Source organism: Mixophyes fleayi, chromosome 8 (genome assembly GCF_038048845.1).
Source record: "Mixophyes fleayi isolate aMixFle1 chromosome 8, aMixFle1.hap1, whole genome shotgun sequence".
Classification (NCBI taxonomy): domain Eukaryota; kingdom Metazoa; phylum Chordata; class Amphibia; order Anura; family Limnodynastidae; genus Mixophyes; species Mixophyes fleayi.
Window position 1 is genome coordinate 96,071,815 of NC_134409.1, and position 72,089 is coordinate 96,143,903.

The 72,089-nt window shown below is 41.4% G+C and overlaps 1 protein-coding gene across 1 annotated transcript; it reads left to right on the forward strand.

Moving 5' to 3' along the window:
* Positions 1 to 2,952: 2,952 nt before the first annotated feature.
* On the forward strand, positions 2,953 to 45,440 carry DDX47 (DEAD-box helicase 47). The gene is made up of 12 exons (XM_075182908.1): positions 2,953 to 3,160; positions 5,079 to 5,172; positions 5,324 to 5,512; positions 7,459 to 7,530; positions 8,629 to 8,747; positions 9,724 to 9,795; positions 17,710 to 17,826; positions 28,000 to 28,146; positions 38,727 to 38,864; positions 39,424 to 39,494; positions 40,810 to 40,939; positions 44,844 to 45,440. The coding sequence occupies exons 1-12, from the start codon at positions 3,101 to 3,103 to the stop codon at positions 44,967 to 44,969; spliced, it is 1,335 nt and encodes a 444-aa protein (XP_075039009.1). The 5' UTR covers positions 2,953 to 3,100; the 3' UTR covers positions 44,970 to 45,440.
* The last annotated feature ends 26,649 nt before the right edge of the window (positions 45,441 to 72,089 follow it).

Genomic DNA, 72,089 nt, shown 5'->3' on the forward strand with positions numbered 1-72,089 from the left:
CCGGTCACCTGCTCAGAGCCTATTGTTCCTGTGTCTATGATTCATGCCGGATTAACTCAAGATTTGAGCTGTACCTTACAAAGGTTCCAGAGGTTGGCTCCTGATAACACTCCGGCAGGATGTTTGTTTGTCCCAGTTCATCTAAGGAAGACAGTCCTTGCTGAGGCACACAACAGTCGGACTGCTGGGCATCCTGGAGTCTACAAAACACTGGAAATCCTTTCCCGTACTGTATGGTGGCCGTCTCTGTCTGCTGACGTCAAGAGTCACGTCCGGTCCTGTGAAGTTTGTGCCAGGAACAAAGTTCCCAGGACTCGCCCGGTAGGTCAGTTAGTTCCGTTGGCCGCCCCTGGTAAACCTTGGACACATCTGTCCATGGACTTTATAGTCGATCTGCCACCCTCTGCGGGACACAATACCATTTGGGTCGTGGTAGACCGGTTCAGCAAGATGGCACACTTCATTCCACTCACTAGGCTGCCTACTGCTCGAGATTTGGCAGTTTTGTTCATTCAACACATTTTCCGCCTCCATGGACTCCCTACAGACATCGTCTCCGATCGGGGTTCCCAGTTCATAGCGCAGTTCTGGAGATCATTCTGTACCCTCCTGGGAATCAAGGTCAGTTTATCATCTGCATACCACCCTCAGTCAAATGGGCAGACTGAAAGGGTTAACCAGTCCTTGGAGAAGTTCTTGCGATGCTACATATCGGAGTTCCATGACAACTGGTCCTCCTTGTTGCCCTGGGCAGAATTTGCCTGTAACAACTCCTGTCACTCATCCACGAAAACCTCTCCGTTCTTTTGCAATTATGGTTTCCACCCCAGATCTAACTCTTTGTATTCACTCCAGTCCGTTGGTATCCAGGAGATCCGTTCCACTGCCAGGGATCTCAGAGTTGTCTGGAAGAAAGTACATTCATCTTTAAAACAAGCCTCACTTGTTGCAAAAAAAAATTCGGACCGACACCGTACCCCCTGCTCCCTTAAGGTTGGCCAGAAAGTCTGGCTGTCTACAAAAAATATCAGGCTCAGACAACCTTGCAAGAAATTGGGCCCTAAGTTCATCGGGCCGTTTCTTATCATCAAGCAGGTGAACTCCGTCGCATTTAGGTTAAAAATTCCAGGCTCGTTAAGAATTCCAAACACCTTTCATTGTTCTCTATTGAAGCCAGTGCTTTATCCTGGTCAAGCCCAGTCTTCAAGTGTGCCTGGGAGAGGTTCCAGTGGGCCACAAAAATTCGTGATTCAAAAGGTCCTTGATTCTAAAAATGTTCAAGGACAGGTGCATTTCCTTATACAATGGAGGAATCGCGGATTAGAAGAGCGATCTTGGGTTCCGCGGAGACAACTCCATGCCCCAAAGAAACTGAAGGAGTTCTTCAAAAAATTCCCTAGGAAACCAGGATGTCGGGGTCCCTCGACCCCTCCTCAAGGGGGGGGTACTGTTACGAGCCGCGGCAGTGCCCAGCCGCCGCGACTCACTTACCCGCGTCCCGGCCGTCGCCATGGCGACCGGGACGTCATTTCCGGCCATAACCCGGCCGTTGCCGGGGCAACCAGCAGACGCTTCAGAGCTGCGTCCCGGCAATAGGAGGAAGCCGGGCGCAGCGATTCTACAGCCTGTGGGCTAATTAATAGGGGCAGATTATAGGAGGCAATTACAGGCATTAGCCTGCAACTGTGCAGGCCAGGGGCAAGCCCTGATTGGCTCTATTAGTGACTGCGCTATTAACCTGCAGGAGTGTGTTCAACCTGTGATTGGTTCAGCTGGGTATTTAAGGCAATGAGGTCTGCTGCCTCATTGCCGGTTATAGCTTCTGTGCTCCAGTCTGCTGACCTGCTTGTTCCAGTTCCTGTATCCTGTATCTACGTTTGACTTCCCGTGTATGACCCTTGGCTTCGTATTGGACTTCGCTTGTGTTTCCTGTGACCCTGATCCTTGGCTTGTTTACCCGTTCTGCTACTTTGCCTGTGACCTCTGACCTCAGCTTGTTCATCATTACTGTTACCTGCTGCCGGCCTTTGACCTCTGCGTGGACCTGACTCTTCTTGCCTGGGTTCTCCCCAGCCGGTACACACTTCACGACCCTCTGTCAGTCTGCAGCCCAGTCTGTCCCCACCATCAGGGGCTCCAGTGAACACCTGACTGGCAGAGTAGACTCCGGGTTGTGTTGTGCCGGCTGGAGGGGTTCCTAACAGTTACATTGAGGTCATATTTGAAGGATACTACGCATGTTTTACATATTTTTAAAGATTTTATTTGGAATTAAGTATTGTATACTTTACACACTCTGACAGTCTGGTACACATATATATACCACCTAATAATTTGGAAACTTTAATCCCGAAATACTATACTATTGTGCGCCCTATCCCTCTGTTTGTATTTTAGATTATTTCCGACTACATCGCCTGGTTATTTGGGGGATTGGCAGCCGCCTGCACATTGGAAGTATATAGAAGGACTATATGAACTAATTCTATTGCTAATAATTAGTCACAAGCCATTTCTGTATCATTTTCTGTTTGCTATATATATATATATATATATATATATATATTAAACTATATAACTATTAAATATTCTTTAACCTTTTCTCACACATGCTCCCCTTCCCACAAACTTTTCTCTCACATGACCACCTACTACACAGCTTTTTCTTCCAATAAATGACCATCTGCCCACTAACTTTTCTCATACACTCTGGCAGATACAGAAGACGCGATCAAGCCAATCAACCGCCATGCAGCAATCATCATCCCAATAAATTGTGGTGGAGGGGTCCGATCATCTGGGAAAGGGGACAGGGCCAACACGGATCAACCACTCAAACTGGAGGAGAGACGTTGCAATGCAAAATCGCCCCCCCCCCAAAAAAAAAAAGTCTGCCCGTGCTCATACATGTCCTTTGCCGACAAGAGCGTGTTATCTGGTTTTCTTTAAGTCATGTCAGCTACACTGTAACATAACAGGAACATTTGCAGCTGTCCGCCTGCACGTTACTGCGGCAATCACATGACCTAATGACGTCAGAAGGTGGTTTAGCAGTAGGGGAACTAGCCACAGCCTATAAGGTTCCTTTCCCTTAAGCAGAATGGCGGAACATGTGGATGTAACAGAGACTGAAGTGGAAACGAAAACGTTCCAAGATTTGGTGAGAACATAAGCTGTAAAAATATAATTTGGAGTCGCTTATTTTTCTGTTCGTTGTCGCTGACTGCGGATCTGTGCCTCTTAATTACGGTTTTCTTAAAGAAAAAAATAGAATTGTACTGTGATGTTATATAGCGAATAAGTATTTAAATGTTGATACGTGGGGTTTTTTAGTGTGTTTTTGATGGTGCGTGCACATGGATAGTTTATATGGATTGCGGTTGTTGCTGGTGAATTTCAATCGCTACTGCTCTTTCTAAAATAGAGATATATATATATATATATATATATATATATATATTTTATTTTATCATACCTCATTCACCTAACGTAAATCATTCATGTACATGCAGCCTACTAAAATTCCCCATCTTTCGTTTTATCAGTTACCAATGTACATTTATTGAATCTGCAGCAATTCCAAAATGGGGGAAAAAAATTGAAAGTGTAACTTGGAACAAAAGTTGTGACCCAGTTACATGTTATGGCAAACATGAGTTCATCAAATTGAATTTTATATAAATACTTTTAGTAGCCCTCAGTGCAGGTGGGTAGTGCCACAATATATGTTTTTGCATAATTATTGTGCTGTTATGCATGGCATCATTAGTAATCACCTTTCCATACATAATTAAGTGACACCTTGTGAATGCAGGCGTAGGTTTCAATATAAATACACTGATTTCAATTTAATTGTTTTTTAAGGATATGGTTGCTATAATTTTCTATTTGTTGAATTATGTTTGTAAACTTAAAAATATTCTAACAAATTTTTCTTTGGATGTTACTTTCATTGTGCTGCAAAACACATAGGGGCCTATTAACGCTTTCCCCCCTGTTAAATCCCAGAAAACAACAGTTTTTGGGGATTAACCACTAAATTGCTATTTATGATTGTAGCATTGCAACAGATATCTCAGATATCTGCTGCTTTGCATCTCATCGTTTTAACGAGCACTCCCCATAACAGTGTATGTGCTCAGTAACGCTATTTAACAATGTATTAAATTAACTTTTCAATAATAATGTATGCCAGCTTAAGCTGGTGTACGTTAACATTATTGAAAAGTTTCACTACCTGCAGCTCTGCTCCGAAGAGTGGAGCTGGACAGCACAAGTGTGGAGGGATCATGTGATCCCTCCCTGTCACATGACCCACCGTCTTTCAGTCCAGATCTCTGTGCGCATGCTCAAGCTTTTCGGTCGGGTAATGCGTAGAGGGATTCAAAGCAGTCTGGAAACCACATCGCAGAGGACCGCAAACGACGAGCCCGTGAAAGGTAAGTGTAAGACTTAACAGGTACAGCTGTTCCTGTGTTGATTTTTTTTTTTTTTTTTTTTTAATAAATATGAGATATCTATGCGATGATGATTGAAAAGTATCTTTCATAAAATGCGGTGTTACATAAATAGGCCCCTTAGAAATTTGTATTTTCAATGGCTCTTGCTGTCTATAATAGAACCTGTGGGTTCTGATCCCAAATATGGTCCCATAATTTGTTTTTGGAGTTTTGTAATTGTAAGGAACCATCTTTATGGCATGTTGACAGTCACTGTGATTTTGTTGGTCAATATGACCACCAATCAGTGAAACATGAATGGGTGCCTAAATGATCACATCTCAAGGTATACATGATAAATATCCAGTCCTAATGTACACTTGTTTAAGAAACCAATCATTATTTCTTAACTACATTTAACAACTTTTGTAGAACTGTCTGTATATTTATAATTTCACTATTGAATACATGATTAAATGTCACTTACGTGGAGGATAAATTCATTATAATCATGCTATTGCTTGTTGGATAAATTCCCCACATCTCTTTTCAGTTTTCCATTAATTGTCAAGTTTTGTAGACATAGGTGATATAATTTATGTAAGGCTACTATATATTCTTGTTATTTCTATTTTTTAGGGAGTGACAGATGTGTTATGTGAAACATGTGAACAGTTAGGATGGAAACAGCCAACCAAGATTCAGATTGAGGCGATTCCTGTGGCTCTTCAAGGTAATTAATGATTGCAAACTTAGCAGTGAATAGTCAACCCCTCGTCCGGGTCTCTATGTAATTTAGTGTAAATGATTTGAATGTGTCACTTGCCTTTCTTCTGCAAAATAAATGTTTATTCATGTATTATATTTTCTTTACCTCTTCACAGGTCGTGACATCATTGGTTTGGCTGAGACTGGCTCAGGAAAGACTGGCGCTTTTGCATTACCTATCCTTCAGACATTGCTGGAAAGCCCACAGAGACTTTATGCCTTGGTTCTCACACCAACAAGAGAGTTGGCATTCCAGATATCTGAACAGTTTGAGGCTCTTGGTTCTTCCATTGGAGTTAAAAGTGGTATGTTTGAATTTTCTAAGTACAATATTACTAGTTGTATAATTGCTTCTCTGCCTTTTGACTAAGCTCAAGTGCAGTTGTGGCAGAGCTGCACTTGGTCCTCTGGCCAGGGGCTGGGTAGGCTCTTTTGAAAGCCTGAGACAATTGTGCCTCCGGAGTAGCAACCCGGGGGTGCCATAAATCACAGGTCAGGAGACCTTAATACAGATATCACGTGATTATGTTGGCACCTATGCACTTTTGACCTCTTTAAAGCACCACTACATTCTTTGCCATGGCCTTTTGGCTGTGCGAGAGTTTTTACAACCAGCCCAGCCATTAGGCTAGGGCCGTATCCACTCAGCGCTATATATTTTTTTTCTCCACGTTCGTCACCTTCACTTCTATGTTTTCATGCTTCTGGATTTTAGGGTGCGGGTAGGCCCTTTTGGGCTACGTCCCTGAAAGATCTAGGGGTGCTGTGTGGCCCTTAGATTCCGGCCCCCTGAAGCCATCATTGGTCTTCCCTTCCTGGGGTTGGACTGGTTGTCGAGCCTTGGGTGAAGCTTCGGTGGATCCCAGGGGCCTTGCGGCGAAGGGGGTCTAAAGACCCTTGCACCCTAAGAGACCTTTTGGTTCCGGTGGTCGGGGACTTAGGCCTTTTTTCTTTTTTAAGGAAGGGTCATGTTCGGCATCCTTTAGTGCACCTTTTAATGGTTTTGCACCTTTTTTGGATCACGAAAGCACGATCCCAGGCTTTCAAAAAATGTTAAATGCAGATTTTTAGAGTAGTTTCTTGAAGAAAACAAATAAAACAATTCCTTTAGTGACTTGTTGAATAACTGGACATGGTATAATGTTGAATCTGAAATCTCCCATTATACACCCACACATTCATAAGTGCACATTCACACTTCTACAATACATTTTTCTCCTTTAATTCTTCATGGCAGCCATTACAGTGGGTTAAATCCATTTCCAGATTAGGTAGGGACATTTATTTTTATTTTTTTTAAAAAAACTTAAGGCAGCTCCTCATCCTTCCCCTGTGTCTTTCCTAATAGTGTTCTATTTTCTGTAGCGCAAAGTGTCATTGATTTAGAGGAAGTATATTTGCAGTCAGAATGTGATTCACCAGGGATTCTGGAAGATTCCTCTAGTAATGAATCTGGAGAAGTTAAAGATACACCCAAGATGTTAAGTTTTTACATTGGAGGTTTTACTTGCCCATAGATTTGAATATATATTTATGGAGGAAGAATCAACTGCCATAGAGATTTATTCATAAGGACCAGGCACAGGACAAGGGTCAGTCTAACTTGAAGCGTTTGGATCTATGTATCCATAGGTCCTGCTGCTTCCATTGTGACCTTATGAACAGAATGTAGGTCAAGTTGGAGAATTAAATATTCTGCCCTGGTACCTAGAGTATATTGCTGTGGCCTACCAAATAGCAGGGGGACTATAGACAATGTCCCTCTCACTTCTGGGCTCTTCAGGGGTCACAGCTCCTACAGAAGTGGTAGTTTCATCACTGATACAAACTATCTTTGTCCAGCATTCTATCTGGGGGACACTCCTGCATTAGTTTATGGTGAAGGTGCAACACTCCTGTTCTCACACTGTGTATGTCAATATGGGAGGATATGGTGCTGTCAGAAAACCAGTGTCTGCATGCAACTATTACGTTGTTTGGAAAACTTTTGTGGTTTTGTGCGAATGCAAATGTTTCCACACTTCTTCCTTCAGGCTTTCGCGTCCTATTTCTTTTCATATTTTACTACATTTTATTTATTTTTTTTTGTTTCATTTTGAAAAAGGACAAATCCAATTTTTACCTTGACATCTAATGCTGGCATAATGGTCTAACATTCTTCCGATGCAAACTAAAGTTAGCTGTGTTGTATTTATTTTAAAAAAAACCACAAACTTCACCAATGTTTCTAATATGTTTTTGTTTTTTGCAGCGGTTATCGTTGGTGGAATTGATATGATGTCACAAGCTTTGGCACTTGCCAAGAAGCCTCATATTGTTATTGGTATGAACGTTTTAAGTCCATCTGTTATGCCATTTATCAAAGTAGAGAAGTGTTATTATCTGAATGATTGTTTATAACCTGGGAAGTTTGAGACAGGGGCAAGCTAAAGTTGCATTGTACAAAGAAATGATACATTTAGATTTTATGTAGATTTTCTTTTTGAGCAAAATAAAGGCTGTAGTGCTTAAGAGATTTGATAGCTTGTCGTAGTTTCCAAGCAAACCTGGAGCGATACATGAAATCACTGACCCAATGCAAATTTCGGGAAGGACCAGGCAATGCCTGTCTACCCACTCGTACTATCTACATTACTTGTGCTCATCAGATAAGTGACCCCCATATTATGCTACCCAACATGGTAGTGATACTTATTGTACTCACAGTACAAGATCCACACTTTGCTATACCTACACTGCTGTAATGCATACTCCAGTCATAGACAACCTGATACTCCTCAGGTTCTACATGGTTGGCCCTTTAACATTAAAAAGCTCCGCACATTACTCCTAATATAAAAAGTTAAAAGAATAAATTGAATCAAAGAAAAAGACATCTGTCTATAATAGGCAGGCATTTTAAACAAGTGTTACAAGCTATAACAAATTTGCTGTTCTTACAATATGTAAGTAGGTCGCACCGTGGTTTTGGGCTTCAGTACGCAAGTGTGGGTGTCTGCACCTGCGCAGGAATGGACTTTGCTGCACATGCACCTTCCCTCACTAATGCTCAGAAGAGCAGAGCAGGTGGACCTCAGGAGGGTGGTCTGGCATTGCAGGACTTTTGGCTCCATAGCAGCTGCACACCCTGCCTCTGATGCAAACTATCTTTTGTCTTTTAGAAGACTTGTTAGAGATCTGATCAGTAGAATAAGGATTCAGGTTATAATAATACAAAAGCATAGGTTTGTCTTTGCTAGTTGTGATAGTATGTATATATCCAAGGAAAGCTTCAGTAGTCCTCTTTGTACAAAACAATACAAGTGGTGATGGCTGGACCATAAAAAGTTATTACCAGACCTAAGTAAAAGAAATTGCCTAATTATAGAATCTAACATGACTACTGAGCATTAAAATTCTATAATCCTTTGTTTCTCATTAGCCACACCTGGGCGTCTCATTGACCATCTGGAAAACACAAAGGGATTTAACCTTCGAGCCGTTAAGTACCTAGTCATGGATGAAGCTGATCGCATACTTAACATGGACTTTGAAACAGAGGTGAGATCTTCAGTGACTAGTTGCCATATTACTAGTGCTATCATTTAAAACTGTCATGGAAACAAAATTAACTGAAAACCAGTAGCTGAAAATGAAGTGTGAGGTAAAATTTGCTACTAGCAGATTGTTTATACACTCTAGGGGTGTTATGCAGAATATATTATACATGCAGCATGCTTCTCCATTATATGCTACCAGCAACCCTCACATACCAACTTGAGCTGATGATGGTTGGTTTTGCATTTTTGGATTTCTTAGTTTAAGACTTGATTAGCAAGTTACTTCACTAGTTCTCCCAAAAGAAATTTTAACGTTTCATTATTGTGTTTTACAAATAGGCTGTCTGAAATTATTATAGTATAGACACAGTACAAGTTGAACCCCAAAATAAGTGCTAACATTTATATCACGGTCTTGTGAAAATATTGATTTATGCTTTATTTTATGTAATGTAGTTTTTCCTTGTTTTCTAGTTGCTAGCCTGCTTTCACTGATGTTCTATGTTGTTGTTGTTTTAATATCTTCTGCTTTGTTTTTTCCTAAGAGTTTACCCATCTCAGATCCCAATGTTTACTTTGTCATCTACTTTGTAGCATCCTGTAGTGAAAGGGGTTATCCACCTCTGGACAACTTCCCCCTTAATATAACCAACCAAGCCATGTAGCAAATAAGGGCTCCTGTTCCCTGTCGCTTACCTGGAGGTCTGAATCCATCCAGTCTCTTTAAATGCACTCAATAGTGCTTTATTGAAGAACACTCGATGTGTTGTCATACATGTCGTATGCTACAACGTGCCTTCCATGAAAATGAGCAGGACTAGATAAGATAAGCCTGCTTTCTATTTGTGTTTTTTTTAATTATTACTTTTCTTGATTGTAGTTCCCTTTCGATCAATTGAGGTTACACCATTAATGCTGTGAAACCCAAAAAATCCTGTTTATAGATGAGTCACTTACAGACTGTTTCCTTTATCTAGGTGGACAAAATTCTTAAAGTGATTCCTCGTGATCGTAAGACCTTTCTGTTCTCTGCCACAATGACAAAAAAGGTGAGCTGCCATGTTTGATGGGGAACATTCATGGGTTGTGTATGTATGTGTATATATATATATATATATATATATATATATATATTTATTTTTTTTTAAACTGTATATATTTTTCCTATTCCACGTGCCAAACAAAATTGCTAGACTTATGGCAGGAACCAGTTGCCCACCGTACAGCCCGTGTCGGGCTGGCCATTACTTGTGGGGGAGACAGGTCCTGCTTGGGGGGGAAATCCCTGGCTCAGTTGACTTGCTGCACCTCCTAGAATGGTTAGTGTACATTAATTTCCTTCATATGAGTCTGTGCCTGGACCAGACACTCTCCTACTGGAGTTGCTCTTACAGCAACAGGTTCAAGTGCTATGGCCCATGGTAAACCAGCGTGGGCCAATACGATAGAAATGTCTGTTTTGGTATTGTCAAATATTATCTTCGTTGGATAGACTCTTGATTTCCCAATGTTCAGAGACAGTTTTCTAGGTGAGAATTCAAATTTAGAATTCTCTTTGCCAGATGAGGGGAGCTTTTGTGTGTCTCAAACCCAGAAGACCCAGTTGGATGCAAAGGCGAATCCTTTCAAGGTCACGGCATTGGCAAAGTGGTTATGGCAGTCAGTCAAGATTTAATCAGGTTGGATGGGGTAGGTCGGTTTTCTTTTGGGCTCTATGCCTGGTGCTTGCTTTCTTGCTTGCTTGTTTGTTTTTCTGTAATTTTATTTTTTTATTTTTACTTGGAATCTACAGCACATGCAGGGATACCCACCAGAGAGTAAATAGCCTGTAGGCTTCCCTCAATCTGGATCCCTGTACTGGGATGAGTTTCCTCTAGGCTTCTCTCACCCTAGGGTGTTTGGCAGCCATTGACTTTGCGCTCTAATTTTACACAGGCGCTAGTCATCTTAGTGCCATCTTAGTGCGGAGGCGTCTCCCAATGAGCGAGTAGCTGCTAGGTTTCTTTCACTCAAGCATGTTTGTCACGACTTGAGCAGTCTCCCTCAATCCTTTGACAACGAGCAGTTCTTCTTGACCAGAGGACACGCTGCTGGAAAATGTTCTCTCCTTACAGGAGACCGGCTGAGCGACCAAGTTGACAGAACGCCGTGAGTGGCAGTGGTAGGGAAATGGATGGATGAGACTGGCCATTACCGCGATTGTGTGAGGGCGTGTTCCTTCCCTCAGCGCCGTCATTTTCTACCTGTCATCACTGCAGTTAACTACTCTCTTCTGTGCCCTCTCATTCGGTGCTGTGTTTTTTTTTTTTTTGTGTGTTAAAAGTACTGCCTGTTGCTCACTTTGTATATTTGTGTACCCATTGCTCTTTAGTACACAAACTGTGACTATTTTATTGATTTATTTAATATAGCTGCAGGGATCAATATTACACTATCGGTGTAGTATAATCCTTTTTAGACCAAAAATAATACCATGTGGTGTCTTAAAACACTAATTTTTGGCATGTCTATGTGTAATCAAATTTCACCACTATGTTTAACAATATAGGGACCCTTCCCTGGAGAGTGACTAGCCTTTTTTGAAGGCTTTCCTTCACTCTGGGTCTATGCAAAAAATAAAAAAATAAAAAGACACCTCCAAGCCTAAAGGGTCTGCTGAAAGTCTGTGCAACACTATATTTGTGCCTTATGTAATTCTACATTTTCTCTTGGACAGTCTGACTGATGCGAGTCTGAGTGCCTTGGTCAGCATGCTTCTGCCAATGCCAACCACCCGTGGGGATTCCCAGGCTGTGTTGTGGCTAGCGTTACTTATTAGCTGGATTCGCTAGAAGTCTGGCTAGTACTTCTAGCTCAGTTTAGGACCCAGTACCAAAGCCAGCATCAAGAGTTTGGACTAATAGGACAGTAATTTTATCACAAAAATGTGAGTACCAAGAAAATACACACGCAGACACTCACGCACACACAGGCTTTAACTAGTCAGTGCAATCTCAGATTCATTTTGTTATAAAATTAGATTTGTATTTCATGGACTGTGTTGCACTTTCTACTTTCATTTTACAGCATTAGGAATGAAAAAGCCAGTGTGAGTGAGATAATAATTGAGTCTACTGGAGCTGCTGTGCTTTATTTTTGTCTTAACTCCTCCCACTTTTTTTTATTTCCTGAGGAAATAATCTTTGCCAGAGCTGTGAACTAAATGAGTTTGTTCACTTTGATCAATTCAAAATAAACTAATCTTCATTCATGAACTACCCATCACTCTTTGCCTCACTAGACGCAATCTATGCCTACCTACATGTTGCCATAGAGGAGGGGCTTCAGTTTGTAGTGCCCAATAGACACTATTGGTTTCGGGTTTTACCCTTTGATTTTAAATACTATGCAAAAGTTTTAGGCAGGTGGGGAAAATCTGCAAAGTAAGAATGCTTTCAACAATAGAAGTGTTAATAGTTTATTTTTTTATCAATTAACATAAAGCAAAGTGAATGAACAGAAGAGAAATCAAATCAATATTTGGTGTGACCACCCTTTGCCTTCAAAACAGCATCAATTCTTTTAGATGCACCTGCAGACAGTTTTTGAAGAACCTTGGCATGGAGGTTGTTCCAAACATCTCTGAGAACTAACCACAGATCTAATGTGGATGTAGGCTTGCTCAAATCCGTTTCTCTTCATGTAACCCCAGACAGACACAATGATGTTGAGATCAGGGCTCTTTGGGGTCCTTGTCCTGCTGCAGAATAAATTCTAAGCCAATCGGATGCCTGATGTTGATGTAGTTACCATGAGTGCAAGTTACCGCCTTTCTGGTGGCTCCAGAATGGACACCCCAGGCGTGATACTCTGATATCCTAGGGTTGACCGTAGGTCTGCCTTGCTGGTTGCCTCTTGGTACAGTTCTTCTACTTCATGGTCCTCTTTAATGCACTCTTTTGGTCGTCTGCTTGGGCAGCATGTCTACTGAAGCAGTCATCCTTTGGTCCGGGGGTTTCTTACCACAAGCGATTTAGTTGAGGGCACCATTATCTTCTACTAATAACTATCGTGGTTTCGTCTTTTGGGCTTGTCAGTCTTTTCTGATTTTTCATTCTGGCAGAGCGGTGCTTGGCACAAAGTTCTCTTGTGTGCTGAAGGGGGTCTCTTGGTTTCTCTTAAACTTGGAGAGTGTTGTTACAACATTTTGTCTTAGTCTCCAATTTCTAATGTTTGCAACTTCTGGCTGTGGTCCGGGCTCTCAGATGCTATATGGAACTTACAGCTTTGGTTTGTAAGACCATATAACCCCTTATCATTCGGTATGATTTGTACAAGTGGGTGTGTGTGTGGCTGCCATTTACGCACGCTACTGCTTTTGTAGAATTCGTCACTGTTTGTTTGGCTTCTGTTGCAGAGCTCAACCTGTGCTGTTTAGATTAACTTCTTTCACCCAGGTTGGTGCTTCCTCGGGAGCATGTTGGGGTGTTTTGGCTGCACTACTGTATTGGGTCACTACTTGATCTTTCCACACCTTTACAGGTTGCAGGGTATTGCATCCTGGATTGCAAGCTTTTGAACCACAGTTTTCTGCATAGTAGCTTCAGCTCACTCACACCCTTTGGGGCAGTGTTCCCGTTGTCGCAGGATCCCACATTTGCAGAAAAGAGGATTATTTTTTTTTTATTCCCGTAAAATCCATTTGAGTCCATTTTTGGAACACTGCGTTCCCTCCCTTTGCTCTGTTTGTTTACATTCTAGGTATTCTGTTATTCTTAGTTAGGCCCTCTCTTCTGGGCTTTGTAATAAAACTAAAGATGGCTCCAGTTAAGCGGGGCATAGTAGGGAATGAGAGATCCTTCACCATTTTGAGATTTAAAGTGCCCTAGCTCCAATTCCATCTTCTATACCCCATTGAATACAGTAGGTGAAGGATGCACTAGACAAACAGTAGTAAAGTATGAGCTGCAATACGGACGGGGTTAACCATTCCCCTTAGTAGAATCGAGATAATAGAATGGCCCAATTGCGCTTAATTACTTGGAACTGTGGTATGGGGCAATCACTTGTGGCAAGTGAGGTGTAGAAATGACCTGGTAGATAGATCTCCAATGTATAGTAAATCGATTGCACAGTGTTAAACAATAGTTACCATAGACATAAACACGCTTATATTATATCCAAGTGAAGAAGAGATCAAACATAAAAATATTATGGAAAACAGACATAACAGACCAATTCATCTGCCAGACCCAATAAAAAATTACAGATACGATGGAATTGAGAATAAATACAATAGGTGCTGGTAATGGATCGTGGATTGATGTATTGGTCCATACAATGATTGTGGTTTCGGGTAAATCAGTGGATCGGGCGGTATGTAGAAAGTGTTCGCTAATATGGTTTAGAGATTGCTAGTTTTCCGTAATCCTCGGTAACATTCATATGTAATTACCTTGTAGTGGATTGTTGTTCGCTCGTACGGTGCCCTTGGGTATAGTGTGTGCTGTCTGTTCACGGTGTTGCCAGTCTACTTCTGCGAGGTGGCGGGTCAGGAGGAAACGCTGAAGTGAGCCGGTCTCCGTCTGGAGATCCCCACGCGTGTGCGCGTCCGGTCTCGTTGTAGGCGGGCACTATGTGCCGGCGTGTAGTCTCGTGGGGTGCTGGTGTAGCGCTAGATACAGTGCATGCGCGGCTCGATGGAATGATAAAGATGCTACATGGTGAAGCACTGTATACTTTAATGCCAGTATATAACAACAGTTTCCCATCAGGGATTTCATAATGTGCAACAGTACTAATGTGATCTATCTTTTAGAATGCACATGCAACCTACAATATGTAGGGAGAACCATCAGAACATTAAAAGTCAGAATCAGCTAGCACATACGCAACATCAAGAAAGGGATACTATTACATAGTGTTCCAGATCATTTCCACAAAGTCCATAACTCCAATCCAGAAGGTTTAAAATTCACGGCCATTCAACAAATCAAAAGAAATTGGAGAGGTGGAGACTTTTTGCAAAAAATCAATAGGGAAGAAGCAGCCTGGATCTACAATCTTAAAACCTGAAACCCCAGAGGTCTAAACATCGATTTTGATTTAAAACCTCTAATGTCATAGATTCACCATCTCACAACTGTTACCATGTAGAACCAATCATGTGATGATATAACTACAGTGCATTCTATCTCCATTCCACTCCCCGACCCCTGTACACACACTCCTGGGGCTCTAGACATCCCCTATGATATCCTTCCCATGCCCATTTGCCACACACAAAGGTCTATGTAAAATTGTATTATAGATAGAGTAACATAGTGAATGCTTATAAATTCCCTGTTTTTTATATTTGTTATCCCACCCTGTCACCCTCCCTGTGATTATGCTACCCACAGTATCTAGGATCACAACACCTGTCCCCATTAGTTGGATCACATCGTGTGTCCACCCCTAGGTTTCCCGATCCAATCAACTTTCAGGAATCCCATCCAATCAGGTATTGCCCTCTCCTTTAAGAGCACACCAAGCACACAAACACTCACTCCTTAAAGTCCAGATCGGACAAAAAGCGTCAGAGAAAATACACTGTCATCTATATCGTTGCAGACGTGCTTAATACAAGCAACTTTACTGTAAGTGTAAATCTTTATATACTGGCATTAAAGAATACAGTGCTTCACCATGTAGCGACTTTATCTCATTCCATCGAGCCGCGCATGCACTATATCTAGCGCTACACCAGCACCCCACGAGACTCTACACGCCGGCACATAGTGCCCGCCTACAACGAGACCGGACGCACACGCGCGGGGATCTCCAGCCACTCACCTCCAGACGGAGACCGGCTCACTTCAGCGTTTCCTCCTGACCCGCCACCTCGCAGAAGTAGACTGGCAACACCGTGAACAGACAGCACACACTATACCCAAGGGCACCGTACGAGCGAACAACAATCCACTACAAGGTAATTACATATGAATGTTACCGAGGATTACGGAAAACTAGCAATCTCTAAACCATATTAGCGAACACTTTCTACATACCGCCCGATCCACTGATTTACCCGAAACCACAATCATTGTACGAACCAATACATCAATCCACGATCCATTACCAGCACCTATTGTATTTATTCTTAATTCCATCGTATCTGTAATTTTTCATTGGGTCTGGCAGATGAATTGGTCTGTTTACTATACCCCATTGTCACAGTGTCCCCAAATGGATTCATGGACATGGATTTTACGGTGAGTAAAAGATCCCCCTTTTTTTTTTTTTTACCCCTAACTACCAGAATGGTTGTTACAAAACAAATACTTTCTTTGTTAAAGTATTGCTTCGTTACAGCTCCTAGTATTCATTATATAAAATAAGTCATCTCGATTACTCCTTTTAAAGAACAATGGTCAACCTTGTGTATTTTTGTAAAACTTTTAATGAGAATATCATTGTTTTTACTTTTTGAATCGTTATCCTTTACATGTAATGTGTTACCATATTACGTAGCTCTGTTCATTGAGGGGAACTTAATACAAATAAAAAATAACATGCAGTAACATGAAAAGTAAGTTAAAGGTGTCCCTTCCTAAATGAGCTTGCAATCTAAGTGATACGGTGCAAAATTCATATATAAGGTAGTGGAATAACACTTGTAGTTGTTGATGGGGAGAGTGTGTGGTTACTCTAAAGCAGAATCTTTGTCTGCCACCACTTGCTTCTCATCTTCAGACATTGTTGCTGCAGCTACTGCTAGGAGGTCATAGAGATAATTAAAGGAGGAACAAAGATGCTAACCGCAATGACAGTTGAACTCTCTTGTTCAGCAGATTATCTGAGATAGTACTACAGTAGATATTCCAAAAATAACCTGACCTTGGTGTAATGGCACCCATCTTTTGCCTCCACAAATTTTTAACACTTTTTTTTTTAATTAGTGAAAAGATGATTATGTGGGAGGTAGGGCACAGAGCTGGTCTAAAGTACAGCCTCCTATAACTTCTGTCAACATTTCACAATTACAATTTTGCACTAGTCTCAAATTATACTGTTGGAAACTAAAGCCGCTACAGTACCCTTGTCCACCAAAAATATATTTTTCAGATGAAATTCTGACCATTGCTGTTCCTTAGATATTCACTTTTTAAGGGTCACTTTTTTTAATTTAATTTAATGCACCTTATTATTTGTGTTGGATGGCTGTCATGGATTCCGTCAACTAAGTACGCTTCTGTAACACTTTCAAGATCCAATATTTAGGACCCCTCTGGTTCTGCCAAATGTAAAAAGGGGAGTTTAGCTGTAAAATAAGTAACCATTTTGGGTAGGTACCTCCTTTATATCTACAGAGCTACATCTTCACTAGACACATGTATATATGGTACAAGTAAATAGTGACACCATCAGGCTCACTTGTTAATAATCCTAAGAACTTAATGCTTATTTCAATATTAAAATAGACCAGTGGATTCCAAACTTTTTCAGCTCATGGCACCTTTAGGGTCTCCATAATTTTTTCATGGTACCCCTATGCCAAAATAATTACCAAGTATTCATCCACCTTGCTTACTACTGGCCCTGGCCGAGGCACCCCTGTGATATCGCCTAGGCACACAGTTTGGGAACCACTGGAATAGACTATAACTCTTTTTTAGAAAATTTCTGGCAACCTGATTGGCAAACGTTTTTAATGCCCGTAAAGCCTTAAATAAAATTAAACTCAAATGTTTCCTTTTTATTGATTCGACATAGAGCTTTCCCAGGCTCTGCTGATGTCAACTAGAATTCTTGCCAAATCTACCTCTAAATTCCGTGCCCTGTATAAAGGCACACTGGCTGCTGCCACCTTCTTTTCTGCGTCAAGTAACATTTCTGAGATTTGATATCCTTCTGTAACGATGGATTATCTAATATGAGAATACACCACGTAGAGTGCAGGTACAGACAATATCAATATTATTTCTTCCTCATTTCATTCTCAGGTGCAAAAACTAGAACGTGCAGCTCTGAGAGACCCAGTGAAATGTGCAGTGTCTTCTAAGTATCAGACAGTGGATAAACTGCAACAATTTTATATTTTCATCCCGTCCAAGTTCAAGGTATTCATTTCTTTTCCATCTTCCTTTTATATTTTTTTTTTAGAATTCATCAGTAAATTCTAATGAACCCATAAAATCTATTGTGTACTGAGGATATTCATTTGTTCTGTTTTCATTGCTGTGTAAACTTTAATTTCCCAAATAACATTGTATAGATTTTGTGAAACATGCAGGAATCAAACATGGGATTTTTCAGAACTGAAGTAGAAGTTGTCAATTCCTGTTGTAAAAGCAAAACTTTAAATGTACAAAAAAAAATGTTTGTTTTGGGGTTTTTTTTTGTTTTTTTTTAAAAAAAAAATGATTAGTAAACCCCAAATTAAGCCATTTGTGCAAGGGTTTGGTGGGATGATTTTAAATGGTAATCTTTATGATAAACTTTTAGTATTCTTTAATAAACAGAATACTTGGTGAATGGATATAAAAGCAATCCAAACTTCTGTATTGGGATCCTATATAAATCAGAAATTGATTGTGGCTGCCTCAAAGTGTGGTCAGAGGAGGATTATGCAAAACATTCACACATTTTGCATGTATGTTAAGCTAGGACTTAACACTACAGAAAGGTTCTCCAGATGTGATATCTTTAACGCTTTTACTAATGACTGAAACTCCCAATTGGCATGCTTCATGTGTACACACTTACAAGATTTACTTTCAAATCTGTGCTCTTCATCTATCATAATTGTCTGCTGAAAAGTTTGTGACTTTGTAAAGTCTATGGAGATCTGCCTACACTGCTGGTTGTGAGTGCATTCACACTTCAGAATTTGCCCAACATCATTCCTAGAGATTTTTAGTCCGGTTATAAATCAAATGAAAAGATGCAATGTGAGAATGGAGAACACGGTGCCGGCTATAGAGACCACACTCTAGGAGCCACGGCGCCTACCAGAACAGCCCTTCAGATGTCAAGCAGGAGCATGGCTTGCTGCATTGCACCCTGGATGTTATATTTGAGAACTCCCCGCAAGTGTGGCGCCATCTCCTTGGTGGGCTTTTACTGAGGATAGACCATTAGAATTCACACTGCTGCTCGCCTTATGCGGTGCCAGAAAACTTTCTATGCTGCCTACACTTCTAGGGGATGTTTTGCCTTGGAGTACTTGACATTCTATTGTTAGTGCAGATAGGAGTTTTAAAGTTCCGGCGAGGTACCAGTTCAACCACCCCTTCTCGGAAGCGGACACAGCGACTTGAGAGATTTCAATAAAAATGGATGCCAGTCTTGCAAAATCCACGACTATCCCTATTCTAAACTCTGATTCCTTAAAGGACAGCCCAAATAGAAAATACAAGGGTTTTTTAAAGTTCATCTTTGTCACAACAGGTTCATGATTTAGACCATTGTATTCCAAACCCAGTTCTCAAGTACCCCTAACAGTGCAGGCTTTCCAGGTCACAATTGAAATAATAATTAGTATCTCCTGTGGATATTCAAAATGTGTCAGTCTGTAATGAATACACCTGTGCTCCAGCAAAGAGATATGGAAAACGAGCACTGTTAGGGATACTTGAAGACTGGGTTTGGGAAACTGTCTTAGACCAATTGTTGTGGCTGTGTAGGTAGTCAAAGCAGTAGAAAAGTGGGCTTAGTAACTCTGTGAGAGCATACAACCAGGGATGCCTAGCTCTTAGTAGTATCATGATTACTTTACATGATGCAGGACTAGGGCTCCATTCAGAACCTCAAATTTGATGGTAGCAGCCAGAAGTTCTATCTGGCTTGCGTCATGAGAGGCAGATGTTGAGTTCAAAAAGACTCTGTCCTCTTTGGTCCAGAACTGGACGGAATGAAAGGCTTCTTTCCCTATGTTATGCTCCTAAAAATATCAGAGATTCTGGTCATTTCTCTGCCAGGGAAAGCGAGAGGAAATTCTGTGAGGGTCAGTACTTCAACTCACATGGGTGTCGCCAAATTGGTATGCAGACTTGGTCAGGCAGATTTTGTGGTTCTAAGACCTCTGAAAAACAGTTCACATAACGGGATCACTTCTCCACCCAGGAAGATACATGGAGGGATCATGTCCCTTGTTGTTTTCTGGACCAGTGGATCAGGTGGTCTTTGGCCCTATGGACCGGAAGCATCATAAAAAGAGGCTACATTTTGGACCCACTCTCAGACTTTCCAGAACGAGCTTTAAGCCAGATGGTCATGATCTAACCCTTTATTGGTAGAGTATTTTAGTCTGTTGCTGAAGACTCATTAGTACCTTCTGTGTTGGCTGAAAAGACAAATTCTCAGCAAGAGGCTCCTTCATTTTGGACTGTACGTTCATTCCCACGGGTGCAAGCTTGCGGGGATTGGGAGAGATAGTGCTGTACTTCTGCCTACATAACCACATGTAGGTACCTGGATTCCTCTGGCTGCGAGGGAGGCAGCCATGATTATGTTCTGGGTGAAAGTATGCCCCAGCAATCTCTGCAGCATTTATCTCTGGGGTGGACAATTGGAAGGCCATCTTCTTGCGTTGGCATGCCATTCATCCCAGATTGATTGGTCCATCCGTAGGTTTTTCATCAGATTGTGGAGATGAGGGGTCTGTCAGAGGTCCGCATGATAGCCTCTCGGCTGAACTACACAGTAGCCCGCGGTGCTGTGCTAGAACAAGGGATTCGAAGGTGTTCCTAGTGGATGCTGTGACTATTCCATGGAAGTACTGACTAATGTGTTTTTTGCTTTTTTTTTTCCGATTCCCATGCTTCCTTGGGTACTAAATAAGGCCAAGTAAGAGGTTGTTTTGGTGAGTTTGGTAGCACCAAACTGACAGAATGTTTCCATACCATGATCTTTTAAGCATGGCGGCAGAATCACTGTGAAAGCTGCCTCTCGGAGAGGATCTTCTAAGTCAGGGCCCATTTTACCACAAAGTCTTGACTTTGTTGGCTTTAACTAGAGATGGTCACTGACCCCCGTGTTTTGGTTTTGGATTCGGTTTTGGATCTGGATTACCGTCGTGTTTTGGTTTTGGTTTTGGTTTTGCAAAACCGCCATTGCGTGTTTTGGTTTTGGTTTTGGTTTTGTTTGGTTTTGTTTTGCTATTTTTTGGGAAAATCCATGTTTTTGGGCCTAAATTAACCCAATTTAGTGCTCCAACTGTTTTAGAGACAAGTAATCTAATTGTTGAGGTAATAAATCATCCAAAAAAACAGTTTAATTCTTCGTTGGTAGGCCTATTCTACACACAAAACAGATTGTCTTCCTCTCCATCTATGCATATTGGCAATGCAGCCATCGTCTTTGAATGTATATTACACCCTACACTTATAGTTAAATATGTAAAGAAATGGAAAAAGCCAGTTTGCTTTCTGTCTCTCAAGGCCCCCCTCCACTTGTATAAAATAGCAAAAAATTCAGCCATTATAGACTGTACAATATTAATTGACATGGAGAAAGCCAGTTTGGTTTCTGTCTCTCTAGGCCCCCCTCCACTTGTATAAAATACTAAAAAATTCAGCCATTATAGACTGTACAATATTAATTGACATGGAGAAAGACAGTTTGGGGTCACTCTGTCTCTCTAGGCCCCCCTCCACTTGTATAAAATACCAAAAAATTCAGCCATTATAGACTGTACAATATTAATTGACATGGAGAAAGCCAGTTTGGTTTCTGTCTCTCTAGCCCCCCCTCCACTTGTATAAAATACTAAAAAATTCAGCCATTATAGACTGTACAATATTAATTGACATGGAGAAAGACAGTTTGGGGTCACTCTGTCTCTCTAGGCCCCCCTCCACTTGTATAAAATACCAAAAAATTCAGCCATTATAGACTGTACAATATTAATTGACATGGAGAAAGCCAGTTTGGTTTCTGTCTCTCTAGGCCCCCCTCCACTTGTATAAAATACTAAAAAATTCAGCCATTATAGACTGTACAATATTAATTGACATGGAGAAAGACAGTTTGGGGTCACTCTGTCTCTCTAGGCCCCCCTCCACTTGTATAAAATACCAAAAAATTCAGCCATTATAGACTGTACAATATTAATTGACATGGAGAAAGCCAGTTTGGTTTCTGTCTCTCTAGGCCCCCCTCCACTTGTATAAAATACTAAAAAATTCAGCCATTATAGACTGTACAATATTATGAAAAATGGACAAAGCCAGTTTAGGGTCACTCTGTCTATGACACCCTACCCTTAAGGATAAATTGCCCTAACAGCAGCCTTTCAAGATGGTATGTGATATGGAAATGCCACAAGTCCCTTTCCTCTTTGGGGGTAGATTGCACCCTACACTTACATAGAAAGTTTTAAAAAGATGTTATCGGCATCATCTTCAGCTTCATCCTCACCCTCATCAGTGTGTACGTCATCATCACAGACTATCAATTCATCGCCGCTTGAATCCGCCATTAGAGAACAGTCAGTGCTTGGATGTCTTGGATGGTGAAGGCCTTCCTCGTGGAAGATGTAGTTCATTTTTATAAACATCATTTTCTCCACATTTTTGGGAAGTAACCTTCTACGGCGATCACTGACTAAGTTCCCTGCTGTGCTGAACACTCGTTCAGAGTACACACTGGAGGGTGGGCAGCTTAGGTATTGCAAAGCAAGTTTGTACATGGGTTTCCAAATGGCTTGCTTTTCTTCCCAGTAAGGAAAGGGACTGTCTGACATTTCCATATCAACTACCTCTTGAAAGTAATCCTCCACCATCCTTTGCATGTTTATACTCATATTGGATGGACTTATGGGCAAAGTGACACTTTTTTTTGAAAAATCCTTCAAACCAGCCCAGATGTTAAATTGTTCTCGTCTGCCCCCTGTGTCTTCCCTGCTTCTTTTTTGGAAATTTAATTTTTTACGAGCAACAGCTTGAGAAAGTGAAGGAGGACACGTCGTCAAGCCGAGGCCCAGTTCAGCGGCCAACTTGCTGAGCAATAGCTCCTTGCAAAAGTTCACATCTCGCTCATTTACAAGTAAAGACTCAATGTAGGTTTTAAACCTTGGATCAAGCACAGTGGCCAAAACGTACTGATCCGAGTTCAAGATCTTAATAACTCGAGGATCATTGTGAAGCGAATTAAGTACTTGATCGACAAGGCCAACATACTTTGCTGAATTGCTTGCTTTCAGCTCCTCCTTCATTTTCTCAAGCTGCTTTTCCAATAGTCTAATTAAAGGAATGACTTGGCTCAAACTAGCAGAGTCTGCACTGACCTCACATGTCACAACTTCAAATGGTTTCAGCACCTTGCACAGCACTGAAAGGATTCCCCACTGTGCAAGAGTGAAATACATCCCCCCTCCTTTCCCAATGTCATGACTTGTGCAATATGCTTGGATGGCTTTGCGCTGTTCCTCCATCCTCTGAAGCATGTACAGGGTGGAATTCCACCGAGTTACCACCTCTTGCTTAAGTTGGTGGCAGGGCAAGTTAAACTGCTCTTGGAGCTGCTGTAATCTCCTACATGCTGTGGCTGAATGCCTGAAATGGCCTGAAATTTTACGGGCCACCGAAAGCATCTCCTGCACCTCACGGTTATTTCGTAGGAAGCTCTGCACCACCAAGTTGATGGTGTGAGCAAAACAGGGAATATGTTGGAAATCACCCAGCTGTAATGCTCGCACTATATTGTTGGCGTTATCTGAAATGACATACCCTGGGGAGAGTCCGAGTGGTATAAGCCATGCATCAATCACATCTCTCAGTTTGCGTAACAAATTGTCAGCCGTATGCCTGTTAGTGAAGCCGGTGATACAAAGAGTGGCCTGCCTGTGACAAATGTTACGTAGTGGTGTACATGCTGCTGCTGTTCCTGCTGGTGAAGGTGAATGACCAACCCAGTGGGCTGTCACAGTCATATAGTCTTTGGTTTGGCCACTTCCACTTGTCCACATATCTGTGGTTAAGTGAACAGTGGGCAGAATGGCATTTTTCAGCGCAATCTCTACATTTTTACACACTTTTTGGTATAGTTGTGGAATAGCTTTACGGGAGAAATGGTGTCGCGATGGAATTCTGTAACGCGGACACAAAACCTCAATTAACTGTGAAAAACCAGCTGCGTTTATTGTGGAGATTGGACGCAGATCTAACACTAACATTGCAGCCATGGCGTCTGTGATTCGCTTGGCGACTGGGTGACTGCTGTCATATTTGCTTCCCCTCGCAAATGATTGTTTCACAGTTAATTGCTGAAATGTAGGACTGCTCATTTTATTCACCTGCCTCTGGGATGACGATTCACCCCCAGCAGCAGCAACAGCAGCAGCAGGACTAACGCTTTCTTCAGAGGAATCAATAATAGTGCCGGAGTCATCCAGCCTTAAGTGGGATGCCGGGCTAACTCCGAGCGCTACTGAGGATATTGATGAGGATGGTGTGGTGGGTGTATTTTGTAGCCGTCGGTATGTCGGTGAGCGGAGGGTCTTAGCTGATGAGGGAGTGCTTGTATTCTTTTGGGAAGAACTTTCAGCTTTTCCCAACACTTTGCCATGAACTCTCGTTAAATGGCGTAACATAGACGAGGTTCCAAGATGGTTAAGGTCCCTCCCTCGACTGACTGTGGCTTCACATACACTACAAATGGCTATACAATTGTTGTCTGGATTTGGGTAGAAATAATTCCACACATAAGAAGTGGATTTTTTTGTTTTATGCCCAGGCATGACAATGGCCTTTTTCTTGTCACGTGCCAGAACTGCTGCCACTGGTGCAGGACTTACACAAACAACCTCATCCTCATCAACATCCTCATTAGCGCCCTCGTCGCCTACACAAATCTCCCCCTCATCCTCTTCTAATTCCAAAGTGGCATCCTCAATTTGGGTATCACCGGCTACACTCGGGCTATTAAGGCACACATCAGCAGAATGCTCACGATTAGACATCCCACTGTTGGATGGACTCTCCACAGGGATTGTTGTCATTTGTGAATCAGAGCAAATATTCTCCTGTAATGCCTCACTGGTATCTTGCAGCTCAGCTTTGACGCGTAACAGTAGTTGTGCACCAATTGTAGCCTGGGTAACTTTTTGGGATCTGCCACTAATAGCCAAAGGTGAAGGCCTCATTCTCTCTTTGCCACTGCGTGTGTAGAATGGCATGCTTGCAATTTTTTTTTTATCGTCACTTAACTTTTGCTCAGTTACACTTCTTTTTCGCTTCAATACAGTAAATTTTTTTTTGGTTTTTGTTTTTTGCACTAATTTGAAAACACTCTGTTGTTTGACATCGCCTTGGCCAGATGACGTACTGGGAACACTAACATCAGGACTGGTGACAGAACCTGGTTGCTCATTTAGATCATATGTGGACTGCTTTGAATCCATTCTGAGCGCAAACCACTGAGGAGTGCTAAAAATTATTGAGTAGATACTGCTGACAGATATGACTTTTGACAGCCAGAAATATTAATGCACAATTAGGGAGGACACCCCAAAAACACTGAGGAGTGCTACAAATTATTGAGTAGATACTGCTGACAGATATGACTTTTGACAGCCAGAAATATTAATGCACAATTAGGGAGGACACCCCAAAAACACTGAGGAGTGCTACAAATTATTGAGTAGATACTGCTGACAGATATGACTTTTGACAGCCAGAAATATTAATGCACAATTAGGGAGGACACCCCAAAAACACTGAGGAGTGCTAAAAATTATTGAGTAGATACTGCTGACAGATATGACTTTTGACAGCCAGAAATATTAATGCACAATTAGGGAGGACACCCCAAAAACACTGAGGAGTGCTACAAATTATTGAGTAGATACTGCTGACAGATATGACTTTTGACAGCCAGAAATATTAATGCACAATTAGGGAGGACACCCCAAAAACACTGAGGAGTGCTAAAAATTATTGAGTAGATACTGCTGACAGATATGACTTTTGACAGCCAGAAATATTAATGCACAATTAGGGAGGACACCCCAAAAACACTGAGGAGTGCTAAAAATTATTGAGTAGATACTGCTGACAGATATGACTTTTGACAGCCAGAAATATTAATGCACAATTAGGGAGGACACCCCAAAAACACTGAGGTGTGCTACAAATTATTTAGTAGATAATGCTGACAGATATGACTTTTGACAGCCAGAAATATTAATGCACAATTATGGGGGACACCCCAAAAGCGCTGGGGAGTGCCAAATATGAAGAAAAAATAATAAACCTCTATCCTCCTCTCTGCACTAGCGATTTTGGTTAGAGCAATTGCAAGAACAATATGGTATTCTCTGTCCCTGCTCTAATTAGCCTATGACTACACCCTGCTCTCTCCCTCTGTCAAATGGCGATGGATTGCTGTGGAGGCGTGTATTTATAAAGTTGAAGTATCGCGAGAACCGAGTCCCGAGATCCGACGACGTCACAATGACGTTCGGCCTCGATTTGGATTCGGAATGGGCGGGAGAGTACCGAGCTGCTCAGCTCGGTACTCGGATACCCAAAGTTCGGGTGGGTTCGGTTCTCGGAGAACCGGACCCGCCCATCTCTAGCTTTAACAGCATGGCTGTTGAGGCCCTGATTCTTTAAGCTAAGGAGTTATCTGAGAAACTTCTGTCAGGAAACCGGCTGTCTCTTGGATTTAACACCCTGTGCAAAAACCTATATAGGGTAAGAGGAGAAGAAAGTTCACAATTCATCTTGTACATTTTTTCAGTATAGACTAGACAGCGGGATGTGATTTGTTGCTCTTAATGCCAAACTGTCAGCCCTATCTTTTTCCTTGAGAAAACTGGCCACTATTCTTGAGGTTCAAAATTTTCTTCAGGGGTTTCTAAATGGTTGCCCTGATAGACAAGATATGCTAACATGCCATTCTCAACCTTAATGTTTTATTACACACAAAGCCTTCATTCATGCCCAGGGTGATGTCTAAATTTTATCTGACCCAGGATATTGTGATCCTTGCTCTGGGCCAGGACCTAGAGTACTGAAGTGAAGAACCTCTCCAATTACTGGATATGGTAGTCTTGAGGATTTTGTGTAGAACAGATAGATTCCTTGTTCTTTATGACACGCTTAAGAGAGGAAGGCAAGGCAGCAAAACAGATATTGTCAGATGACTTAAAGCTGCAATCCATCAGACTTTTATATTTGATGGAAGATCATTTCTTGATCTTATAGCCCACCCTACTATATTGGTGAGCGCTTCCTGGGCAACACTGTATCGAGCCTCTGTTGAATAGTTGTCTGGTAGTAACCTGGTCCTCCGTCCACACCTTTACCAATTTCTATAGGATCAATGTCTTTGTTCCCAAAACGCCAGCTTTTATTAAAAAGTGTTGCGCACAGCTGACTGTGTACTGTCCCCTATGGGCAGCTTTGGAATGTACCCATAGTGAAGCAGGGTCCCCAAAATATGATGAGTAAGAAAAAAGAATTATTTGCACACTCCCTAAAATCTATTTTGTTGGGGCTCCCACTCATTTTGTTTTTTATTTGTTTCTTTTGTTTTACGGTTAAGTAGTGTTCATTGCATGATTTGTTTTGTTTCAGCCCTATCTTGGGGGCTTTATTTATAAAAAAAGGTCCTTCGCTGGTCATAGAGGGTTGAGTGAATGCAGACTACTTTTAGTGTAGTATTGGTGCCTTACTCCAAGCACAGCGCCTACTGTACGTGATGCAGTGTTCCCGATATGGATGCATGGAAAGGGATTTTACAACAAGTACAAAAATCCTCATTTTCCCTGTGCCCCTCACTCCATTGAGAATGCACATATTGCAGAACCAGGTCTAGATAAACTTGTTATGGTGGTATGAAGTGCACCTTGGGTTGGGAGGGGTGCTGTTGCAAATACACCCTTTAGTAAATTTACCCCATCTAATCTTCAGTATCTGGAGCCAGGGCAGGAGGTGTGTGTTTTTTTTTTTTAACCAATAAATAAAAATAAAATGTAAATAAAAAAAATAGATTTTATAGTTTCCTGTGATATTTGAAAGTAAAAACATATAATCTGTTATAAATCCGTAATAAGTCTTACAAAAACTCTTATTTTTCCAAAATTAGCCTTACCTGATGACACGTATTAACAGACATCAATTGTAACCTTAATGGGTGCTTTAAATTTACATGCTACTATGTATATTTCTGCACCTGTATATGGTAGAAAAATAATCGTATAGATCCATTTATTTCACAAAGTTTTCCTTACACTTGAATGTTTTCCTAACCCTAATATTTGTTTTTGTTTGCGCTTTTTTTTCCAGGACAGTTATCTTGTGTATATTTTGAATGAACTGGCAGGGAACTCCTTCATGATCTTCTGCAGTACTTGTAACAATACACACCGTGTGGCCCTGCTACTGCGCAGTCTGGGTTTCACAGCAATTCCTCTTCATGGCCAAATGAGTCAGGTAAAATTTTGTTATGGAATAGATTTATTTATTATTTTTTTTTCGTTTCTTATGGTACATAAAATTTTTTTTCCTTAAATGTATTTTGTGGACCTTTAATTTACCTCCATAATGCCAGAAGTGATCTGGCCTGGCAGTTTTGCCTCGCATCCTGCTTGGCTGCCTATGTGTGTGGTCTACTTGATTGTTTTTATTTTCTAATTTGCTATTATTTATCATATCTATTGTAGGTCTACCTGTACTATTGTACTCTTGCATCTATTGTCTATTTGTATATAAATGTATTGTTTCTAGACTTTTGTAATGCAGCTCCACTTGTTAAATGAACTTTCTCAATGGTATTTTAATTTTTGTTACTGGATTATCATTTTTATCGTGTTTTTAAATTTTTTAGAGGGGCCCTTGTACAAAAGAAAAAGTGTGTGTGTATGTATTGTGATCCTTTTTCCCCATGTAGCAATCGTTCCAGCGTTTCATGCTTTACAGCCAGATGAAGCCGCTAACTTGCACTCCAAAAGTTCCTTTACAGACTCTTGCTGTGTTCACCTCCTGCTGGACCACGACAAGCTGTTGTTTTAAAACCGCAATTTCTTGGTCTTTCTTTGCTGCTATCTATTTAAGAGCCCTTTCTTCATAGAATTCTTGCAACACATGTAAGTCTTCAAAGGTTCAAAAAACACTTTCCTGGTCTCTCTGCTGCAATCTCTCTGCAGTCTTCCTAAGAGCATCCACTGCTTTTCCTCTCCATTTAAGTTTTGCAACGGATGCAACTCATTTCTCAAGGTCTCTGCTTCTTGGCTCGTTTAATAATACTGTTGCTTTAAATTCCCCACTTGTTTTCTTCTCTAAAAGTTTTCTCCAAGCAATCATACTCTTCCATGAACACATAATCTGATGCAGGTAACATCAGGTTTGTGCAGAGAGCATAAGATTTTACAACTTCATCTCCGCTCTGCAAACGCCAGTGCAGGTTTTCCAAATTTTCCTGCTGGGACTGCATTTCAGATGAACCTGCTTGCAAACTTTATTTCTCAGTCATCCAATATGGAGGGACACTGCTACCATGGGGTTGTATGAGGGGCACTCAGTTAGTACTTAGTTAACTAACTGCTGCTGACTCATCCCCTCTGGAACCCCTGCTAGACTTTAATTTAAGTGCCCAAAGATTTGGGTTGTTGTTTTTGTGGTATTAGATAATTTAGTTCTTTTTGTTTTTTAGTTTTTATATGGTCAGTGTAGATGGATACAGGTGCTGCGGGCTACCTGTTATCTGTTAGGTCAGCAGTCAGGACTTTTTGTCCTGAGCTGCACATACAGACAAGCTTGGGGCTTGTTACTAGGGTGACAGCAGCCGCTCACTGAGGTGCTGTCAGCAGTGCTACACCGGGACCGGCGCTGCCGACAGGCAAAGACCGCGCGATCAGGAGGAAGCTGGACATGTTGGGAGATACCATGCTCCCCGCTAAGGCAGAGGGGAAATCTGGATCTCCAGTCGGGGACCAGTCTACGGCAGTGCCTGACTAGTTCAGACTGCAGAAACGCTGGGCATGTTTCTATATGTTGCTGGACCGCTAGCGGAGGACACGGAAGGTGTGTACCACGCTGCGGTCGGCTCTTGGTGAGAATCTGGGAGGAGGGGCCGGTGGAGGCCTCTCCCCTGCCAGTTGGTATATCCCAAGAGCACGAAAGTTTCCCGCGATTGCAGAAGAGGTTGGATGTTCCTCAAGTGGCTTTGTGAGGAGAAAGAAGTGTGCTGTCAGTGACTCCTTCCCTCCTTACCGTGGGACCCAGCTAAGTCTATTTCTTATTTAGTGTATTTTCCCCATCAGGGGAGTTAAATTGAAGGCTACATATCTTTAGAGGGCTAGTCTGCCCTGGTAGTGTTTTTAAATTTACTCTTAAAAAAAAAAAAAAAAAGAGTTTTACTCTCTACTTTAAAACAAATGCATAATGATACTTAATTTATTGCTGGCCGTGATTTTTTTTTTTTTTTACGATCTTTTTTTTTAGGCCCGTGATTTTTTGAGGTTGAGATCCTAGCAAAACCCCGTTTCTGTTTCTGCTCAATGTGTGTGTGGTGTGTGACTGCTGCTAGTTTTTGGTGTATTCCTTTTTCTGATGAATATAGTGTCAGATAAGGGTAAATCTGCCGGTGTCAAAATTTATGTCTGTTCAAAGTGTTCTGCTAAACATCCGGTGGGACAGACGTACCGGGATGAGCTCTGTGTGCTGTGGGTAGCCAGGGTCCGGGACGAGTGGGCGCAGGGTCGTCCCCGCTGTCTGCAGGGGAGCCAGCTTGGGCGTCTTCACTGGCCCAATCTGTCTCTCTGCTCGCACAGCTCAATGCTCGACAGAGGCACAGGCATCCCCTGTACTCTACACCGCGGGTTTCGTTCCCTTTAATTCAACAGAAGGGTAACTAACCCAGCTTTGGCGGTTAACACAGGAGCATCTTCGCAGGGGTTTTCCTCATCCCCTCAGACTTCCCAGGGAGAGCCGGCTTGGTCTTCTTCCTTGGAGAGAAGATTAGACCGTTTAAATCGCTTTCTGGATTCCCCTGGGCTGCTTCCTCCTAGGGCCAAACGGGCTACTTTATCCCATGCTCTGTTTTCGGCTTCCGATTCAGATGGGTACTCCGAGGAAGAAGGGCAGCTAGTAGAGGATTCTGACTCCAGTGGGTGGAGTCAGTTACTGGGAGGCCAGTGCCAGAAACCAAGGGGTATAGGACCTGGTGTTAGCGGTACGCCAGGCTTTGGACTTTTCGGGATCAGAGGAGCAGTTCAGTTCAGGGTCCTTTTTTAAATGAAAAAAGCCAGACTCTGTGTTTTTCTTCCTTTTCAGAACTGTCTGAGATTGCAGAGTCTGCATGGAAAGCCCTGGACCAGAGATTTTCCTTCCCTTGCAAGTTTCTTCACCTTTTGTCCACTGCAGGACCAAGATGCTTCACGCTGGGAGCAGATTCTCAAGGTGGATATGCCAGTAGCTAGGTTAGCCCATCATACCACCTTGCAGGTGCCTAGCTCGGCGGTCTTACAAGACCCCACAGATAGGAAGACTGAGAGTTTCCTTAAAAACATGTTTTCGGCAGAGGGCGCTTAATTCCAGCCCATGTTCTCATCTGCATGGGTAGCCAGAGCCAATTGAAACCTGGCCTGACCAATTGGCAGCAGGTTTACAGGATTCTGATCTCCTTCCTTTAGATCTCCATTTGAAAGAAGCCTCAGGCTATCTTTACAAAGTGGCCCAGAATGCGGTTTCAGTGGCTTCTTCTATTTCGGCCACGGCTGTGGCGGCTAGAAGGGCCCTTTGGCTGCTCTCTTGGGATGCGTACCCAGAATCAGAGGTTGCTGGAGGCCTTACCTTACTCTGGGTCGGTCTTATTTGGGCCAGAACTGGACACTGATTTCCCAGTCCACTGGTGGAAAGAGTAATTTTTTTGCCGGTAAATGCTCTTAGGGCCAGACCACCTAGGTTCAGTTCCTTTTGGCAGTCCTTTCGGGGTCACATCTCTGACAGGGGTCAGGTGTCCGTGAGAGGTGGACCTTTTTCGTCCCGAGGACAGTCTCGCAGGGAAAAAGTCGAAAGTCGAAAAAGTCCTGAGCTTACAGGACGAAACGCGTCAGCTATATCTAATACTTTTGTCCGGATACATTGGTGTCATATATGGAGAAGGAGTCATAATAATATTACTGTGACCTTAGCTCCTCCGTTTTTCGTCAAGTGAATGGAATGATCTCTATCTCGCAATTGTTTCCGAGGGACGCCTGAGTGGGAACACCTATAGTGGAAACGACTACTGACGGCTGCAGCACTTGCGGGACGATTGGGTTCACTGCCGAGATCAATATACGTTTATTATCCCTCCGGAGGGTCCAGAAAGTGGTAAGACACTGGTTTATTTCAATTTCAACTGGGCTTTAAGCCATTCCTAAGGAGAGGACTTATCAGAGACATCATCTGAATCCGTGAAGAAGGTGGTAAGAACTTTTTTAAGATATTACATATACCATCTTTATCAGTTCTTATACGTGACCTTTGGAATTTGAACTCTCCTTTACTTATGAGGATTTTTTAATGCACTATTGCTTACCACGAAGCTACACTATATATGTGGAGGACCTTACCTATTTATTTTTATGTTTTTATTTTTATATGGAGCTCTATTATTAATGCATGCCTTTTATACATTTTTTTTCTACTGGAACCGGGACTTAAAATAGATGTACATACATTTTTTCCATCTAGTGCAATCTATGCAAGCAGTATTTTTTTCTTGTGCCCGGGCATTTTTCTCCCCCCTCCCTCCCTCCTTTCCTCCAATGATAGAACATACATGTTCTTGTCTATTAGGATAATACTGTCTGGCTATTTGTTTAATATTTTTATATATTCATGTGATGTAACCTTAATAAATACTACATGTGTTCTCTACTATATTAGGCTATTCCTATTATATTGCATGATACTGCATTTGAAAATAACATACATTCAGTGTGAAGAGAATAAGAAACACAGGTCTTCCCAGCGCTTGACATTTTTTGTATATATTGCTCGCAGGGGAAGGGGCTCTTTTCCCAGTAGATGCTCCTCTTCCAAGACCCCGGACAAGGCCCCAGCATGATGGGAACATCCCTCTCCTCACCACTGCAGGGGTGGGGGGCCGTCTGCAACTCTTCAGACACCAGTGGGCGGTGTCTTCACAAGACAGCTGGATTATGGGGAGGATCCAGAGGATACCTGATGGACCTTTTTGGGTCCGTCTCCCAAACGGTTCTTCTCAACTCCTCTTTGCGACCCTCTGAAGAGTGACTCAGGCAGTCGATTCTCTTCTTTCAGCAGGAGTTGTTTGCTAAGTGCTGTTTTCCCAGAAGGGTCTGGGATTTTATTCAAATCTATTCATGGTACCAAAGCAGGATGGGTCATTTCGGCCAACCCTACAACTCAAGGGTCTCAATCAGCATTTGCGAGCGGACAAGTTCTGAATGAAATCTGTCCGCTCCATCATCAATGGACTGGAACCCTTGGAATTTTTAGCGTTTATAGACATCAAATTCGCCTATCTCCATGTTCCCATCTGGAAGGGACATCAGTCTCTGCTTTGGTTCATAATAGGGAGAGACCATTTTCAGTTCAGTGCACTTCCTTTTGGTTTGTCAACAGAGCCACGTGTGTTCACAAAGATCATGGCTGTCCGCCTGCAGGCCATGGGTGTGAACATAATTCCTTATTTGGACGATCTCCTTATCAAAGCTCCTATGAAGAGCATCCTAAATCAATGTCTTTTGCCTACCCTTCGGATTCTGCAATCAGGACATCTGTGCAGAACCTTCTCCGGTCTCCTCGACCCTCCATGTTGATGGGCATGAAGCTCCTGGGTCTGATGATCGCCTTTTTCGAGACCCTTCCTTACGGCCGGTATTGTTCATGGATTTTTCAGTGGGACCTCTTATGCCACTGGTCGGCATCTCCCTTCCAATGCATAGTAGCATAACTCAGGTTTTTATATTTGAGACTCCTCCCACAGCCTTAGTTAGACAGGTGACCTTTCCATCTTGTTTTTAAAAGGGAGTTCTCTGCAGGTGTTCTGTAATTGCTTTTCACTGCGGACAAATTTTGCCAGCTTTGCTGTTGGCTTGGGAAAAGACACTTTCAAACTATTTTCAAAGCATGTAAGTTAAATCACACTTTATACTTTTACCTTGTCACGCATATCTTACAACTGTATGCAGTGTTCTCCCCAGATGATTTTTTCCAGCCGAGTGGTTATCAAGAAGTAGCCAAATAAGGGCCTTTGCAATAATTACATTTTTGAAATCCTAACCTTGCATTGATTTAACCTCAAGATTAACATTTTACATTAATTCTTCTCTACTTCTTAAAGGCCCAGTCATTTACAGCTTTTTCAAAATCAAAGTCTACGTGATCTGGTTCCTCTAGTGAAATCAGCATCATATTTTTTAGTGTGCTTTGCTTTATGCGATTCCTTAAACAAGTTTTAATTTGTTTTAGAGTAGAAAATCTTCTATCATATACAGTTGTGCCTACAGATATGGTCAGTACAATAACTGCTAGTTTTGTTAAGTTTGAGCTCAGTTCTTCAAACTACTCCCTTTTTGTCACAGTATATGTATGTGTGTTCATACATACACACATAATTCATTGCTTTTTGGAGTTTGAGTGGAAGAGTTTCAATAGTTTTCTTAGGGTTTAGTTGGTGTGTAAGGAACCATAATTATACATGTTAAGGGAGTGCAGTACCACATCCTTGGGTATATGGTGTTTATAACAGCCAAGAGATTACATACAGTCCAAAGGTTTTGGGCAGCTGGCATCAGCCAGTTTTATTCAGTAAGAAAACTCGAAAATAAACACCTTGCTTTCCTGCTCTAACTAAACGCTGGTCACTCCTGACTAACAATCGAATACAAAACAATACGTTTCAGCACTGTAACTTAGATGCAGATATCAGCCTTGCAGCCTTTTACTAGCACCACTCAGCTGCAACTCCTGATTACCAGCAGAATCATCACTGGTAACTTGGAAGACCTAGTTCATGGGCCTTCTGAATGGAGCCTGCCCTCTCTCTCCATCCATAAACCACCTATAGCCCTTCAGCAGCTCTAATCCAGTGACTTTGCCACAATATCTATCTCCTAATATTGTGTAGGTCCTCCTCGTGCTGTCAAAACAGCTCTGGTCCATTCAGACATGGACTCCGCAAGACCTCTGAGGGTGTCCTGTGGTATCTGACACCAAGACATTAGCAGCAGATCCTTTAGATCCTGTAAGTTTTCGAGCTGTTGCCTCCATGGCTGGACTTTTTTTCCAGCACATCCCCAGATGCTTGATTGGAATCTAGGTAATTGAGGCCAAGACAACATCTTGAAATCTTTGTCATGTTCCTCAAACCATTCCTTAACAATTTTTGCAATGTCACTGGGTGCATTATTTTGCTGAAAGAGACCACTGCCATCAGGGAATACCGTTGCCATGAAGGAGTGTACTTGGTCTTCAACAATGCTTAGGTTGGTGGTATGTGTCAAAGGAACATTCACATGAATGACAGGACTCAAGATTTCCCAGCAGAACATTGCCCAGAGCATCACACTGCCACCTCTGACCTGCCTCCTTCCCATAGTGCATCCTGGTGCCATCTCTTCCCCACGTAAACAAGGCAGACACACCCAGCGATCCACATGATGTGAAATAAAAACATGGTTCAGTTTTGGCGCTCACAAGCCCATTGTAGGCCCTTTTGTCAGTGGACAGGGGTCAGCATATGTAGTCTGACTAGTCTCCGGCTACGTAGTTCCATGCATACAAAGCTGCAACATACTGTGTGTTCTGACACCTTTCTATCATAGCCAGCATTAACTTTTTCAGCAATTTGTACTACAGTAGCTCTTCTGTGGGACTGAACCAGGTGGAATAGCCTTTGCTCCCTACTCGCATCAATGAGTCTTGGATGCTCATGAGCCTGTCACTGGTTCACCGGTTGTCCTATCTTGGACCACTTACAGTAGGTACTAACCACTGCATACCGGGAACACCTCACAAGACCTGCCATTTTGGAGATGCTCAGTCCAAGTCAGCTTGCCATCACAATTTGGCCCATGTTAAAGTCCATCAGATCATTACTCTTGCCAATTTTTCCTGCTTTCAACACATCAACAACTGACTGTTCACTTGCTGCCTAATATTTCCCCATTGACAGGTGCCATGGTAGCAAGCTAATCAGTTTTTTATTTATTTCACTTGTCAGTGTTCTTAATGTTGTCTGATCTATGTATATGGACATCTAGTGTCCTCTTAATTTTTATAAAATGTTTAATGAACGTGTTTTATTAAGACAATTATCTTCATTATACTATTAAATATATAAGTTTTGGATACTATTAAAGGGTGTTAAAGATAATTATATTTAAATTAAGATCTTCATCATATACTTGTTCATTATATTGGGCCTATTGCTCATTTAATTCTATCATTTCCACCCCTGGTTGGGGGTTTTAGTAGTAAAAGTCCCACCAGAGACAATAAGGAGCAGCCATTGTTGGATATGCTTTCTTCTTTAGAGGGTAGCACCTCCCTCTTGGTGGGGTTCTTTTACCTGTCCCTTGCCTCTGCTGTGCCTTTTCACTCCTCTGCATGTGGGAAAAGTTTTTCACTAAGGGTTGATTGTACGGTATTGTGACTGTGCTTTTATGCTGTTTCATCACGGTTTGCTGTCACTGTGCTCTCTATTGTGTTATCTCTTAAATACTGACTTTTCCACCTTTTCCGATTTTACATTGAGTACTGATCTCTTTACCACAATTGTGTCCCTGTTTTTTTTTTCTTCTCTCTTCCGTCTGAGGATCGGGGTCTCCATACGTCTGGGGATATGGGGGGGGGGGGGGGGGGTGTCAAGTAGCTGTTCAGTCCATTGTGGAGCTTAAAAGGATGCAACGTGTCCTGTGGCAGTAAGTCACATTTGTTCTTCTTACTCTTCCCATAGGGGCTCCCGTCTCGGGGTGATGTTTATTAGCATAAACCCTCTTTCGGCAGTGAAGGAACCTCCATGGATGCGTAACCTGGTATCTTTGGTTCAGCGCTTGGTTAAGGTGGCTTCCTCCCTGGAGAAGCTGCTGGAGACTTTGTCATCCAACAAACCCTGTAAGCATCAGGCTCACCCCAGGTCTATTTGTTAGGAGATTCCAAATCAGAATACTCCTCTCAGGAAGGTGTGAGCCAAAGAGACTCTGATTATGAAAATCTGACTGTATAATAGGAAGATACCTTGAGTAGACAGGAAATTGAGGCTCTATTGTTAGCTATCAGGCAGACCCTTGATATTCAGGATGCGAAACAGCGATTCCAGATGTTTCCCTATGCAAAGGGAAAAAGAAACAAGCCCTTCCTTCCTTCCTTCCTAGCCTGGTTCACCTACCCCTTCTCTCAAGCAGACATATCAAAATGGGAGATTCTGCCAACAGTGGATGCCCCCATTGCCCATCTGGCTAAATCCACTACTATCCCTATTTAGAGTGCTGCTTCCTTAAAAGACCTGGGCAGAGAATGCGAGAGGATTTTAAAATCCATTTATGTTGCAGCTGGTTCCTTTCTCAGGCACAATATGACAGCCGCCTAATTGATCAAAGTGGTGAAAAAATGTGCTGGCACACTCAGTGAGGGCATTCTTTCTGGGATGCCTAGATCGGCGTTGATATACTCTATAGCTGCCTCCCAGGACGTGAGCCAGAGAGTCTAAGAAGACTTTGGAGGCTTTATTTTTTGAGGGGTTTGTCCTTTTTGGTCCAAAACCGGTCAACATTTCTCAGGTCACAGGAGAATAGAGCTAACTTCTTCCTGTTAATGCCCCACAGACATGTGGTCGGAGATTCTGGTCCTTTTGCTACCAGGGGCCACACGTTTGTCCTACGTGAGGCACCTCAATGGGTAGGCAGGCTTAAACAGGGAGATGGATCCAAGCTGACTATCTACATGACTCCCTGCCTCCCCTACCCAGAAGCTCCATCGTGGGGCTCCATCTCCTGTTCTTTCTGGGCCAGTGGTTCCGTTCTTCTCCAGACACCTGGGTAAGGGGCATATTGGAAAGAGGTTACACCCTGGACCTCTTGGACACCTCCACAGCATTTCTTTTACACTTTTCCAAGAGGCAGGGCCAAGCCCCTGTTGTCATCTGGGTGATTATTCCAGTCCCAAAGGAGCATAAAGGTTTGGCTTACTATTCAAACATCTTTCTTATGCAAAAGATGGAATTGTTCTTCCGGGCACATCCTGAACCTGACGTCCCTAATCTTGAACTTGTGGGTGACAAAATTCAGGATGGAGTCAGTCCGTTTTGTGATCAGTGCAATGTAACGAGACAAGTTTTTCACTTCCTTAGATGCCAAGGATGAGTATCTTCACATCCCAATATGGTTTGCAAGTTTAGTTCACTTACGAACAAATAAGTTTTTTTTTTGTTTTTTTTAAATTTTTATATAATCTTGATTAGTACATCAAATTAGGATGTGTCGGTTTGTTTGAAATAGAGAGGTCTTGTTGTAATTAATTTTTCTTGACTCTCTAAAGCTGAAGACTGTGGGCTTTCCACTTTTTGAACCACTGCCATTACCCATGTATAGCAGGCCAATTTCTGCAATTCCCAGACACTGTGGCGGTATACCTCAATGAGTGTGGGGATTCAAGGTTTATGTACTCCACACTTCTTATTTGGGGTTAAGTACATGTAGAAATATTGATTTATTCCAGAAGTTAATTTATTAAACAAGTTACATGTATTAAGTTACATCGCCATAATTAATTTTTGCATACCATAATGGAACACTATCAAAATGAGCGGCTTGAAACACCTAGGTAATTCTGGTTACTATAGCACCAATGAAATACAGGTTTTCAAAAGGTGGTTCTTGCCTTTTTGAGAAACACCCCTTAATTCATAAAATTTGTCATTTCTCTAACAATCTCTAAAATTGGTATGTAGCTAGTTGTTGGGTTTTTTTTTGTACTTAAAAATCAGAAAATGTTACCCTGAACTATGTTAATTGTGTGTTTTGTTTTTTTTCTACCTGCAGAATAAGAGGCTAGGCTCTCTGAATAAGTTCAAGGCAAAATCCCGCTCAATCCTCCTTGCTACCGATGTTGCAAGTCGAGGGCTTGATATTCCACATGTGGATGTTGTTATAAACTTTGACATCCCAACACATTCTAAGGTGAGTGGTTGTCTCATATCTAGCTCATATGTATTGAGGAAAGCTTTGTTAAGCCTTATGTTGATCTACTTATAGGGGTTGAAAAACTCTTTGCTGAAATAGTAGAATTTGCAGTTGACGAGGAGACACTGAAACAATCGGAGTTCATGGTAGAAGAAGGTGACTCACGATTGGATGTGATTGCCTCACATCTATTTATGTGATACTCTCTTTGGCATTGCTGCTTCCATCTCCACATCAATGCCATTAAATAACACAATTGAGTGAGGATAATTCACCTTTTAATTAAAAATATTTATGAATAAGGAACTTTTACTAGTCCTATGTAGGCTCCAAATAGCGTTCTTTATGTCCATTAATAACCATTACTAGAAAACAAGAAATATTTGCATATTCCAGTAGTAATAGAGATGCTGTCATGCTTCAGTCTACTTTTTCAGAAGTTTTTCCTGCACGCAAAGTAGATGAGTTTGTTTTTTTTTTTTTTTGTATTTTTGTGTGTACAGTGCTAGTTTTTATGTTCAGTCCACCCCTCTCACACTTTCTCTCACTCTGTCAGGATTACATACACAGAGTGGGGCGAACAGCTCGTGCTGGAAGGTCAGGAAAAGCAATCACTTTCGTGACACAGTAAGTTTGTGTTATCTATTTTTCTACAGTCTGAAATTTACATTTATTTTCTTCATGCCTTTAGCTGGATACTTGTACTGCTCACAGAGGTTGTCCACTTTTTTCTACATTCTGTAAAAAATAGTATTTCATTGTTCAATTCATATAACCGTTTTTGCAGACTTCATAACTCATTTAAACAATGGAATTCAGCTGCTTGGCTGTACACCTTTTTCACTTCAAAGACGTGGGCATGGCTTGACAGAGTTTTGAGTAGTCAACACAGCTCCTATTCTCCTGTTGCCAATCTGTGCATTAATCTTTTTACCGGTGTTGAATAGCCTTCTACCTGGTCAATAACTTGCCTAAAGTGATTGGGCCACAAATCTATCCAGGTCCGAGACCTTAACGCCTCTTCCAGCCATGGCCCCCAGATCTCCAGCATGGACACGAGAAGCAGGGGAACACTCTGTCACACTTCCTGACCTAAAACACCGGGAGTCTAAACTTCTCCTCTGTTGTTGAGAGTAACTTTATTTGCTGTCATATTGCTCTGCTATCCTGACTTTATGCCACTATACACGGGCAGTAGTTAGAAAAGACCTTTTTTTCAGCGTGGGCTTTTATTTACTGGACTGTTTGTTTTATCGATTTTTATCTAAAATTTGGGTGCTGCCTTATATATCCGTACAGCATATGCCACATCATAAGGGGAAATGGAAGCCGAGTTGCGGCTGGGCTGGAAAAATATTTGCATACATCGGCCACTAACATGGCCACTGAAGTCTCTTGGTTCTCGCTATATCCATCTGTAGATCCTAGAATTGGTGAGGCACAGACCTTTAATCCCCCGGGGCCTTCAGAGAATGAGAGAGTGTGTTGGAGAAGGGAAACACAGAAGCTCACCTTGGAGATACAGAAGAGTAGTGTCCAGCCCCCCTACTCTGTTATTTCCAACCTTTTGTTGTTTGTTTGGGGGGTGGGGGGGGGGGGGGGGTGTCGTGTTTTGGGTTTTTTCCCAAGCTCTCTCCCTTATTCTTCATTGGAGCTCTCTGATCCCTACAGTCTGTCTAACCCGGACTGTCTTGGTTGGTGTTACCATAATTATAGATTGGTAGTTTGGCGGACCAAAGAGTGTCACATGGATTTTTACGGACAAAGTGTACAAGTATAATGTTTTCAAAATAATTGACTTGTATTGTCTGCTTTTCAAACAGTTTGACTCATAATAAATAAGCTGAGTGGTTTGATACCTTCAGAATCTTTCTGATAAAATAGTTTATTATTAGAAGTATTTGAACACTGTTATAATTACATTTTTTTTGATTCTTTTAAGGTATGATGTAGAACTGTTTCAGAGGATTGAACACTTGATTGGTAAAAAGCTTCCAGCCTTTCCTGTACAAGAGGAGGAAGTAATGATGCTGAATGAAAGAGTAGCTGAGGCGCAGAGATTTGCCCGAATTGTAAGTTTTTCCTTTTGCCATTTACAAAATTGTTAATAATATTTTGCTGTGTATTGTCATTTTACGTTATGGTATATTTTTCTTACTCTTGTAAAACTGTTGCAGCAGTTTTAAACCTTTTGATGCTTATGACACACACAGAAATTATGTTGGCATTGAGACACACTGAAATTAAAATGAGAACATGAGTTCGGGTAAGAAGTACCATGTTCTGGTGACCTATGCACAAAGCAGGACCCTGTAACTACCTTACTTATCCACTCTGCTCTGAGTAAACTGTTCATCTGATGTTATCCTCTCAAAGGTCCACTTTCACTTGCTTTTAGTTCATGATGTAAATCGCCAGTTTCATTGACATTGTAGATAGCTTTCTCTTTCAACACACTGCAGGAGCCAATCTGCGTTCACTGAAACTGAACTCCAGTTGGAGTTTACGTTTGTTCAAGGAAAAGTAAACCGCACAACTAATAGCAATGTTGGTTGCTTGTGATTGACAGCGGCCTGTAGGAATTGAGTGCTCAGGGCATCAACGGAATACAATATTGTGTCCCTTTTTATTTAATTTCTAGCTCGTTTTAAGCAATTTTACTAGCTACATTACTATGTGTGTACAGTTATGCGTAGAAACGTAGCTGTCTAAACTATTGAAATGTTTTTACCAGTTAGAAGAAACGTATGCTTATCTTTAATTTATGCTTGCCTGATATTCATGGTGTTCACTCTCAGTATACCATTTATATAGTGAGTATCACAGATGGAACTGTTGATTGTATGTGAGGCTGCTGTACAGTTGTGCATGCTTCTAAAATCGGACAAGTATTGCCGCTAGATTCTGTGCTTTTTGTTTTTTGATTTTTGAATATTCGATGGTAAACTTTTACATTTTGTAAAAAAAAATAAAGGCAGATAGTTTGCATTAAAATGGACATCAACACAATATTGGAATTCTCTTCGGTGCTTTCTTTAACAGGAAAAAAAAAGACATGATTTTTGGACAGTACTATTGTGTTTTTTGGCCTGTAATCTACATAAATGCTTCTCAAAATATAGCCGTTTAGACACTGTAGAACGCAAATGAGAAACATAGAAAGTGTTCCACAACTGTATTAATCGGTCTGTTGATTAATTCTGAGGGCAACTTGCCTTTTACAATGTGACAAGGTGAGCAGCACCTGCTTTGCAAAAGGAGAAAGTTATTGTGTTTATGTCCCTATGATGCAATCTGCAGCTGTTACACACAGCAATAACAATGCCCGTAAAAGGCGCAACCGCACAAAACCCATGTTCTCTCCAGTCTTAATTGGTAAAGGCACAATTGCTGCTATAGTAGGGATTTGCAACCGTAGCAGAGTGTTATCTGTCCGTAGCCACAATCCGCTGCTTTTAGCTGGCTGTTGTGGTAGTGCTTTACAGGAACTGGGTCCATAGATGGTGGATGCAGCTGGGTCTGTGAATTGTGGATGAGGGGGTGTGGTGGTAGTATGCTTGTACAGGAGAGACGTGCTGGGAGGTGTAAAACGCACATCTAAATTGTGGAATGAGCACTTGATTTGCATCACCACCACCATTTATTTAGCACCAGTAATTCTGCATCACTGTACAGAGAACTCACTCACGTCAGTCCCTGTCCCATTGGGGCTTGCAGTCTAAATTGCCTAACACGCACACACACAGACTAGGGTCAAGTAGTTAGCAGCCAGTTAACCTACCAGTAGTGTGGGAGGAAACCCACGCAAACACGGGGAGAACATACAAACTCCACACAGATAAGGCCATGGTTGGGAATTGAACTCATGACCCCAGTGCTGTAAGGCAGAAGTGCCAACCACTTAGCCGCTGTGCTGCCCACAGCATAAGAGTATAGCATAAAAAAGTTTAGCAAATAAAATAAGACTCGTAGATTATCTGCTATATATATAGTGCACTGAAAATAGAATTTGTGGATTGTTGGAAGTAAGGAGTGAAGAGGATAATGGATGTGTATTGGCACTTTACCATATAACTGAAGCAAATAATCCCTATTATAGCAATGTTAGTAGTGCTATAGGATAGATTGGAGTAAAATAAAAGCAAGCAATTGTAATTATTATATTTGTGATAAGATGTCTAGTATTGTGGTATCTATATTGGCATTAGAGTAATAGTAGTAGTAATTGAATGGGTGGGGGGATTAAACAAAATAGAAACAAATGCCATGGTTGACTATCTTTCTGTCTGTCTCCATCTCTCTCTCTGGAAAGTTTCAGTTTTGAAAGGGAATCCCCTTCCCATCACTTTTTGTTAAGTTTCAGTTCCTGTATAGGAGAGTTATCCTACTGCCTCAGTTTTGTTCACGTTTTTTAACCTAGCATGGTTTCTTGTGTAAATTATGTATGCGGTACAACATTAATCGAACGTCAACTTCATTATCTTTGTTTTGTCTCCACTATGAATCAGAGTACCATGCTGATTTTTTTTTTGTGGTAGTAATGTATATCTTTGTTACGCACCTGAAAAAAAATTGGATATCTACTGTTTGTTTAAGCTAGCATTTTTTAGTTCCGTTCCTCAAGCTTGCATTTTATGCTGTACCTTGAAACGTAAGGCAGATCAAAGTAATTTGGTTGGGATTCAGGAGGAATAGTTACCTTAGGGGTCCAAATTTTGTGGCGATTCCTTAATAAATACCTGTGATACTTCAAATAAACGTGGATAAATAAGCTGCAATTAGTAAATGGTTTAATACATTGAAGAAAAAAAAATATTTTGGAAACTTATGGTCAGACAGTCAAGATATTTGGCAGAAATAGTTTTTTGGACATCCTCTCAACTAAAAATAAAATTCATTAAAATCTGAGATGGTTGAACTGATTTGGAATGACCCTATTTTCAGTTTTTGGGGAAAAATGCGTTCAAGGTTGTTTTGATAATATACAATTTGTCTAACAATCTTCTAAGTCTTAGGAATATGTATGTGACAGGGAGACCTCCATTGCTATCTGGAGAGGGAGACATTTTCATCATCTGCATAGACCGGGTTGGGTGGCAGGCCTCGACTGGCAATCTGACAGCGCAGGCATTTTCAAAGAGAGGTCCCACTATAGCATTTCTTACTCATGGAGGTGATGGCAGATCCAGTCAGTTGATTTAAAAATTGATTAGATGCCTTTTCAAGAAAAGTATTAGTAAATAGCATAATTGAGGTGGTTGACACAAGGAATTGGTCTGGCTTCCTCTAAATAGTCAGGAAATAAATATTGGACCCTACCCCATCATTCCAGGGAGATTAAATTGGTGGCTCCTTGTGGGTTTTTATATTGCTTTTATCTAAATTAACATTGTTTTGATAGTTGTCTCTGGTCTATTCTCAATTTGTAACCATGTAGTTAGTGACATTGACGGAATCGGTTTAGCTAAGCACATGTCCCATGTGTACTCGCATACACCTCTACTAGATCAGGCTAGGTCCAGCAGTGCATATCTCCTCCCTTTGCTGTCTGTGTTCAGTGAACCCATCCCTTCCTTGTTTCCTGAATATACTGCATTCGTCTAAAGGGACGGAGTGCTTGGCTAAGATGCACATTAATGAAGTGTCGTCTTGACTAGCAGTTGCGCTTGTTTAATGGTGTACAATCCCTTTTACATGGGCAGTCATGAGTTTTTATTCAAGGAGATTGAAATACATGCATGAAACGTCACTGTAATGTTTAGTCTGTGTGTATAGTGGAGCACATGAATGAGTCCTATTGATGACAAAATTCCACATTTAAAATCCGATTCTATAGATTTGAATATGACTTGGAAATAATGATTGATTATTCATTAAAATCACCAATAATGTAAATGGAACACTTAGAGGAAGGAAATATATATAGAACACATGGTACTTTTTCTCATTCTAAAATCCCTATGTTTGTCATTCAAGGAATTAAGAGAACACGGAGAAAAGAAGAAAAAGCGTCCCCGAGAAGAAGCAGCAGATGATGCAGAGGGCTCTTCTGGAGTGAGAAAAAAAGTGACAGGAGGAAAGTTCAAAAAGAAGATCCACTGATAATTTAAAGACACTTAAATGTATGGCGTGACTATTCTTCCTGTATTTAGTCGCGGATGTGAATAGTCAGAACAGCCTTACCATTCAACATCTGCCTAGAATGAAGAATTTTTCGGAGAACTTTATAATGGGACCGCATCGATCTAAATTCAAAGACTTCTGTTTTGGCTTGAAGACTGAAAATTAGGCGCAGAATACTTGAACTCTGCTGTGCCTAAAGAAAATACCCATAGAAAACTGTTACTGCTGTACATCCAATTGCAGTAATAAAGTAGAGGGTTCTATGTTTGAAATTCCAATAAAACACAGTTCCCAAAGTTGCTGTTTAAAAAAAAATAAAAAAAAAAACCTCAACATATTTAAAAGATGTATTCCAAAAAATTTACAGTCTTGATTTGCAAGTTTATAAATTCGACAAAAGTGGGTGTGGCTTGTCACTAATTGTATTTTAATAAAAAAGTGAAAATATTAGCACATCTAATGAACATAGCACTCTTAATACTCACACCTGTTGATATAAGCACAGCAATGCCGCCATTGTACAAGAGGACATGGTTCCCAATCCCCAAAACAAACTCTCAAAGGAAAAAAGGTTTATAGACATAAGTCGCAAATCCTCCTATCCTTGTGAAATGGTTCAGGGATAACCCTATAAATATCCACAATATACAACAATATTATCTATAATCAATAAGATATGGCAAATACAAAGTCGCAAAAGAATAATAAAAGAAAATAAAAAATTAATCACTTGTTCTGCCTATAGACTACAACCGTAACAGATTTTTAAGGAAATAAAGGGATATTTACCAACAGGGGAGTTCATATAACAATGGCTAGTAATGCAGTTGATGTCCAGCTGCTTATCTTCAATTATACCATGTCCTTAGTTCATAAGTCAATGCCAGCAAAAAAGGAAAAGGTAGGCCAAAAAAACTCATGCAGAAAAGAACATATTGTTATGCCTGTTACAGTATATTATAATCTGGTGTATAATTCTGTAGTGCAGCTGAACTCCCTGTATCCGGATTAGTGTGAATCACACTCCATTCGGAAAGCCTCTTGAGTGCACAATCACACACTCCCTTCCAGGATGTGTGCAGCTACGGCTCCCTCACTTGTCCGATAATGGACTTCATGATAGTGATACTCTGAACAGCTCCTTATAATGGAGATGCAGGAAATAAATGAAGGAGGAAGGGGTGAAAATTTCCCTGGAGATGCCAATCATTCTTATAATTCACAATTCATATCTGTCATGTATAATAAGAAAACAGTGATACCAAACTTTTCATAACCTATGAAAACAGAACTTATTAATGACAATATATGCTTGTTTGCATAGTAATGTGGGAATAATTGATATTCTATTTAACATATACACCAATCAGCTACCACGTTAAAACCACTTGCCTAATATTGTGTAGGTCCTCTTCGTGCCACCAACACAAATCTGACCCATCGAGGCATGGACGGACTCCTGACCTCTGAAGGTGACCTGCAGTATGTGGCACCAAGACATTAGCAGCAGATCCTTTAAGTCCTGTCTGTTGCAAAGTGGGGCCTACATGGCTCAAACTTGTTTTTCCAGCACATCCCACAGATGCTTGATCGGATTGAAATCTAGGTAATTGAGGCCAAGACAACACCTTGAAATCTTTGTCATGTTCCTCAAACCATTCCTTAACAATTTTTGCAATGTGGTTGGGTGCGTTATGTGCTGAAAGAGACCACTGCCATCAGGGAATACCGTTGCCATGAAGGGGTGTACTTGGTCTGCAACAATACTTAGGTAGGTTGTACGTGTCAAACTAACATCCACATGAATGCCAGGACCCAAGGTTGCCATACAGAATATTGCCCGGAGCATCACATTACCTTCGCCGTCTTACCTTCTTTCCATAGTGCATCCCTGTGTCATCTTTCCGAGGTAGATGACGAACATGTGCCCAGCCATCCACATGATGCAAAACAAAACTTGATTCACCAGGCCACATTCTTTAATTGGTCCAATTCTCATTTGCCCACAATAGGTGCTTTCGGCTGTGGACAAGGGTCAGCGTGGGCAATCTGAATGGTCTGCAGCAACGCAGCAAGCCGCGATGCACTGTGTTCTGACACCTTTCTATGATAGCCAGCATTAAATTTTTCAGCAATTTGGTTCAATCCCACAGAAGAACTACTGTAGCACAAACGGGCTAATTCATCCTGTCACTGATTTGTCCTACGTGTGACCACGTTTGGTAGGTACTAACAACTGCATACCGGGAACACTCCACAATGCCTCTGCTCTGACCCTTGTCAAAGCCTCTCAGATCCTTATGCTTGTCTATTTTTCCAGCTTTCAACACACTAACTTCAAGAACTGACTGTTTTCTTGCTGTCTATTTACTTTACTTGTCAGTTGTTGTAATGTTGTGGCTGATCGGTGTATAGATTTAATAAACACATATTACAACTTTTTTATGAGACTGTTGTAGATTAATCAAAGAAAAGTGGGGGTGTTGCCCATAACAACCAATCGGGGTCTGGAGATAATTTTCTAAAATGTACTAGATAAATGATGGCTACAAGCTGGTTGCTATGGGTAACACCTACACTTTACCGTTATAGAAGGGTTGATAAATCTACTCCTATATGTTTATTGATATGTGATTACCACCCCCCCCCCCCCCCCCACCACAGCCCCTGCTTGATTATTGTACAAACATGCTGGAGGACTTTTCATAAATACATACTAAAGCTTTCATATGTTTTGAAAAGGTCATTGTGACTTGATGAGTTCTCACCCTGTCTTTCTCAAGATAGCTTATTTGTTAATTTAATGCTTGTCTTAGGATTCCCTTTTAGCCACAGTAACCTGCTTCTACTGACTACTTCTACAGCTAGTGCAGTTGGCACTCAGTCGTGAGTGTCTGGTGGCTGAGTACCACCAGTGGGAGAGTAGTCTCTGCCACAAGTCTTGTTCATCGATACCTGTAACAGCTTAATTCTGGGCACTTGGCATTGCTTCTACATTATTTTTTGATGAAACTGGCTGTTTGCCTTGTAAGTTAAGTAAGCTTTCAGGAGTAGAATGTTGACACATGGTGCTGGGTTCAACACCAGACAATTGGAGGACAGATTCAAGTTTAGCTCTTTTCTGTAGGTATCATGAATACAGCAGGCAGTAGGCGGCACGCAGGATCTTGAAGCCAGAATTCTACTTATTGATCTTGCATTTGTTTTTTTTAGATCTCTTTTGCTACTTTGTATGTAATAAATTATGACTTGCCATCTCTGATTATAGATTTGTAAAAGTTAATTAACATATGAATTTAAAGCTACAGCTTGTTTGTATGTCAAATGGAGCCTGAAAAGAGGCAGCACAAAATAGCACCTGTGGCTCCAGTAAGAGGAGCAAGTGATAAGGTGATTTTTTATTTTTTTTTAATCCTTGGGAATAGCCCATGGAAAATCAAGACTGTTAAACACTGTGGAGGTGGGTGGTTGGAGGGGGGGGACCAAGCGGAAGCCACAATCACAAACATTACCGTTCCGATTGGTCTTCCCGCTCACGTTTTCCCTGTACAGAGACCCTTCAGTTATTTTAGCTAACAAAGGGTATGACTAAAAACACTTCTTTCATTCCATTCAGAGTAAACTGCTGCGCGGAGGTACGTTCAGACGCTGCTGCGTGCAAAACTTTTCAGCCCAAAGCGGCATTTTTTTTAATCAAATACGTTGAAACTGTAGAATCTGGTCGTGGTATGGACAGAGGACCAGGTTCCTGCCCGACAAAACTTTTCTGAGGCTGCCAAGGAAGCTCTCACCAATTTGCTATAGTCGGCTTTAATATCTTCTGAAACTTTTGCACCTTTCTACTGGCAGCTGGTCCACTCCTCTTGTTCAGACTCCTCCAGTTTGCCCAAATTTGAAGGGTGCTTCTCACAATTGCTGTTTTCAGATCTCTCCACAGGTGTTTTATGTGCTTTAGTACAAGATAGTCTTGTTTGACCCATTCCTGGTTGCTTTTATTAGTATGTTTGGGGTTATGATCATGCTGGAAGACCCATGACCTTCTATGGAGACCAAGCTTTCTGACATTGGGTTCAACATTGCATTCCAAAATGGCCTGCTGGTCTCCAGATTTTGATTCCATACACACATTCAAGGCACGCAGTGCCAGATGCAACTCACATGCTTACTAGAGAACCGCCTCCATGTTTCAGTGTTGAAAGCTTATTTATATTTTTATTTTTAGCCACAACTGTAAGTCATAACCAGTTGAGTATTTAATAACGATGACACAGTAGTTGATGACATTTTGATTGATAGAGATTACAAAGGACAGGATGAGATCAGCAGACAAAAATTTATCGTGTATCTGAAATATCTAAGGAATGTTCTTGAAACAAAATCTTATCTACACAATGTTAAAAAAAAGAAAAAAAGTGCATCACAAACTAAGATGAGCTCTTCCAATTCAATATCAGTCACCTGTTAAACGGCACATACTAGGAAGAGAGTCAACTTCTGTGTGGACTATGGACAGATTGGATTTTTGAGGCATGTTTTCAGACTTTTTGCTCTACAAATTTACAGTATGTTTGTTTTTTTTTTGCATTGTGAATTTTTCAATAGCACTCTTCTGAAAATTCATTGGTTTTAAGCTGTTATAGTGGAATAAAATTGGATTTATTCGGAAATCATATCCATTGTAAGTAGAGATGGGCGGGTTCCCCAAGAACCGAACCCACCCGAACTTTGCCTATCCGAGTACCGAACGTCGTCATATCTCGGGTTTCGGTTCTCGCGATACTTGAAAATGATAAATACCTGCCTCCACAGCAATCCGTCGTCATTTGACAGAGGGAGAGAGCAGGGTGTAGTCACAGGCTGATTAGAGCAGGGACAGACAATACAATTCTGATTCCAATTCTGATAACAATCGATAGAGAAGAGAGGAGGATAGAGGAGTCTTTTTTTTTTTTTTTTTCTTCAATATTTGGCACTACAAGTGCTTTTGGGGTGTCCCCCATTCTTTTGCATTAATATTTCTGGCTGTCAAAAGTCATATTTGTCAGCAGTATCTAAAACAATTTGTAGCACTACAAGTGCGTTGGGCTCATAATGGATTCTAAGCAGTCCACATATGAGCAGAATCAGAAACCAGGTCCTGTCACCAGTCCTGATGGTAGTGTTCCCAGTACGTCATCTGGGAAAGGCGATGTCAAACTACAGTCTTTTGAAATCAGTCAAAAAAACACACATCAAAAATTTTTTTACTGTGTTAAAGCGCAAAAGAAGTGTAACAGGAAAAGTTAAGTGCCGTAAAAAAAAAAAAATTGCAAACATGCCATTCTACACACGCAGTGACAAAGAAAGAATGAGGCCTTGGCCTGTCTCTATTAGTGGCAGATCAAAAAATGTTACTGAGCCTTTTTCTCGTACGGACACTCGTGACAAAGCAAAACCAAATAACTTTGGAGTCTAAAAGTGGTGCACAAGTACTGTTACGTGTGAAAGCCGAGCTGCAAGAAAACAGTAAGGCATAAGAGGATAATGTATGCTCTGAATCAGAGATGACACCAAACCCTGGGGAGAGTCCATCTACCAGTGGTATGTCTAATCGTGAGCATTCTGTTAGTGACACCCAGAAAGAAGGTTCCTTTCAGCAGTTCTACTGATGTGTGCCTTAACAGCCTGAGTGTAGTCGGTGATACACCAATTGAGGATGCCACTTTTGAATTAGAAGAGGATGAGGGGGAGGTTTGTGTAGGTGACGAGGGCACTAATAATGATGTTAATGATTATGATGCAGGCAGATACCATATTGCCTTTCTCAATTTCTATTTATATTCTAGATTCTAACGGCTGAATAATTTACTATTTTACTCCTAGTGGAGAAGGGGTCTGATGCAGACAGATACCAACTACCGTGGTCCATTTATTTTTATTTTCTAATTCCACAGTCTATGCAGGCTGCTTTTTTTTCTATTCAACTACAAGTGGAGGGTGTAATATACACCCAAAGATGATGGCTGCATTGCCAATAGGCAAAGATGAAGAGGAAGACAACCAGGTTTGTGTGGAGAATTAAGGATGGTTTACCAGGGATTAAACTGTTTTCTTCCTAATTTATTAGCTTTAGAATTACCTTACTTATCCAAGAAACAGGTGGAGCACTAAATTAGGTTATTTTATGCCCAAAAACATTGATTTTTAATCAAAATAACAAAACCAAAACACGAAGGTAATCCAGATCCAAAACCAAAACATTGGGGTCGTGAGCATCTCTAATTAGAAGCCATCTTAATTGCATTATGAGTGTAGCGATGAAGGAATAATGCATCAGCTTTGTTTTCCACTTTCTTACAAGTCTTTATCCCCACAGCTGACAGACATCCACCCCAGTTCTCCCAACATAATGTTTCAGATGTGAAAACATTTTTATTGGTAGTACACACTTAATTGATTGCTGGTTAATTATTTAATTGGTAGCACAATCACTTTAATTGATTATTCACAAGTACACCCTGGCCTGGAACATGTTTCATAATCTTTAGGTTAGGAAGAAATTGCCTTTGCACAAGTTGAAAATAGTAGAGATGAGCGGGCTCGGATATCTGAAATCCGAGCCCACCCGAACGTTGCCGATCCGAGCCGGATGTGAGACAGATCCGGGTATTCCCGCCAATTGCAAAACTGAAACCGAGGCTCTGAGTCATAATCCCGCTGTCGGATCTTGCGATACTCGTATTCTATAAATTCTCCGCTAGCCACCGCCATCTTCACTCGTGCATTGATCGGGGTAGAGGGAGGTTGTGTTAGGTGGTCCTCTGTCCTGCTATATCTCGTGCTGTGCTGTGCTGTGCTGTGCTGTGCTCTGCTCTGCTCAGTCCAGTGGTGCTGCTGGGTCCTGTGCTCTGTCCTTCTGAGTTCAGTGGTGCTGCTGGGTCCTGTGCTCTGTCCTTCTGAGTTAAGTGGTGCTGCTGGGTCCTGTGCTCTGTCCTTCTGAGTTCAGTGGTGCTGCTGGGTCCTGTGCTCTGTTCTGTTCAGTCCAGTGGTGCTGCTGGGTCCTGTGCTGTGTTCTGTTCAGTCCAGTGGTGCTGCTGGGTCCTGTGCTCTGTCCTTCTAAGGGCATTATTATTTCCCCATTATTCCCAAGTTATAATTTTTTTTTAAAAAAAGTTATAAAATAAATAAATAAAAAAAATAAATCCAAAAACAATCCTGCAGTATAAGTCCATTGGTACTGCAATATTACAAAGTTCACAGATTCTGCAGTATAAGTCCATTGGTACTGCTATATTACAAAGTTCACTGATTCTGCAGTTTAAGTCCAGTGGTACTGCTATATTACAAAGTTCACTGATTCTGCAGTATAAGTCCAGTGGTACTGCTATATTACAAAGTTCACTGATTCTGCAGTATAATTCCATTGGTACTGCTATATTACAAAGTTCACTGATTCAGCAGTATAATTCCAGTGGTACTGCTATATTACAAAGTTCACTGATTCAGCAGTATAAGTCCAGTGGTACTGCTATATTACAAAGTTCACTGATTCAGCAGTATAAGTCCAGTGGGTACTCTCCTGTGCCGCATATAATTTTTAAAGGCTTTGCCGAGTGTGTGTGGCTTAGGGGTACGCTCTCTTGTGCTACATATAATGGAAAACAAAAATTTGGAGGATAAAGTAGGGAAAGATCAAGACCCACTTCCTCCTAATGCTGAAGCTGCTGCCACTAGTCATGACATAGACGATGAAAGGCCATCAACGTCGTCTGGCAAGCCCGATGCCCAATCTCCTAGTACAGGGCATGTAAAATCAAAAAGCCCAAGTTCTCAAAAAGTAGCAAAAAGAGAAACTTAAAATCATCTGAGGAGAAACGTAAAGTTGGCAATTTGCCATTTACGACACTTAGTGGCAAGAAACGGCTTAGGCCCTGGCCCGTGTTCATGACTAGTGGTCCAGCTTCACCCAAGGATCTAACCCCTCCTCCTCTCCCCCCCTACAAAAAATTTAAGAGAATTATGCTGTCAGCAACAACAACAAAACAGCAAAGAACTCTGCCTTCTAAACAGATGACATCACAAATCCCCAAGGCGAGTCCAAGGGTGTTGGTGGTTGTGAAGCCTGACCTTCCCATCACTGTACGGGAAGAGGTGACTCCATCCAGCATTTGCAGCACACCCTCTGAATATGCTGGAAGGATCACCCACAGTCCAGTTACAGATTTGGCTAATGAAGGTGTGAATGTTGTACACCGGGAGGAGGCTATTGATGTAGCTGGCGCTGTGGAGGAACTTGATGATGAGGATGGTGATGTGGTTATTGTAAATGAGGCACCAGGGGGGGGAAACAGCTGATGTCCATGGGATGAAAAAGCCCATCGTCATGCCTGGTCAGAAGACCAAAAAATGCACCTCTTCGGTCTGGAGTTATTTTTATTCAAATCTGGACAACCAATGTATTGCCATATGTAGCTTATGTAAAGCTCAAATAAGCAGGGGTAAGGATCTTGCCCACCTAGGGACATCCTCCCTTATACGTCACCTGAATAACCTTCATAGTTCAGTGGTTAGTTCAGGAACTGGGCCTAGGACCGTCATCAGTACAGGGACACCTAAATCCCTTGGTCCTGTTGGATACACACCACCAACACCCTCCTCGTCAACTTCCTCCACGATCTCCATCAGATTTAGTACTGCAGGCCATGTCACCAGCCAGACTGAGTCCTCTTCTATACGGGATTCATCCGAGGAATCCTGCAGCGGTACGCCTACTACTGCCACTGCTGCTGTTGCTGCTGTTAGTCGGTCATCTTCCCAGAGGGGAAGTCGTAAGACCGCTACGTCTTTCACAAAACAATTGACCATCTAACAGTCGTTTGCCATGACCACAAAATACGATAGTAGTCACCCTATTGCAAAGCGTATAACTGCGGCTGTAACTGCTATGTTGGTGTTAGACCTGCGCCCGGTGTCCGCCATCAGTGGAGTGAGATTTAGAGGGTTGATGGAGGTATTGTGTCCCCGGTACCAAATCCCGTCAAGATTCCACTTCACTAGGCAGGCGATACCAAATATGTACAGAGAAGTACGATCAAGTGTCCTCAGTGCTCTTAAAAATGTGGTTGTACCCACTGTCCACTTAACCACGGACATGTGGACAAGTGGTTCTGGGCAAACGAAGGACTATATGACTGTGACAGCCCACCGGGTAGATGCATCCCCTTCTGCAGCAACAGCAGCAGCTGCATCAGTAGCAGCATCTACACAACGTCGTGCCAAGGCAGGGAACATTGTGTATTACAGGCTTTAATAAGAGGCACAACGCTGACAACCTATTAGAGAAAATGAGGGAAATTATTTTGCAGTGGCTTACCCCACTTAGACTGTCCTGGGGATTTGTGGTGTCAGACAACGCCAGTAACATTGTGCGGGCATTGCATATGGGCAATTTCCAGCACGTCCCATGTTTTGCCCACACCGTTAATTTGGTGGTGCAGCATTACCTCAAGAGTGACAGGGTTGTGCAGGAGATGCTTGCAAAATGCTTGGACACTTTGGGCATTCTGCCAGTGCCTACCGCAGGCTCGAGGCACATCAAAAGAGCCTGAACCTGCCCTGCCATCACCTCAAACAAGAGGTTGTGACACGCTGGAACTCCACCCTCTATATGCTGCAGAGGATGGAGGAGCAGCAAAAGGCCATTCAGGCTTACACCGCCACCTACGACATAGGCAAAGGAGTGGGGATGCGCCTGAGTCAAGCGCAGTGGAGACTGATTTCCGTGTTGTGCAAGGTACTCCAGCCATTTGAACTTGCCACACGAGAAGTCAGTTCCGACACTGCCAGCTTGAGTCAGGTGATTCCCCTGATCAGGCTGTTGCAGAAGCAGCTGGAGAAAGTGAGGGAGGAGCTGGTAAACCTTTGCGATTCCACCAAGCATGTAGCTCTTGTGGATGAAGCCCTTCGTACGCTTTGCCAGGATCCGAGGGTGGTCACTATTTTAAAGTCAGAGGAATACATTCTGGCCACCTTTCTCGATCCTCGGTTTAAAGCGTATATTTTGTCTCTACAGCGGTGCAAAGACCTTCTGGTCAGGAGATTGTCCTCTGAAGAGGACCGTGACATGCCAACAGCTCCACCCTCATTTTCTTCCACATCTATGGCTGCGAGGAAAAAGCTCAGTTTTCCTAAAAGAGCCGCTGGCGGGGATGCTGATAACATCTGGTCCGGACTGAAGGACCTGCCAACCATTGCAGACATGTCTACTGTTGCTGCATTGGATGCTGTCACAATAGAAAAAATAGTGGAGGATTATTTTGCTGACACCCTCCAAATAGACATGTCAGACAGTCCATATTGTTACTGGCAGGAAAAAAAGGCAGTTTGGAAGCCCCTGTACAAACTGGTTCTATTTTACCTGAGTTGTCCCCCCTCCAGTGTGTACTAGGAAAGAGTTTTTAGTGCAGCGGGGAACCTGGTCAGTGAGCGGCGAAGGAGGTTGCTTCCTCAGAACGTTGAAAAAATTATGTTCATAAAAATGAATTATCAATTCCTCAATCAAGTACAGCACTGCCCTCCAGATAGTACAGCGGGACCTGTGGTTGTGGAGTCCAGCGGTGACGAATTGATAATGTGTGAGGAGGAGGAAGTACACACTGTAGGGGGAGAGGAATCGGAGGTTGAGGATGAGGACGACATCTTGCCTCAGTAGAGCCTGTTTAGTTTGTACAGGGAGAGATGAATAGCTTTTTTGGTGTGGGGGCCCAAACAAACCAATCATTTCAGCCACAGTTGTTTGGTAGGCCCTGTCGCTGAAATGATTGGTTTGTTAAAGTGTGCATGTCCTATTTCAACAACATAAGGGTGGGTGGGAGGGCCCAAGGACAATTCCATCTTGCAACTCTTTTTATGCCATTATGTGACCATTCAACAGTCGTTTGCCATGAGCACAAAGTAAAACAAAATGAAAACAAATTCAACAAATTAAACCAAAAGTAAAATGCCCTGTCATAATCAAAAACAAGAGGTATTGATGTGTTAGAACTACTGTAGTGTTTATAAGTTATAAACACTACACTTAAAAGCTTGAGCCTTTAAATGAAAAAGTCACTCTTCATTGCACGAATATTTGCAACAGCGACAATTTTTTGGTTAACAAAGTCAACAAATAACACTTCGACCCTGTCTGTCTTTCACATACTTCATGGGATCTCAATGATGAATGCTCTGTACCATGGTCGTCTAAAACAAGAGTTATTGACGTGCTATAACTACTGTAGTTTTTATAAATTATAAACACTACACTTGAAAGTTGGAGGAGGTATTGTGGCCCCGGTACCAAATTGGGTACCGGGGCCACTCCACTATGCAGTCCAGATAGAGGCGTATCAGATATTAAACAACGTTGACTGTTGCTGCCAAATCATAAATTAATGAAAATGACCTGTCATCGTCAAAAACAAGAGGTATTGACACGCTCGAACTACACCTATATATGCTGCAGAGGATGTAGGAGCAGGCAGCTGTGCAGTGGAATTCAGACCATTTGAAGGCGGAGGTATTGTAGCCCCGGTACCAAATTGTGTACCGGGACCACTGCACTATGCAGTCCAGAAAGCTACCTCGGTGAAACGTTTTGGACTAAAAACAATATTGTGAGGTGTGAGGTGTTCAGAATAGACTGGGAATTAGTGGAAATGATTGTTATTGAATGTTATTGAGGTTAATAATAGCGTAGGAGTGAAAATAAACCCAAAAACTTGTTTTTAACACTTTTTAATTTTTTTTTTAAAATAAATCCGAATCCAAAACCTTAAATCCGAACCAAAACCTTTCGTCAGGTGTTTTGCGAAACAAATCCGAACCCAAAACCTCAAGCAAATCCGAATCCAAAACACAAAACACGAGACACCAAAAGTGGCCGGTGCACATCCCTAGAAAATAGATGACCCTATTAGATGAAAGACTACTTTCAAGCCCATATATAGTTAAATAAAAAAAATGTGGTTTATACAACAGGTGGATTGTGCAGTGGGTTCTAAATATGTACCTGGTATTGGAAATTAAAATTGCAACAAACACATTGTCAATATAAACATCTACTAAAGTTTAAATAACATTTTACAGTTTAAGCTGGTGAAAGGTCATCTGTAACTACGAGAATTTGTTGAAGTATTGAAAGCAATTTTATTAAATGAGCAATTGTGCAGAGCAACCAGCCCATTTTCCCACTTCAGCTGTATATTTGACATGCACTAATTGATTTGGTTTGAACCCCTTCACATCTCCATATAGTTGAAATTTACTGACCATCACACTGTGAGAGAAGATGTTAATATACTTGCCTACTGCATGCTATTAGATTTGATGTTTCATATTATCATTTATCTTTCATCCTATGGGAAACATTGGGCTATAGAGGTGCAGCTCCAAAATCCTCCCCCTCTATACCCTGTGGCCTTCATCACCATTTAAATTATATACCACCCCTAATTCCACAGCGCTGTACAGAGAACTCATTTACATCAGTCCTTGCCCCATTGGCGCTTACAGTCTAAATTCCCTAACGCACAAACACACATGGGTCAATTTGTTAGCAGCCAGTTAACCTACCAGTATGTTTTTGGAGTGTGGGAGTAAACCGGAGCACCTGGAGGAAACCCACGCAAACATACAAACTCCTCACAGATAAGGCCATGGTCTGGAATTGAACTTGTGACCCCACGTGCTGGAAGGCAGAAGTGCTAACCACTTAGCCACCGTGCTGTCCGGGATCTTTAGGTTTTTTTTTCTTATATTTGCTCACCAGGAGTATGGCTGTCATTGGCAGCTTGGTTTTTGAATCCTTATTTTATTTTTAATCTCTGCAGTATGTCTACAGCAAGCTGAGTTGGTACCACTCCCAGTACCTCCCTCCAGCCCTTCTGCCCTCTTCCATCATGGGGCTGACTCCAGGGTAGACCAGATCACTGCCTCTGATAAATGGTTTGCCTTCCTGCAGGAGAGGGGGGAGGTGGGACTCCTAGTCATGGTCACACATCAGTGCCAGGGTTGGCAGGGAGTAGACAGTGCAGTGTCCAGGGGCGGGCTGGCCTGGGGGGGCAGGGAGGAATGAGTCCCCTGGGCTGGTCAACAAAAGTGTGTTTCGGGCCGGCCCCCCTCCCGCTCAGTGATAGGCCAAGCATTCTGCCTATCGCTGAGAATTCTTCTGTCATATGGGACACCATGTGATTGGTGCCGTCCCATGTCTGAAGAATGAGAAGTGCAGAGCGCGCAGTGCGGATGGAGACAGGTAAATGCGGTGGGGGGTTATATTAATAGTGTGTATGTGAGGGGTTTATATACTGTCTGTGTGTGTGTGTAGTGCTATTTTATTTGTGTTGATGGTGGGGCAATTTAATTTAATAGTGGGGCCTATGAAGTTAAGATGGTGTGATTGGACCTTTAATTTATTGCTGGGGTGGTTTGTGATCTATTAATTGAATGTAGCGCTGTTTGGGGAAAATGAGGTCTATTTATTTAAAGTGATTATGAATTATTTAATGCCTGGGATGGTTGTGGGAAATGGTTATATTTATTAAACGTAAATGCTATTTAATTTATTGCTGGGGCTGTTTGGAGGGAGGGAAATATGTTTATTTATTAAATGGAATACTATTAAATGTAATGTCCGGGTTAGTTGGAGGGAAATAGGTCTATTTATCAAATGTAGATACTATTATTGGTTGGAGTTTTCTAAATTTCATGTACCCATTTTTTTCTCCAAATAGGGCCTCCAATATTCCAGGATCCAGACAAGCAGCAAATGAGCAAAACAAAATTGCAGCCACAAGTGGTGACAGTGACAAGAACAGGTAGGAGAGAGCAGGACAGTCTGCCAACTGTCCTGAATCTAGTGGGGCAGTCCTGAATTTGGGTGACTGTTTTGCTTAGGACAGTTGGGAGGTATGTCCCACTTCACCATGTACTCCTCGTGAAGGCAGAACTGTGTACACCTAAAAGTAGTGCACACAGTATTGCCTGTGTATTTGTTTAAAATGATAACCATGCTACATCATAGGGGGTTACCCTGTCTAAAGTGCCCAGGCCCCCCAGAGCCTTAATCCAGGCCTGGGCATAAAAACATATATATGGATTAAGCAACACTAAAATAGCCTCTTTTTTATAGTATATATTGTACCAAAAATCACCCTTTAAGGATGGGCCGCTACTTATGGGCCAGTGCGGTGTGCTTGCCCCCCAGGCCAAAGTCTGCCAGCCCTCCCCTGGCAGTGTCCATATTGTTTGGGGGTGGATGAGTGATGCCGGGTGGCATCTAGCCCTGTACCAGGCACAGGAGTACTGTCCCTCTGTATAGTATTTATTTCCTTGTGCTGGGCTTTATCCTTATCTAGCACATCATTCTTGGTAGGCTTCTCCCACAGAGGCAAGACTGCCAAAAGGAAAGCAGCTCTCCTACGCATCTACCTTCTCCATGTACACGTAAGGGCTACGGAATTTGCTGGCGCTATATAAATAAATGATGATGAAGTGAGGGACTTGGGTTCTGTGAGAGACTGCCTTTATACCCAAGTCATGCCTATTGATGGTATACAATACACGTACGTCAGCAGTCACTAAGGGACTTAACGCTGATTTTGAGCTTAAATGGTTTTTATAAGTTTTATTATTTTTATATTGCATTGAAATTTTATTATCTAAGTTACATTGGGATAATTTTATTTGAAGTAGAATAACTTAGAACTCATTTTAATACCTCTTGTAATAATGGATTGTATACTTAGACTACTTTTTGGATAATGTTATGTTTATTCATGATTATATCTATGGAACATGTCATGTGCCTAATTACTGCATATTTTTTCTTTTGGGCGCTTGGATTATCATAACGAGCACATTGTAACTTGGAAATATAAGGTTTCCGTGATTACTAGCAATTGCGCATGCGCAATGTAAGCATGCATCCAAGCCTTTGAAAAAGCCTTTGAAATAAACACCCGTGCCGTAGGAGAAACTGCGATCATATTACTTTTCCATCTGACTTCTGATACGCCGAATATATCATGTGATCGGGAGGTGTGACTTTATAAGGAACGAACATTGCCTGAGGTGATTACCTTGATAAAGAGTCCTTGTTTGGACTTGAAACGCGTTGGTGGACCCACGGCAACCTCAGTGATTACCTGGACTTGTGATGCATCGACAATGAGGAGAGGGCTGGACCCGGGTAATCCACTTCATCTCACTGTTTATGCTTTATAATACTGTTCCATGGTATGCACATAGGAGAACCAAAAGTTCCTGTTTTATCTGTTTTAATATATGTTTCTATTAAATGGAATTATGCTATGAGCATTTTGTTTTTGGTACTATATGTTGAATGCTTAAGTACTTTTGGAGAAGAAACATCACCAACAGAGGGTTATATATGTGCTGGATACAAGAATTTATCCTGTAAGCAGAATCCCTGAGGAGACCCCTTCACGTGGTTCATTCACATCTGGTTGTAAAATTTCAGCACATTCTGTTGGAATCTATTTATTCAACACTGTTGGGACAATACTACTCTGTGTTTTTTTATTTTTGTTTGTTACAGTATTCCATATGATTATGGCACTGATGAACTCCTATCTATGTTGATCCACTTAGCGCTGGAAGGTATAAAATATTTGTTTTATACTGATTGTTTTATTACTGTTTGTTCCCACTTGTAAAGCACTACGGAATCTGCTGGCGCTATATAAATAAATGTTGATGATGATGTGTCACTAAGAATTGCCTAGTACCAAGTTTAAGGCAGATGCTCTATACACGAGGTAAAATGCCAACAGTCTTGCTCGTCTGCGGTTCTCCCATTAGGGTGGCAGAGCCAGCCTGGGCAAGATCCTTTGGTGAGCTGCACAAGCTTCGCAATACTGGGCACACTTCCCAGGAAGCCAAGTAAGTATCCCCCCTCCTCTGCCTCTTACATGTGGAACAACTACTCTCCTGTGGCACTTGCCTACGTACCTTTTGAGAACCTTGTCTGCAGCCCCAGACAAATAGTGTTGGGCAAAGTTGATGCAGGGTTTTGTCAAGGTTTCATCTACCTTGGAAAGGTAGATGAAACCTGCTATCACTTCTAGACCATGGAAGCCTCAGATTCTGGGTGTCTTCAGTCCTGGTAGGGATCATACTACAAGCTGTACAGCTAGCACTAAATATTATGAACCGCGTGGAGACGGAGGTACCTGACAATTCATTGACCCCTCTTCTAAGGCATTTTATGCACCCAGACCTGTTGAGAGGTTTCAGCTATCATGCAGGTGCAGTCATTTTATACTCTTCCTAGCAAGAATATGGCAAAATGGGTGTGTCTGTCTAAGTCAGATGCTCCCTTAGCAAATTTGTCCAGGATCACCACCATTATTATGGTTAACATTTATTATATAATATTGAAATGCCAGCATATTCCGTAACACTTTACAATTGGAAACAGCACAGTAATAAAACAAGAATGGGTATTACAAACAGTGTTTAAAGGCCCTGGTTGCGAGCTTACAATCTGTAGGACAATAGGGGTTTGATACATGAGGTTAAGTGCTGCATACTGCTCACCGGTCCAGCCAGATTGCAAAGGTAGAAAGTGCTTAGAAATAAAAAAAAAAACTGTTAAAATAGTAGTCTGTTATTTTAAAAGTAATTTTTTGGGATTTCTAGTTTCATAATTCCTTTTTAATATTTCGCTAGCCAATTGGATTGCAGAAAAACAATCCTTTTACATTTTATTTTTAGGGGCATATTCAATTGTCGGCGGAAACGCCGAAAATCTCGCGGTCCGCGCATGATTACAGTTATTACGGTAATTGTGTGCGGAAAAACAGTTAATACGATAATTTACTCGCTGGATTTCAGCTCGCAGCTCCCTGAGCCACAAACTGAAATCCAGCTACAAATTACCGTATTAACTGTAATAGTTTTAACGCCGCAGGACTTTTAAAGAATTGAATATGCCCTTTAATGTATACCAATAAAACAGAAATGCTGTTTTAAATGTGGGAAATTTGTAAGCCATAGAGTGCCCATTGTACACATATGTTCTTTTTTTTTTTCTTTTTTGTAAATTGTTGTATGTGTGGGTGTACCCCCCTATAAAAATGATTTATATATAGTTCTTTGATGAATTATTAGAAAAAAATATAGGAGGTTTGTGACTACACTCAGTGCGGTGTGTAACTTTCTGTAATCAAACAGACAGTGCCTGAGGGACATAAGTGCCTCACACCTGCTCATAGCGGGCCTCATTCAGGGTTTGACGCATTTTGCTCCCCATACACATGCATACAAATTCTGAATTACGTATGTCATGTACCTTAAGATACAGCCAATTGAAAATAAAAGCACTAGTTCTACATTGGCCATGCACAAATGCATATATTTATGCTGAATGATGTGTCTTTATGGTTTTATTTATAAATGCAAAGTTTTATATAATTGATAGTGTTGCAGGTGTCGTCATCATTTTCATCAATCAACAGGCCTCTGGTAAATGCGTATCGAGAGAAACATCCAAGTCTCATTAGGTTGCATCTCTAGAAGGCGTACTGCACTGAAGTTTACAAGCCGTATCTATACTTAGCGCTTGCCTGTCCCATACTGCCTTTCCAGATGTAATGGGGCTGCAGGGTAGGAATAGTTATCACCTCTAAATGAGGTCCTATATGTACACAAACTTAGGGAGTAGCTAGTGATGTCATGCTCTGATGCTTCTTGTCATGCCATGAGTCATTTGAGAGGCCCCTGAAAAATATGTTGACTTGCACTGGTTTATACGTATAAGGCGAATAAAACTGCTCTGACAGGCATGCTTTTTAGGAGTTGTTAGAACTTGGGGCACAGATGGAGAAATGCAATAAGGTATTAGGGGTAAGGATAATGATGCTAAGTTTGTAATCCGTTGCACAATAAATAAATCTGTGATCTTGAAAAGGTGTTGGAATAGATATTATGAAGTGCAACAAACATGTTGCTGAGTATTAATAATGAAATAATGGTTTGGGTTCCATGTAAATGAACTTATGGATGGTTTCAGTGCTAAATTATAACAATGAACAATTGCGCCAATATTAATGTGCTCAGTTTAGAAATAAATCATTTTTGGGGCTGTTATTTATGAAATGTCATATAAGTACCACAGTAAAATGCCAATGTAACAACTGGTTTTGGACTGCGCTCTTTCCAAGGGTGCAAGAGCAGCAATAACTAAGGGTACCCCTTCCCTTGCGAAAATGATATAATATTTTCGTAATTAGACTACTCTATCTTTCAGAGGATATTGTTTGCTGCTATATCTGTTTTTATATTTATTTTCCCTTTATGACTAATTGATGTTTTGAATTTAATGTTTTAAAGCTGTATTAGATCTTGGAGAGTTTTAAGCTATAATTATGGACCTATGATTGTGGAGATAATTATTTAGATCTTTAGTATAATAATATTAGGAGCCTGCACATTTTAACGTATGATTCATCTCTTTTTTTTTTTTTTTTTTTTTTTTTGCTGAACTTTTTTTTAACTGAATTTATTGTTTTTACTGGATGGTTGACTATTAAAATTTGTATTATATAAAAAAATTATATTGGTTAATAGATTAGCACTATTTAAGACAAGGTTCACAAATTAACAAAGTTGAGCAGTTATACGCATGTAATTGCAATGACAAAATCATAGTGCACAATTAACATCTGACACTTATATGGTCAATAGAGTATCATAATCATTTGTTCAGCTGTTAAACTACACACACTCATTAATTTCAGTTGTCAAATTAACAACCACTAGGTAAAATATAAATCCTATTATTGACCATTGAGCCTACCACCATATTCCATTACCCATTAGATAATTTTACATAAATGGACTTGACAGTCTGATTTATAATCTAGAACCCAAACAATTAACAAAAAGTCAATTGAGAACATAACTACTACTATTATCTCCAAAATGCTAATGTACTATTGTGTTCCGCAGTACTTATGCTTTTACTGTAAATTATTTAATGTGACATTATTTATAGTTTGTAAAAGTTTTGAACACTGTTCGGGAGTGATTTTTAGCCCATTATTCTTGGCAGATTTGTTCCAGGTTGCTCAAGTTAGTCAGATAACGTTTGTGCATCCCAGTTTTCATTTCAAATAGTGTCACTGAATTAGATTAAAATCAGGGCCTTGACTACACCATTGTAAAACATTCACCTTTTTATTCTTGAGCCATTCCCATGTTATTTTGACTTGTTTTTGGGATCATTGTTATGCAGAAAGTATAACTTTCTCCCAAGCTTCAGTATTTTTAGCAAACTGAAACAACTTCTCTTGCAGTTTTTCCCTGTATTTTCCTTCTATTTTAACAAGATGTCCAGTTCCTGCTGCTAAAAAAGTTACCCTACGCCATAACACTTTAATGTTGGTATGGTGTTTTACAGATGTGGGCACACACATCGCTTTGCACTTTTGCCATAAACTTCTTTCTTGATCTCATCTGACCACAAAACTTTTTCTCATATCACAACTGCGTCACTCATGTTTTTTTGTGAATTTCAAACATACTGACAGGCCGTTAGCATTTTGAGGATAACAGCAGGAGACTAACCGGTATTAGCGCTACTGAACTAATAGGTGCGGAGTCTAATGTACCCCTGGTATTCGCCAGGGACCCCCGCAAGGAGGTTTGGACGTCGCTGCATAGGGTACGCAGGTCGCAGTCCTACTAGCCAGTTGCTGGTGTAGTGTAGAAGGGTCAGACGGTCCGGGTCGAGCCAATCAGGAATAAACGGTACCAGGGAGAATCCGAGAGGGCAGTCAACAAGCCGAGGTCGCAGTACAATATGGGTCACACAGATGAAGGAATGGTCGCCAAGCCGGGTCACAACAAGATAGCAGGAATGCTGGGAGCACAATCAGGAGCAGGAGAACCAGGAACACTAGGTATATAACCTGTTACTCTGGCACCCTAATGGCGCCAGAGGCAGGTTTAAATAGAGCCAGACTGCTGCTGATTGGGGGAGGCCAGGAGGCGGCACGCTAGGAAGAAGAAGCGTCCCGTTGACGTGGGCAGGGCGCATGCGCCCGACAGGAAGGACGGCCAGAAGTAACAGCGCCTCTGTTGCCAAGCAACAGAGCGCTCCGGCAGAGAAGGCAGGCGTTCATCCCCGACTGACAGGGGATCAGCGGGGACGGCGCCTGACACATGCCTTTACATGGTTCATTCTGAGCAATGATTTCATTTGTACTCCTTCCACTGTAATGCAGAGCTCTTGGTATGGTTGACTGGCACACCTTTACTCCAATTTCAGATACTAAATGCTGTAGCTCAGTCGTGGTCAACATGTGGCTCTTCATGTGTTGTGAAACTACAAGCCCCAGCATGCATTGTCAGGTGAAAGCCAGACTATTGCTGACAGGGCATGCTGGAACTTGTAGTTTAACAACACCTGGAGAGCCACAGGTTGGCCAGGCCTGCTGTAGCTCATTTAAAGTGTTTGTTGGCTTGTATTTGACTTCTCTCACAAACATTCTTATTGTTTGCATAGTTTTAGTTTTTATGTAGCTTCCACATCCTGATAATTGAACCAGCAGTGCCAAGTGGGACATTCAAAGGCTTCAATATTGTTTTTTATGCCCTTTTCCAAATATACACATTTGTATTACTTTATGTCTAAATTCTTGCTCTTTATTCTTTATTTTTACAACTGTCTTTCATATTCACAACTTCAGTAATGACCCCTTATCAGTATGGGGTTTTTATCCAGAAAAATAGGACAGGTATTTTAATGATTCACTAGTGGAAACCATTTGTAAGGCAGTTGTGTCCTCATTCAGCAATTTTCACCAGTGTAAACTTAGGAGCTTCCACAACACAGGGATGAACAACTTTTTAATTTTACAAAAACATCTTAGAAAATAAAATAATTTTGAGTTGCAGTGCTTTTAAATATAAATATGAGAAATGGAGCAAACTTTGTGTAGGATTTGATCAATGGTCTAAATATGTTTGCAAGGCTCACTGAACCGATTCAACTCTCATTAAATAAATTGCATGTTTCCAAAATAAACTCAGGCAATACTTGCTTATATTTGCTGTGGTCTTTTATTTGCAGGTTATTGTATGTTAAGCACTAGTTGAAACACAGCAGTGTTATGAAGATTTCAATGTAAAACATACACTTTGTTACTCTGTGACAGTATATACTATTTTCCAATAAAAAAAATTTGATTGTAGCATTTATTGAGCAATACATTTTTTTTTTCTCCTTTGGGACAAGCAGCCTGCTGCAGTGTTCATTGTGTAACTGGGCTAACCTAAACTCCTTAAATATATTTTATGTTTCACAAATGAACTCAGCCAACACTTGTTTATATTTGCTGTGGTAGTGATTCTTGGCTGGCATCCCACTAACCTCACCCTCTGGCTTGAGGTGGAGGTGGAGTGTGTTAGAAAGGTCAACCTGACAATCCAGATCTAGAGTAATACCTAGCTGGGACCCTCTTGGACATAAAGCCAGAAAATGATTATTCTTCATGTTTTTTTTATGCTTAAACTTGTACAAAATGCTTCAATATCCTAGCCCTCTGTTCTTGCATTAGCCATCTTTAGTCTCCAGCTCTCACAGTGAGGAGTCTGAGGAGAGATCCCTTCACAATGCCCCTGCTATATCCAGCCCATCCTCCCATGGCTTAGCTGGGCCAACAGTAACAGTCCCCAACTGAAAATTTTTGGGGACGGTAGAAGACCATGTCCAGGGATCGCTAAGCAGATTTTTGGGGAAGCTGAGGCTGGGGACCAATGATTTTCCATGATTCGTTTTAAACAATTGTGGAAAGCTGCATAGCAAGCAACACTTGCCTGTCATTGCTCAGTTTTAATTGGATCCAGAAGCCTTCTAAAAGTGGAATGATTAAATACCCTGCTGCTTTCTGTGACTCTCCACACATGTTAAAAATTGTTGGAATATTTGACCATTGAATTGACATTTTACATCCTTTGTGAGTTTGAGTCCCAGAAGGGGGCGAAGAGCTGGTTGTAATACTAAATTGTTATTTGCTAGCATGCAATTTTAATGTTTAGGGATTGTTGTGTTAGTTGCTGTGAACCTCCTCATTTCATCAATCGAGCTTAAGATATCTAGTTGCCTTCTTGCCTTTAAAGCTATTGCCGCTTTAAATTTACCATGCAGAATCACCGTATATCTGTGATTCGCAAAAAAAATAATTGATATATTCACTTTCATACTCAGCTTTTGGAAAGCAGAAGTTTGTTGCTCAGCACTTTATTATTTAAAAGAAATGCCCACCCAGAATTCTTATTTTAGAGATGGAATCACCATATTAAACCATAGGACCATGGTGATCCTATGTCCAGGATTACTCTGCCCAGTGCAGTGTGCTGTGGCTTGGTGACAGCTGTTCAAAATTATAAAGGAAAGGAAATTAGGTAACACACCCTTAATCTTAGTGCTGCACATGTTGTTCTATAAATACAACTTACAGCATTATATATTAGCATTATATCTTCTCTACCTTTACCTCATAAAAGGCATAGTAACAATTACGTATAGATTAAATAGCATTTATTTTAGTATTTGCTGCACCTTCAGTTGTCATTTTAACTTTGAGAGAGAACAGGTTAGTACTTAGTACTGGCCCTTATGACAGGCTGCTTCTGGACAAACTATAAATCCCTAAGGGTCATTTACAAACTGCAAAAATCGCAGACCCACTATGCTGTGTGCATACTTGGCCCCTTAAAGATGTGCACACCACTTCACTGTCCTTTGGATCTGCCCCTGTAAAATCCATATTCATCTGGCTTTGTGTGTTTGTGAATGCACCTGAAAATGTGCATGATGGAAACAATGAAAAGTCTCTAAGTCAAACCTACTAACTCTTTAGGACCAACATTATTTAAATTAATATAAACTTTTCTGTTTATCTTAATTTATGTCTTAAATTAATCTTACATTTTGTGGGTTTTTCGTGTGTGAAAGTTTTTCTTACATTGCTGGATATGCACCAAAAAATGCGCTTTTAAGTGCAAATAGAAGGTGCAAAATGCATTCCATTAAAAAGCAGGGCAGTACCCTGGTAGAGGGGTTAGCATTGCAGAGCGGAGCTGGGATTTTGAATTTGATTCTGACCAGGGCTCTATCTCTGTGGAGTTTGCATGGTCTTCCTGTGTTTGCATGAGTTAGCTCTAATTTACTCTTAGGGGCGTATTCAATTGTCCCTCCAGCCGCCGGAAAAACGAGCGCTCTAAAACTATTACCATTTATACGATAATTACTCGCTGAATTTCATCTCGCAGTTCCCTGAGCTGCGAGATGAAATTCAGCAAGTAAACTACCGTATTAACGTTTTTTGCGCGCAATATTACCGTATAAACGGTAATAGTTTTAACGCACTCGTTTTTCCAGCGGCCGGAGGAACAATTGAATACCCCCACACACAAACGTCTCAAACTTTATGTAGCCCCTTTCTCACTGGAACCCAAGGGCACCTGCCTTTCTATGGAGGGTGCACACTCTTCTTCTCCCTGTAAAAGGAGATTTTAGGTTGCACTATTATTTTATGTTTGCACTCTTGTAGGGCTACTAATGCTAGTATCATCATCATTTATTTATTTATATAGCGCCAGCAAATTCCATAGCGCTTTACAATTGGGAACAAACATTTATAAGACAATACTGGGTAATACATACAGACAGAGAGATAAGAGGGCCCTGCTTGCAAGCTTACAATCTATGGGACAATGGGAGTTTGAAACACAGGATCATGTGCTACATCATATTGCACATTGGACCAGCTAGAATGCAAAGGTAAAAAGTATTCAGTGGACTGTGTGATCAGTCACACAGCAATGTTGGTCAGAGGGTTGTTGTCTTGTGTAGAAGGTGTTAATAGGGTAAACTAGGCAGATTAAGATGCTTGTTGAGGAATATTATAAGCTTGTCTGAAGAGGTGGGTTTTCAGAGAACACTTGAAAGTTTCAAGAGAAGAGGAATGTCTTACTGTGCAAGGGAGGGAATTCTACAAAGTGGGTGCAGCCAAAAAAAAAGTCCTGTAACCGGGAATGGGAGGATGTGATGAGTGGAAGAGAGAGACGCAGATCTTGTGCAGAACAGAAGTGTCGAGTTGGGAGATATTTTGAGACAAGTCAGGAGATGTATGTGGGAGCAATTTTGTTGACTGCCTTGTATGTTAGTAGAAGAATTGTATATTGGATTCGTTGAAATATAGGCAACCAATGTAGAGGCTGACAGAGTGGCTGAGCAGAGGAAGAACGGTTTGCAAGGAAAATCAATCTAGCCGCTTCATGCAACCTAGATTGTAGGGATTCAAGTCTGATTTTGGGTAGACCAGTAAGGAGGGAATTACAATAGTCGATGTGGGAGATGATGAGGGCATGAATTAAGGTTTTTGCAGTGTCTTGTGTGAGATATGTGTGTATTCTGGAAATGTTCTTTAGATGTATGTAACATTATTTAGATATAGAGTCGATGTGGGGAATAAATGATAGTTGTGAGTCAAGGATTACACCTAGGCAGCAAGACTGTGGGGTGGGATTTATGGTCATGTGATCAACAGAAATAGAAATGTCAGGCAGGAAGCTTCTGTTTTTGGGTGGGAATATTATTAATTCAGTTATTGAAAGATTGAGTTTGAGTTGGCGAGAAGACATCCATGATGAAATGGCAGAAAGAGTCAGTAATGCGAGACAACACAGATGGTGAAAGATCAGGAGAGGATAGATAGATTTGTGTATCATCCGCATAGAGATGATACTGAAATCCAAAGGAGCTTATTAGTTTTCAAAGAGAAGTGGTGTAGATGGAGAATAGCGGAGGACCTAGGACTGAGCCTTGTGGTACTCCAACTGATAAAGGAAGTGGAGCAGAGGTGGATACAGAGAAATTAACACTGAAAGAGCGATTAGATAGGTAGGATGAGAACCAGGATAGGACAGTACATTCAAGAGCTAGGGATTGTTGTGTTTGTATGAGGAGAGAGTGGTCAACACTGTCAAATGCAGCAGAGAGATCCAGGAGAATTAGAAGAGAGTAATTAATGGCCTTCACTTTTTGCTGTGATCAAATCATTGACAACCTTGGTCAGCCTAGTCTCTGTGGAGTCTTGAGTGCAAAAGCGTGACTAAAGAGAATCCAGTAGGTTGTTTGCTGTAAGTGTGTGAGGCAAGTGTAGGCTATTCTCTCATGGAGCGTGGAAATATGTTGGTATTTTGAGAGAGAGTTTGGGTCCGAATTTTGTTTTTTTAAGATAGGAGCAATCACTGCATGCTTGAATAGTGATGGGAAAAATACCAGTAGAGAAGAGAGAGAGAGAGATTACAGAGTTTAGTTAGTAGAATAATCACAGGACACAGAGACCTACCAATTTGTGAGGGAATGAGATCAAGAGGACAGGAGGTAGAGTAGGAAGATGAGAAGAGAGTAGAATCTTCATCTTCATTTGTGGGATCAAATGAAGAGAGCGTGTCAGAGGGTGCTACAAAGGAATTGAGCTGATTGCTTGTCAAGGGAGATGATACCATTTCAAGTCTGATCTTATCTATTTTGTCCTTTTGAAGTAGGAAGCAAGATCCTGGGCACTGATGGTAGTCGAAGGGTTTGGGGTGGGAGGATTGAGAAGAGATTTAAATGTGTTAAAAAGGTGTTTGGGGCTAGAAACCTGAGCATAGATGAGAGATTGGAAGTATGTTTGTTTTGCAGTGTCCAGAGAATTTCTATAGGAGTGGTAGACACCAGTATATGTGATGAAATCATTAGAGGTACAAGATTTACGCCAGTGAAGTTCTGCTTTACAAGAGAGGTTTTGTAGAGTTTGTGTTACTTTAGTGTGCCATGGTTGGCATTGAAGTCTTCGCAGAGTATGTAGTGTCGCTGGAGCCACTTGATCAAGGGCAGTTGCTAGGGTTTGGTGAAAATGGGGTACTGCCTGATCAGGGGAGGAGAATGTAGAAATTGGGGAGAGGAAGTGTTGGAGAGAGGTGGAAAACCATTGAAAATCAATAGAGTTGATCTTCCTGCGGTTGTGAGGAGGCTTGGAAGAGTTTTACACTGGGGAGGGTAAAGAACTGGGGGTGAGCGAGTAGCTAATAAGGCGATGATCCAAGAGCGGGAAAGGAGTGTTAAGGAAATCAGAAACTGAGCATAGTCTAGAGAAAACAAGATCAAGACAGTGGCCATCCTGATGAGTAGTGGATTCAATCTACTGGGTGAGGTCAAGTGAGGGTGTTAGAGAGAGTAGTTTGGAAGCAGCATTGGAACCTGGATTAGCAATAGGGATGTTGAAGTCACCCATGATGATGGTGGGCATAAGGAGTGAGGGAGCCATGCAGAGAAATGTTCAAAAAATTGTTGGTGTGGTCCAGGGGGGCAGAAGATGACAGCAACACGCATAGATAATGGGTTAAAAATCCTAACAGCATGTACTTCAAAAGATATGAATGTGAGTGATGGGACATTTGGGAGAACTGTGAACGTGCACTGTGGGGAGAGACGTAGTCCAACCCCACCTCCTTGTCTGCCTCCTGGTCTAGGGGTGTGGGTGAAATGGAGACCATGATGTGAAAGGGCTGCAGGTGAGACAGTGCCTGATTGCGTGAGCCATGTTTCTGTTATTGCTAGAAGGTTTAGGCTGTTTGAGAGGAAGAGATTGTGTACGAAGGTAAGTTTGTTACAAACAGAGTGTGCATTCCAAAGAGCACATTTTTAAAGGACTTTGGAAGATGGGAGACATTTGAGGTTTGCTGGATTTCTGTAGCATTCAGATATATGTGTGTGGGAGAAGTGAGGAGGACCTGGATTAGGTGATATATCACCAACTAATAGAAGCAGGGAGGAAGAAAGATAGGAAAGATGATTGTAAGATGTGTGTCCTTTTAGGTTCTGGAAACAGGGTGAGGCTGTTAAGTTATTGAACTTATGAACTCTTTTCCTATTTGAGTGTTAACTAGAGGTGAGTGAAGTAATGAAGAGGCAATGTGGACAGAAGTTTGTGTTGCAGGATGGATGAGGGATGATATAGTCCTAAAGATAATGCCATGAAAAGAGAGAGAGAGAAATATGTT

Coding starts and splice junctions, on each gene's coding strand:
- DDX47 (XM_075182908.1), top strand. CDS start 3,101: ATGGCGGAACATGTGGATGTAACAGAGACTGAAGTGGAAACGAAAACG. Junction 3,161..5,078: donor CGAAAACGTTCCAAGATTTG/GTGAGAACATAA, acceptor TCTATTTTTTAG/GGAGTGACAGATGTGTTATG. Junction 5,173..5,323: donor GATTCCTGTGGCTCTTCAAG/GTAATTAATGAT, acceptor ACCTCTTCACAG/GTCGTGACATCATTGGTTTG.